A 72,089-nucleotide genomic window follows, 5' to 3' on the forward strand; every position below is an offset into this window, starting at 1 on the left:
TTCTTGGGCATTGAGGTGATTAGGTCACCACATGGTATTGGATTACTGCAGAGACAGTATGGCTTGGACATGTTGTCCAAGTATGGTATGACAGGCTGTAAGCCTATTTCTGTGCCATTGGATCAGAATGGCAAGTTGAGTGCAGATTCAGGAGAGATCTTGGAGGATCCTACTATGTATAGGAGCATAGTAGGAAGCTTGATCTACATGACGATCACCAGACCAGATTTGAGCTATGCTGTTGGGTTGGTGAGTCAGTTTGTGTAGGTTCCACGGAAACCGCATTTGGATGCAGTGAGACGCATACTGAGGTATGTGACGTCTACTTTGCATTGTGGACTATTCTATGAGATTGGGACAGAGATATGTGTACATGGGTACACAGATGCTGATTGGGTTGGTAGTATCTCAGATAGAAGATCTACCAGTGGATTCATGTTTTCTTTGGGGAGTGCTGCTGTGACTTGGAGCAGCAAGAAGCAGCCTATGGTTGCTCTATCGAGTACAGAGGCCGAGTACAGAGGAGCTGCTATGGCAGCATGTGAGGTAGCTTGGTTTTTGAGAAAGCTACTTGCAGATTTGGGTCTATCAGTGGATAGACAATTTGCCATTTTTTGTGACAACATTAGCAGTATACAGTTGGCCAGGAACGCAGTCTTTCATGCTCGTACGAAGCACATAGAGGTCCACTACCACTTCATCAGAGAGAAGGTCTTGGCAGGAGACCTTGACCTTGTTTATGTCAGCACAGAGGATCAGGTAGCTGACATTTTCACCAAAGCATTGGGTACAGAGAAGCTCCACAGATTCAGGGCTTTGCTTGGTGTACATGAGATGGAGTTGAGCTCGAGGGGGAGTGTTGAGATATCGAGCTCGTCTAGTGAGGCGGTGGACACTGATGACCCGCTTGGGGGATAGGCCCCACACTTACACCACTGGCATGGTTGGTGAGATCATGGGAGATATGCGGCCAGTGGGATGACAGGCTGTGTGACAGCCATTCTAGAGACTGGCATAGTTATAGCGCCAGCTCATTTAGTCGGGTTCACACTATAGAGAACCCGTGTATGTATTGGTTGAGTACCTTTCATATTATTGTGTACTCTTATCTTGTATATGGTGTGTTGAGTGTTGAGTAGAGAAGAAGAAGATTTCAGCCTCTCACCTTGTGTGTTCTCTATTAGGGTTTTGTGAGTGTGTGTGTGTGCTTGCAAGAGCTCAAGCTCTCTTCCCCCCTGCATCTTTTCAGTGATGAGATGTGGACGGATGTAAATAGATGTGAATGTGATGTGATGAGATGTGAATGGATGTAAATAGATGTGAATGTGATGTGATGTGATGTGGATATGGGTAGATGTAAATGGATATGGGTAGATGTAAATGGATGAGATGAGATGTGGACCTAGATAGATGTGAACGGATGAGATGTGATGTGGATGAATGTGATGTGATGTGGATAGATGTGATGAGATGTAATATGATGTGAATGGAGGAGAATGGACGAAGGACAATGGGAATAGATATGAATGGGTGTGGATTAAGCAATGCGAATTGATGTAGAAGAATGTTGAACAACGAGAAATGATATGGAACAATGTGGAAAGATGAGAGTTCATTAGAAACTGTATTTATGAAACCTGTTTTTAAAAGACTATTTTATGTCAAGAATGTTGGGAAGCATTTTGACTATCTTGTCGATTATGGTCATGATGATGACCTAAGTGAAAGTTGCAATAGTTGATGGAGACTCAATGGAGGATGTCTCGCATGGCAAGGTCGGCCCAGGTCTTGACCAGCCTCAGTTCAATTAAAATGGTGAGCTTCCGGTACGGTGGATGAGGGACCAAGGAAGCAGCCTATGAGTGAAGCGCTAGGTGACCTGTGAAGGAGCCTAGAGGGTGTTGACCATACGGTGCTCGAGCTTTGGGTCGCCAAAGATACCCACGTATGCATCGAGGAAGAAAATGGAACAATGAATTGGAGTTGTTTTCTAAACAGAGGCATGGATCTGGTTGATTGGCCTTGCTGGTCTTCAACGGATAAGTCCATGGCTCTTTTATATGGATCTATTTGTGATCTTGTTGATCTTCAACAGAAAGTCCATCTGGATTTTTTTATGTGATTATATTTCCGGGTACTATGAACTAGGAACTATTGAAAAGGTACCTGAGTGAGCAGGTGGTGAGCGTTCTGGTTGCCAATATAATGCCATATATACACCGATGAAGGAATGATTGAAAATTGGAATTCAAGCTAGATATTTTGGAGGATTATGATTAGTGATACTATGGTTTCATTAAAAGATTATTTTAAAGACAGCTGAATTTGTGAAAAAGGCAATTTCATATTGGGTGTATAAGTGGTGTGACTATCTTGAATTTTGCTTGAAGCGTCGGCTAGGGGGCCTGGGAGATCTTTTCCTTGGTACCCAGGGCAAAATATAACCAAATTTCTAAATGGATCCTATCAATACAGTGGTTGGGCGGTTGGCTAACCCATGGAATTGGATGGGGTTAGGCTAGACTGATGGATCCCTAAAATAAGACTAAATTTTGTTAAGTTACGATAGTAAATCCCGGATAATCCTTGTTCTATGGAAAAGAATCAATGGCTATGCCTCTTAATGAGGAAAAAAGCATTGGTCTCTATGATCCAAGTGTAAGTCTCTCCTTGATCTGACCATGTGACTTATGGGTTTGGTCGGATCAGTTTGGTTAGTTAAGACCTTGACTCGTTAGATTAATTCTCGCATAAGATGATTTTCCTGGTGGAATCACTCGTGTCCTCCGAGCGAGGGATGTTTTTTCTGGGTTCGATTTTGGAAGAACCGAGGGACTAGTGTCTTATTCGGATATTCGTGGGTGAGGCCCCGAGTGGGAGACTCTGCCCTATGTAAGAAGTGCTGCTTCCATTGCTAGCACCAGGGATTTAATATTCACGTGATCACAAGTTTTTTCTTGTTAGTAACACATGTGAACATGTTAATAACATGTTTACATGATTACACGTTCACAAAATAGCAGGTTGCTGGTTACCTAGTAACCGGCCAAAATCCTATCGAGATTCAGAAAAAACTCGATGGGCCCGTCGGGTATAATTAAAACCCGGCGGGAACCGCCGGGGCCGTCAGAATTCCCATCAGGCAACATATTTCTATATATATGAAGCCCGCAGGGCCCCTTGGGGATTTATTACTTGATAGCTGTTTACACACAGGTAATGTCTTATCTACATGTGGGTAGTGTGGGTGGTGTGTGGGTGTGTGAGTACTTGTGCGGGTAGCCGCCCACAGTCGCAGTGCGCGGCTAGATGTAGGTGGTCCGCCACACGAGAGATGCGTGTGTGTAAGGCCATTCTTCAGAATGGTGCTTATCATGGGGCACATGGTCGGTAATGCGGCCGAGTTGTGTCCTATGGTAAGTATGGCAAGTTGTAATGGTACTAGTCGATAACGCAGCAAGCATAGTATCATTATGACGATGTCACCTTCCATTCCCTTTATCAAATGCGGGCATATGGTCGGTAACGCGGCTAATTTATGTCCGTATCCAATTCCTATTCCCATAGATTCAGGCGGCACCTTGTTGGTAACGCAGCAAAATGGTGTCGTTCTTGCTAGTGCATATGCTTTGATTGCATATTGCGGCATTTGATTGCATATCTCTCTCTCTCTCTCTCTCTCTCTCTCTCCTACCTCTATATTTACTTGGGTGATTATGGCTAAACGTCCATGCAAAGGTGACAATGAACACAAAACAATTCTACACACTATTTTAGTCTATCTTGGAGAATTTACGAAATCATTCAAAATGTCTTCTACTATTCACTCTCTCTCTATATCTCTCTCTCTCTATTTTCCTTCTCTTATCTCTATCTTGACTAGGTGATTATGGTTAGATTTCCATGTATAGATCACAATGAATATAAAACAATCATATACATTGTTTTGCATTATCTTTAAGAATTTATAAAACCATTTAAAATGTCATCTTTAAAATTTTTTGAAATTATTTAAAATGCCATAAAGGGATTATAAACATTGTTTTGCACTGTCTTTAAGAATTTATGAAACCATTTAGGAAACTATCTTTAAACATTGCTGAAATTATTCAAAATGCCATCTAATATAATCTCTCTTTCCATCTATTTCTCTCCTCCTTCCATTGTCTTGACTTAGGTGATTTTGGCTAGACAGTGAATATAAAACAATTTTAATCTCTCTCTCTCTCTCTCTCTCTCTCTCTCTCTCTCTCTCTCTCTCTCTCTCTCTCTCTCTCTCTCTCTCTCTCCCTCGATTCATGTGATTATGGCTAGAAGGATATGTATATATGATAATGAATATTTAGCTTGGCTGTTCAGTGCCTTTCCTCTCTATCTGTGTCTTGATACTCTCTCTCTCTCTCTCTCATATATTTCTCTTGATCTACTTGATTGGTGGTAGCAGTTCAGTGAATGTGCAACAATGGATGCTTCTTTTGTTTGATCAATGATAATTAATGTGACACACTTGTTATGGTTGTTTTACCTGTTTTAGTGTAAAGCGTAAATGGATAACATGTTGATGTATTGCTTGATGTTGTTTTCAATACTATTGTTTGATATTCTGTTTTTGTTCTGTATCTAAAGATATTTGCTAGATTTGCGACGATGGCCACCATGCTCTCCACCGAAGAGCGAAAGATCATCATGCGAGCCATTCGCACACAGAGGCAGTTATCATAGTGTCACAATGTTCAGAAGAAGCTGTCAGAAAGACTAATGAGTCACATATCCTCATGAGAGACCTCGTCGTGCAGATCTCGAAAAATGCACAGCGTCGGTTCAGATGCGAAGGCAATGATGAATTGTGTGAAAGACGGAAGTTAGTCGACTTTGACTACCAGCACAGGATACGCACTATCTTGGGGAGTATGCGTTCGGCATATGAGGATCTCAGAGATGCCGCACCACCTTCTGCACTCAACCAAATAACTCGAGCTTTATTTTACATTTTACATTTCAACACCCCTCCTCAATGTAAAATTAGGTGTGTGAACTAACCATCTCTCCAACCAATTTGACCAACTCACCTCTCAACCTCAACAATTTGGCATTGCCAATCTCAACACTCCCCCTCAATCCAAATTAGAGTGTTCTCAACAAGTGTGTGTACATGTTTCTAGCTAACCTAGACACCTCAAGAAACCATTTTACTCGGGAGGAGAAACCTAAGTGCTCTTTTGACACCCATGTTCTTGGGAAAAGGAACCAACCCATAAAGTGCATTGCCCATTCGTGCATAACTCAATGCACACCACATTACAAACAATTTTTGAGCACCCACAGACTTGGGTGGGGGACCCTCATAATCTAGGTGAGAAAATAAAATCCTTTTTATGCATCAAGGCAAGGGTAGGGCACGCGTCCAATGTGATCAAATCCATGGCTTTCATGAAGCCGATATCTAGCTGATTTTTTAGGGCTAAGGAGAGAGAAAAATATACACCTCTACATGTTGAAGATCCCAAATGTAGAATCATTGTGGTTCTCTATGACTACCAAAACATCATGTATGCCTCCGTTTGGGCACCTTCATGATGCCAATGTGACCACCACATGCATTTTTTATAAGCTTCATGTGAAAAACAAGGGATTAAATTTGAGCCCTTTTAAATATTTACACATTACAAACCCTTAGCTCTTAGGGTTTTTAGTAATGACCACAAAATAAAAATACTAATAAACTACGTTATCACTTCTCTTTTAGTCAATGTGCCTGCCTCTCCTCCCTTCATCTACTGTGTAATTTTGTGCATCTTTGCCTATGCGTGAGCTTGAGCTCTACGTTGCTGGTCAAGTGGAGGCTTGGTCTTGGTCTTAATTTTATGATCAAACATTTTTTATTTTTCTTCTTCTCAAGTCATAAGCCTTTGATGCTTATGTCTTCTCTACTACTACACGTGTTTGGTTGCTGGTGACTTTACCATTACCGATTAAGCTTGCTACCATTGGTTGGACCATTATTAATCGTTCCTTCTACCTATCGTGTGTTGTTTATTGAACTTTTGCTTTAGAAAAAAAAACTATGTTGATGAGCTCTGTGTGCAACTACGATGTGTTGCTGTTAATGATTGCCTTATTGAGGTCATCATCTACTATGGTTACCTTTGTCACCACCACTTTTTCACCTTTATGGCTTGCGCCACCTCCTCCCTGCAAGCTTCTTATTTGGTACTAGTCATCTCAGTGGTCACACTAGAGACTCCCTCTCTCTCACAATTTTATGCCTTCTCATCTTATTGCCTCAACAATCAAACCCCATCATAGCCATGAATACGGTCACCATGGCTCATTATTAATGCGCATGCTTCTCTTTTTTTTGCTTGCAAAATCTACAACAACGGTGCTCTTCATAGGTTTCCTTGAGAAACTAAAGGTGCCAAAACCATTGTCTAAGCCTTTCATAGCTTTCACACCATTTTTCTCATCTTCCATGAGTAAACTACCATACTTCACCCCTTCTAGTGAGCTTAACATGGGTTTTCACTCTTTGCCCATAGCCTACTTCCCCCTAATTAGACAAGTATGCACCTTCACCATCTTTGCCACATAGAAAAGAACTGAGGGATTGGCACATAGCCTACTTCCCCCTAATTAGACAAGTATGCACCTTCACCATCTTTGCCACATAGAAAAGAACTAAGGGATTGGCACAACCCTTCACAATAACAACCCTTTCCAAAAAATGAGCGTTCTCCTATGCCCAAATCAAATTTCATGAGGAAAAATCCATAAACAATCAACCTTTTCTTGAGGTAAAATCCTTCTTGGTAGCTCCTTTGTTGTTGATGAAGACTCCATAGCCTTCATAATGCTGAAATCTACACTCCTTCACTTCATTTGGGAAACTTCAAAAACTCCAAATGCAATCTAAATGTTGATAGAGTGTGCTTAATTTTTTCATTCTAAAAGATGCAAAATTATGTAACAATATGCTTAATTGAATGAACTCTCACACAACAGCTACTATACATAGATATCCACCATAATCAAGATCCCAAGCTGGCTTTAATACCGTGTTAAGAATGCGAAAACTTGGGACTAATCATGGTGGTGCACATAATTAACAAGAATAGTAGGGTGGATTATACCACGCTAAAAACTCCATGATGAGAGAGAGATACAAAGTAGCACACTAATCAATCTCTATTGCAATGGGTTTTTTTGGAACCATATAATGAAAGGCTACTAATATAGAAAGCCTCTAGCCCAATCTCCTTAACACATCATCATGCCATGTGGTAATCCCTTTTCCACATTCTTTTATGTGGCTCTCACCATTCACACTATATCTCACGTGGCATTCTTATCTTTCCATAACTTACAAGATAACATCTTACACATCTAAGGTGCATTCAAATACTTAACCAAATAACTCAAGCTTTCTTTTACATTGCACATTATTTCAACACCTCCTCATCGATGGAAAATTAGGTATGTGAACTACCCATCTCTATAACCAATTTGACCATCTCACCTCTCAACCTCAACAGTTTGGCATGATTGCCAATATCAACAATGTTCATATATGAAGATGACGAAGAGCAATGCAAGGACGATGAGGAGGACATCCTAGCCTCATTTTTTCCATTAATATTTTATATAGGTGAGGACTTTTGTATTGTGAATAGTTTCATAAATACACATGATTTTGTTTCAAGTGTCTTATTTATTTTCATGTATGTCTCTATTTTAGTTATGTTACGTGTTTTTTGAAAACTAGCTGAGACGGATATGTCAATGTGGGCACTTTGTCTCATGGAAATTTTGTGCATACCAGGACATTCACAAAATTTTGTGCATATCAGGACTTGTGCATGCCAAGACATGCACGAGTAAAAGACCAGATATCTCTCCTTGTAGGCTACATGGTGTAGCCTCAAGGAGAACCCTTTGTTTTTTATTACATGCATAGGTGCGGCCACATGTGCGGTTATACATATGTGATCACATGTATAGCCATATATGTGCGGTTATACATGCGACCACATGTATAACCATATGCACGACCACATGCATAGTCAAATACATGGCCATATTTGTAGCTATACACGTGACCATACATGTGACCAATTATGTGGCCAGTTGGCTGTGTGCGTGGTTGCCCTCGGGGTGGTAAGCACCCCGAGGTGGTTGCCCTCGGGGTGGTAAGCACCAGGATCGTGTTACTAGGGCCATGTATAGCAAAGTTTTAGTTCCGTTTCTCTTTGTTGCAAGCGCACGACTTAGCTATCAACGTGCACAAGATGGCATGGAAAATCATCACATGCAACATGATTGATTTGGCTAATTAATCCTTACTCTATTCTTAATTTGAAGCTCAATAAAAAATAATACCTACCTCCATAGTTGAAACTGATGCCGCCTTCTTCAACACTCACAATACCACCAAAGCTTCCTTTGAGTTTCTCTCTCAATCTGATGTCAAAATAACCCTATCTCTTCCTTCTTCCCTTAGGGATAAATCCACCCCTTCTCCATAGTTTCTACTTTTTCTTTTTTATGCGCTTTTCATTGCTTCCCTTCCTTTAATGAAAACACCCTCTTTTACTTGCTTTTCTAGATTGCCTCCCAGCTTTTGCTAAAATTGAACTAATCCTAAGGCTATCATAAGGCTTCTAAATGGCTAGGGTTAATGGTAAGGCTATTGCATCCTAATCAATAGTTGATACTACCCCAATCTAGTGCTTAATCTAGCCTCTAATTGCACTAAAATACTACGTAACGTAAGTGAATTATTATCCTAGATTAATGCTAATCTAACCTAGTCAAACCCTAAAATACTAACGAGAAATCCTAATGAAGCTTAAAAACACACAAAGTAAACATAAACTTTCAAACAAAATCACACCAAAATACACAAAAAGCACACAAACATCAAGGTAAATACTTACAAATCACAAAAAATCAAGGCAAACACTTACAAATCACAAAAAATCAAATCCAAATCACATAAAACCAAACAAATCCTTTCAACCAACCGTCAAACCAACGCCACACATGGGTCTTCCACCAAGTTGCACAATAGGGAAAACAATCCATACACAAGAATCTAATCAAGCACTAAAGCAACGCAACCATGCTCCTCCTTGGTAGAGCGGCACCATTGGAAAGCCCAAATACACAAGAATCTAATCAAGCACTAAGGCAAGGCAACCATGCTCCCTGGCAATGACGCCATTGAAAATCCCAAATACACCACACTCACTACCACAAGACTAATAAATGTAACATACTTAGCTTCACTAAAGAAATGTTCATGTAATAGATAAATTTATGAGTTTTTATGGTATAAAAATCAATGATTTTATTATTTGAGTCATTTCTACTTAGAATCTTCAAATTCTAAGCCCAAATTTGGAATCTGCGCGTGATTTTACCCTAATATAGGATTTTAGAGCATCCAAAACGGACACCGGATCAAGCGTATACGCAAATTTCAGTCATTTTAGTTAAAAAGCGATGACCTTTAAACCGTAATAAATGCACGACCGGGCGTCCGATTGTGACAAACGGTTTGAACCCCAACGACCAGGAGTACCTCTCGGACAAAAAAAAAATCGCAAATCAAGGCGGGCGTCCCAAATTTGGGAACCCCACCCCAAAATTTGGGCCGTACACACTTACTAGGGCGCCCGTATGATGGTCGCACAAGAACCAAAGGATGGCCGCCCACTATGTAGTCCACACGTACCCCTACGTGGACACCCATGCTGCCCCATACCAGATAAGGTACATGCGTACCACTCCTTTCCCTGACAACTGACACCGTACCTTTCCCCTAGACCAATGCAGGCCACTAAACCATAGTCTTTGATGGTATACCGTCCTTTCATCCTTGCTTTGCGCAGTGCCCATACCCATACCCCTCAGCTATATAAACCCTCGGGGTGCTCCATAGGCTACACGCATTTCTGCGTAGCATATGCCCTGTTGTACCACCGTCCGTCCCTGTGTGGTGTACTTGCTATAGTACAGCCGCCCCTTGCAGCCACCCCTCTCACACCCCCTCATTTGCCTCTTTTCAGATAAGGCAATTTTCCTCCATCCCCCCTCTTGCTAGAAGGCAGTGTCCTTAACTCTTCTCCCCCCCCTCTCCCCCCCCGCGCCCCCCTGTGTGAATAGACTTATAGCAGCCCTCAGCCCTTCTCCCCCTTTTGCAAAACGTTTTTGTCTTAAGGACATCTCACAATCCCCCCCATTTGCGTAGACTTTAACAAGAGGTTTTTGCCTTAAGAAAGGGTTCGTACGCTATAGTCTTTCGCTTATACGGTGAGCAAACGATCTCCGAATTGAGATCTGACTAGAGCGTTTCGATCGTGACAGCGAGCTCTACAAGTCGACGTCCAAGATGGCCCCATTCTGAAATGTCAAAATATTGCCCCGAGAAGGGAAGATACCCCCGATGCGGCTCCACCAACCCTCCCTTTTCAAGCTCCTCAAGGAAATGGTGGCCAGGTTAGCTTGGTAATATTTTAAAGAAGATTTTTTTTTCTATATTAGTGCTAATAAATGTGTATCTTTTCCTTTTAAAAATAATGACATAAAATTGTATGAAGTTACGAATTGTGTGATACGGTATTCAGTAATTTGCATTGAAATTGTTATCTTTAAAGAGTGCAAGTTTTTCCTGGCTTCAACGCTAACTCCGTGCCGTGCTTGTGTAGCCGGGCGGCATCGTTAGCAAAGGTCGAGAATGGCCCAAGGTATCCCTCATACCATTGGGAGAATAAGGTTCGCCGATTGAGGCGAGAGGTTATGATGTTGCCTAGTTCCGAGGGCCCAGGCTAGTGCGGTAAATAAGCCCAGGCTAGTGCGGTAAATAAGCCCACTCTAGTGTGCAGACATCCCTCTAAGGGGCGGGAGGATCGAGCGATGGAGCTTGAGAGGGTGACAGGCCGGCTTGAGTCCTCGCCCTAGCAGCGATGATTAGGTGTATGGTCCCGTGGGGTTTTGCCCAACATGTAGAGGCTGGAAGGCCGAATTCTAGATCATCGATAGAATAAAGGAAAAGAATAAGAGAGCCGGTTTGGCTTGTAAGGAATTGATTCATGTATCAACTTTTTATATATATATCTTGTCTTTGGCATGATTGTATTGTGTAAAAAGGTTGTTTTAATAACAAACCTTGTGAAAAAGGGCCGTAATTAAGGAACATGTTTATTTATGTCAAACAGTGTGGTAGGATTAATTAGAAAACAAATTGACACATGAGTAGGGTGGAAAGTGGGAGGATGGAATGCCCCGATGGCACCATCCTACGGACGAGTGGACCCGATTAGTCGGGTAGCTTTCCAACAGATTAAGTGAAAGCCCTACACTAGATAATTAGGTTCTTGGGCAACTCTATTCTAGAAGACTAGGTCAGTCGGCTGTGCCTTGCATGGATGAGGAAAAAAGCGTTGCCTCTAGAAATCAAGTCTAGTAGTTACCCAATTTATGATAAATTACCTTATGGGTGATTTGACTTTTAGAAGATCACGCTTCCCCTGTGGGACTAGGTCTTACCTATGAATCGTATCCTTGAATCTCTACATGGTCAAGGTGTCGATAAATAGGAAATTTTCTCCAAGTTAAGACTTAGTAGACTATCTTAAGTGTTTCTCCTATTTTAGAAGGGGGAACCTTACAATTGGTATCAGAGCAAAGTTTAGCTCCTAGGAATTACCATTTAAGGACTGTTTTGCAATGAATGTTTTACCTAACATAATGCTAATTAATTAAAAAAACATCGTACTAAAACAAACAAGTTGAATTGATGTTTGAATGATTGTAGGAAGAGGAAGATGCCTACTCGAAGTTTCTAGTTTTCCAATGCATCTTCGAGACTGCTCACTCCTCAAATTTCGAGTTCTGTGACACCATGGTGCAGATACTAGGGAAGATGTCCCTCCCTCATTTCTCTCGTATTGAAAGAGGATGGGGTAGAGATTTCTGGAGTCGTGGGCGGAGATATTTCTTCATCCGAGCAGATCGAATTGGGAACCTCACCACCGACCTAAAGGGGATTCGTTGGATTGAAAAGTTGAAGATGATCCATTTATTTTGGTTTGTCGGTACCCCCAGGGCCGACACCTCTGACTATAGATGGGATTCGCATACCTCAGGATCGCTGGGTGTATGACAAAGTGATGTAGATCTTACCTGCTGATAGAGTAGCTGTGTTGGGATCTACCCCAATCCAGAGTCTACCACCCTTACCATCAGTTTTTAGAGTCTTAGAAACTACAGCGAAACCCCCATATTTCACCTATGTGGACCGCTCTACCCTTATGTCATAGTCAAGCTTAGGAATTTCCCTTGATGGCAAATAAGACTAATTATATTAGTCTCAGATCTTTGTAATAAAATTCGTCCTTGTAAATATTTGGAAATAAAATGATTTCAATGTTTTACTCTCCAAAAATAAGCATTATACAAATATGAATCTTGTAATCTTAAAATTATTTTTACAATGATGGTGGCCAGGACGATCACCCTCCACTTCCCAATGCGCTTTATACTGATACCCAGGAGAAGAATCTCCTGCTCAAGCAAATGCAACCTCCCTCCTTTAAAGGAGAAGGTTCAAAGGTTGAGAAGGATGCTGAAGTCTGGATTGAGGCGATGGACGATTATTTCTCTGCCACCGGTATTGGAGTAGCAAATCAGTCTATGCTTGCACGGTTTCGCCTCATCGGAGATGCTAAACTCTGGTGAAAACAGTGGTGCCGTGACAAGGAAGTCACCGAGCATTCTTAAACGTAGGAAGACATCAAGCAGGCAGTGAAGGAAAGATATGTTCCCCCATCCCATGAATCCATAAAGATGAATGAGTTTTTTAGTCTTAGGCAGTGCAGCTTAACACTTGAGGACTACTATTCCAAATTTATCACTCTTCGGAAGTATGCCCCAGCTATGACTACTTCCCAGTAAAAGTGGCTCATTTCTGCCAAGGGTTAAATGAACCCTTAGACTCCCGCCTTGAAGCAATGAGGCCAAGCACATTACAGGATGCTCTCATACGAGCAAAGCCCCTTGTGAAAGAAATGAAGACTGACAAACCTAAGTATCAAAAGAGATCTTGTGAGGAAAATCCTAAAGATCAACCCTACAAGAAACCCCAAGAGAATTTCCCCTACTACAACAGAGGGCGACAAGGCAACTCTTTTGTCCCCCGCTCGTATGCTGCTTCTTCCAGAGAAGGCCCTCTGTGTTTTGAGTGCAATGAGCCGGGACACTTTAGAGCCAACTGTCCCAAGATGGCAAGATCATTTCCCCAAGGTAGCAAAGGAAATCAAGGCCGTGGAACCCCTATTAACCAAGGTGCAAGAGACGGTGGGCGTGGCAGAGGCCATGGAGGAATAGTTGCTAGGACCGCCTGTATTATAAGTGAAGAACCGACTTTGGAAATGGCTGAAGAAGAGCGTGCCACCGTCCATGTGGCAGTAGAACACCAAGGTTTGAATAAACAATTTGGTGTAATCCAAATCCCAGCCACTCATCACGGTAAGCCATTTCAGCTTTTGATTGATTGTGGCAGTACCCTTTCATTTCTTTCTCCTAGGTGTTTGTAAAAATTGAACTTGAGTTAAAAAACAGCTAGAAGAATGACTGTAGAGTTAGCCAGTGGGAAAGAAGTAGTATCTTGACACTCTATAGGAAACCTTGATTTTGAGCTGGGTAATGAGCAAACTCATGGCCACTTTAGAGTCTTGCCATTAGGAATTTATGATGGAATCCTTGGGATGGATTGGTTAATTACAAATAAAGCTAGCATTCATTGTAACCAGGGGAGTATCACTTTTGAAAATGAGCATGGCCAAGTAATATCTTTTCAGGGGATAACAAAAAAACCTAAATCTAGGGTAGTCAAGGCAAAACATCTTCTCAAGGGAACATGTAAGGGTCAGCAAGTTTTCTTAGTCAAGCTCAACAAAGCCATTGAACCTAGTATGGAGACAGAACCCTCTTGGCTCCAAGAGTTCTTTGACATCTTCCCTGATGAGCTTACAGGGCTACCGCCTCCTCGAGAAGTCAATCATGAGATCGAGGTGATCCTTGGAGCTCAACCCGTCTCAAAAATGCCCTAAATGTCCCTTCCTGAAGCCATTGAACTTAAAGAGCAACTTTCCCAACTCATTGAGCAAGGATTCGTATGCCCCAGTAGCTCTCCTAGGGGGGCACTTGTTCTTTTCCAAACAAAGAAGGACGGAACTCTTCGCCTCTGCATAGATTATCGAGGGCTAAATCAAGTCACTGTCAAGAATAAGTATCTTATCCCTCGCATCGACGAACTTCTTGACAGGCTTCATGGGGCCAAATTCTTCTCAAAAATAGATTTGAGGTCTGGTTTTACTATCAAATCAAAGTCAAGGAAGCAGATATACCCAAGACAACCTTCAATACCCGTTATGGCCACTATGAGTTTACTGTAATGTCATTCGGGTTGACCAATGCTCCTGTAACCTTCAACCGCCTAATGCAAGATATATTCTGTCCTTACTTGGATGAATTTGTGCTTATTTTCTTTGATCACATCTTAATCTACTCCAAATCAATGGAAGAGCATGAGGAGCATGTGCATAGAGTTCTACAATTGTTGCGCAAACACAAACTCTATGCCAAGAAGAGCAAATTTACCTTCTTTACTCATCAAATTGAGTATCTTGGATTCATCGTCTCCAAAGATGGCATTTCAGTAGACCTCGCCAAGGTCAAGGAAATTCTGGAGTGGCCACCCCCTATATCAGTTCGTGAAGTTTGTGGGTTTTTGGGAATCACGAGATGGTATAGGATTTTTATCAAAGATTATGCCTTGGTAGCTGCACCTTTGACGGATCTTCTTAAGAAGGATTGCAAAATAATGTGGCTGCCAATCCATCAAAACAATTTTGATCAGCTCAAGGTCATTATTACTTCTACCCCAGTCCTAAAACTTCTTGATTTTACCAAGGAATTTGAAGTGATTACTAATGTTAGTAGTCTAGCACTTGGTGGTGTCTTAGGCCAAGAAGGAAGACTCGTCGCTTATACTTCCCGCAAGCTGAAGCAATATGAAGCAAATTATGCACCCATGATTTGGAGCTCTTAGCAGTTATTCATTGCCTCAAATTATGGAGACATTATCTCTTGGGGGGCAAATTACAACTTGTAACTGACCACAAAGGTCTAAAGTGGATCTTCACCCACCAGCCTAACCTCAACATGCGCGGAAAAGGAGATGGATTGAAATTCTACAAGAATATGACTTCGACATCAAATTCCGCCCTGGGAAAGATAATGTGGTAGCAGATGCACTTAGCCGCAAATCTTTCTTGAGTGCAATTTCAATGCCAAATAATCCCATACTGGTCAAGGTGGAAGAAGTCTCATCTCATGATCCAGATTATCAAAGGATGATGAAGTTAGTAGAAGAAGGGGGAAATTCAGAGAAAGAGAAGAATCTAATCAAGGGATACTCCACTCATGAAGCAAGCCTCTACTTCAATCACAGGCTATGTATCCCTAAGGATCCTGCTTTAAAGAAACTAATCCTCCATGAAGCTCATGATAGTCCTGCTCTGCAGGACACCCAAGCTATGCAAAAACATTAAATGCTATAAGAAGGAGCTTTCATTGGGCAGGCTTGAAAAATGATGTCCTTTGGTACTTGAAGCAATGTCTCTCATGCCAAAGGATCAAAGCTGAAAGGGTCAAGATGCCTGGAAAATTTCAACCCTTAGATATTCCCTAAATGAAGTGGGAGTGCATTAGTATGGATTTTGTCACAAGTCTCCCCACTGTTCAAGGAGGATATGACTCCATCCTAGTAGTAGTGGACTTACTTACCAAAGTAGCTCACCTTATACCAGCGAAGAAAACCTTCAAAGCTTCTAATGTTGCTTGAATATTCATCAAGGAAGTCCTTCATGGTCTCCCAAAAAGGATAGTAAGTGATCGGGATTTTGACTTCACTTCAAAGTTCTGGCAGTCCTTATTTCAAGCCTTCGGAACTCAACTTTGCTTTAGCACAGCTTATCATCCAGAGACCGATGGCCAGACTGAGAGAGTCAATCAAGTAATTGAAGACATTCTTAGAGCATATTGTGGACGGGAACCAAGAAGGTGGATTCAATACCTTCCTCTGGTAGAATTTGCCTACAATGCATCTTATCATCAGAGCATAGGAATGTCACCATTCAAAGCACTCTATGGGCAAGAATGCTTGTCTCCTCTAAATTTCTCTGATTTGACCATAAGAGTTGAGGCATCTTGGAAAATGCTCGAAGAGATGGAGGAGCAAACCAAGGCAATCCAAAAGGATATTAAAGCTGCCCAAGATCGACAAAAGCATTATGCTGACACCAAGAGGTCTGAAAGGATCTTCAAGGAAGGAGACAGAGTTCTTCTATGAGTGCGACCCAAACGAAGTTCTCTATCACTTGGGAAATATAAGAAACTCAGCCCTAGGTATTGTGGTCCCTATATAGTTATAGGGTGTCTAGGTAAAAGTGCCTATAAACTCCAACTCCCAGCCCATATCAAAGTCCACAATGTATTTCATGTAAGTTTGTTAAAACCATATGTAACCAGTCTCGATTATATTCTTGATGATGAACAAGTTGTAATCTCTACTCAAGGAGTCCATGAATTACAGCCTAGTAGCATCATAGATTCTAGGGAAAGGCAACTCCGAAATAGAACTCTTGTAGAACATCTAGTACAGTGGAAAGATTACCCTGAAGAGGATGCAACTTGGGAAGATGAAGGTACACTCTTAAAGGATTATCCCCAATTCATGAGACGAGATGAGGACATCTCGATTTCTTTAAGGGGGGAAGGATGTAACATACCCATCTTCACTAATAAAGAAATGTTCATGTAATAGATAAATTTATGAGTTTTTATGGTATAAAAATCAATGATTTTATTATTTGAGTCATTTCTACTTAGAATCTTCAAATTTTGAGCCCAAATTTAGAATCTGCACGTGATTTTACCCTTATATAGGATTTAATAGCATCCAAAACGAACACCGGATCAAGCTTATATGCAAATTTCAGTCATTTTAGTTAAAAAGTGATGACCTTTAAACCTTAATAAATGCACGACCGGGTGTCCAATTGACAAACGGTCTAAACCCCAACGACCAGGAGAACCTCCCGGACAAAAAAAAAAAAATCACCCCCCAGGGCAGTCCGCCGGCACGCAAATCGAGGCAAGCGTCCCAAATTTAGGAACCCCACCCCAAAATTTGGACCGTACACACTTACTAGGGTGCCCGTACGATGGCCGCACAAGAACCAAAGGACGGCCGCCCACTGTGTGGTCCACACGTACCCCTACGTGGACACCCATGCTACCTTAGACCAGATAAGGTACATGCGTACCACTCCTTTCCCTGACAACTGACACCGTACCTTTCCCCTTAGACCCATGCAAGCCACTGATCCATAGCCTTTGATGGTATACCGTCCTTTCATCCTTGCTTTGCGCAGTGCCCGTACCCGTACCCCTCAGCTATATAAACCCCCGTGCTCCATAGGCTACACGCATTTCTGCACAGTGTATGCCCTGTTGTACCGCCGTCCATCCCTGTGTGGTGTACTTGCTATAGTATAGCCGCCCCTTGCAGCCACCCCTCTCACACCCCCTCATTTGCCTCTTTTCAAATAAGGCAATTTTCCTCCATCCCCCTCTTACTAAGGCAGTGTCCTTAACTCTTCTCCCCCCCTGTGAATAGACTTACAGCAGCCCTCAGCCCTTCTCCCCCTTTTGCAAGACGTTTTTGTGTTAAGGACATCTCACAATCCCCCCCCATTTGCGTAGACTTTAACAAGAGGTTTTTGCCTTAAGAAAGGGTTCGTGCGCTATAGTCTTTTGCTTATACAATGAGCAAACGATCTCCGAATTGAGATCCAACTGAAGCGTTCCGATGGCGGCAGCGAGCTCTACAAGTCGACGTCCAAGATGGCCCCATCCCGAAAACCTCAAAATATTGCCCCGAGAGGAGCACGCAACAACGAGATTAGGGAAGATGCCCCCGATGCGGCTCCAACCTGTTGAGATATCGAGCTCATCTAGTGAGGCGGTGGACACTGATGACCCGCCTGGGGGATAGGCCCTACACTTATACCACTAGCATGGTTGGTGAGATCATGGGTGATACGCGGCCAGTGGGATGACAGGCTATGTGACAGCCATTCTAGAGACTGGCATAGTTGTAAGATCCCTGTTCCCACCGAGCAACGGATTCGGGGTACAGGCAGCGGAAGTAGCGCTTCTCGCGCGGGACAGGGGTCCCACACTCGGGGCCTCGCCCACGGATATCCGGATAAGAGACTAATCCGTCGGTTGTTCCAAAACCGAACCCGGAAAAACTTCCTTTACCGGAAAGCACGGGCGATTCCACCAGGATAACTTTTTACTCTAACGTAGTCAAGATCATTTCTGATCGAGATGATCCGATTACATCTATAAGATACTTAGTCAGTTCAAGGAAGAAACTTGCACTTGGATCATTGGGATCAACGCTTTTTTCCCCATTCAAGAGGCACAGCCGTTGATTCCTATCCATAGAACAGTTTCTGTCCGGGATTTATTTTTATTTTTTTTTTTTCTATCGTAAAAACAAAAGTTTGAGTCTCGATTTACGGATCCATCAGTCCAGCCTAACCCCATCCGATCCCATGGGTTAGCCAACCGCCCAACCACTGTAGTGATGGGATCCAATTAAAAATTTGGTTAGGTTTTGTCCCGGGTACCAAGGAAAAGAGTTCCAAGGCCCCCTAGCCGGATGTTCATGCAAAATAAAACTAGTCACACCACTCACACACCCAATATGAAATTGCCCTTTTTCAACCAGATTCAACCAGTTTAAAACAATCCTTTAATAAAACCATAGTATCATTGATCACCATCTTCCAATTTATCCAATTGATTCTTAATTTCCCATCATTCCTTCATCAGAGTATCTATGGCATCATTGGCAACTAGAACGCTCAGGAGCCGTTTCGATAGTTCCTAGCCCATAATACTTGGCAATATAATCACTTAACAAGATGGACTCTCGTTGAAGATCAGCAAGATCAACCAACAGATCCATATAAGGAGCCATGGACTCATCCATTGAAGACCAGCAAGGTCAATCAACCAGATCCATGCTCGATTTCAGAAAACAACTCCAACTCTGTTCTAATATCTTCCTCGACGCACGCGTGGGTATCCTAGGCAACCCAGAGCCCGAGCACCGTATGGTCAGCACCCTCTAGGATCCTTCGCAGGTAACCTAGCGCTTCACGCATAGGCCGCTTCCTTGGCCCCTCATCCACCGTACCGGAAGCTCACCATTTTAATCGCACCGAGGCTGGTCAAGACCTCGGCCGACCTTGCTACGCGAGACGTCCTTCATTGACTCCCCGTCAGCAGTTGCAACTTTACCATCACTACCTTAATCACAAGACGGTCAAAATGCTCCCCCCAGCATTCTTGACATAAAACAATCTTTTACAAACAGCATTTACAAACAGTTTACAATACAATTTCTATTTTAACTTTCATTTTTCCACATTATCCCTCATCAATCTACATTACTTATTCTATATTCCATTTATATGTATACTCATCCCATCACATCATTTCCATCTCATCACTTCAGATTCCCTCACATCACATATCGTATATTCACATCCATACATCCACATCTATATGCGTACATTCACATCTACATGCATACTTCTACATCTCTATGCATACACCCACATCCACATTCACATTCACCTCCATACATCTACATCTATATGCATACATCCATCTCCACATTCACATCCACATCTATACATCTACATCTACATGCATACATCCACCTCTACATCCACATCTACATCTATACACCTACATCTACATGCATACATCCACATCTCCATTCACATCTATATCTATACATCTACATCTACATGCATCCATCCACCTCCACATCCACATCTACATCTATACATCTACATCTACATGCATACATCCATATCTCCATTCCCATCTACATCTATACATCTACATCTATATGCATACATCTATATCTCCATTCACATCTACATCTATACATCTACATCTACATGCATCCATCCATCTCTACATCCACATCTACATCTATACACCTACATCTACATGCATACATCCACATCTCCATTCACATCTATATCTATACATCTACATCTACATGCATCCATCCACCTCCACATCCACATCTACATCTATACATCTACATCTACATGCAAACTTCCACCTCTCCATGCATAATAAAATTCTTTTAATTAATCTAGGATGATAGTTCCTAGAATATGGTAGGAAGTCCTCTTTTTATGCTTTGAATGAATTTATTTTATGCGTAATTTCTATAAAAATTTTGCCATAGCTCCGCTACTATGACTGATAAATCTCAATTTTTTTCTAAGGGATAAAGCTCATTATTAAAGAAATAATTAGAATGGTCTCTAATTGGATCATCAATCCATAATGGTCTCTAATTGGATCATTAAGAAAACAATTAGAATGGTCTCTAATTGGATCATCAATCCATAATGGTCTCTAATTGGATCATTAAGAAAACAATTAGAATGGTCTCTAATTGGATCATCAATCCATAATGGTCTCTAATTGGATCATTAAGAAAACAATTAGAATGGTCTCTAATTGGGTCATCAATCCATAATGGATTGAATCATCAATGTGCATAAACTAAAAGCATAGCAAAAGCCATTAATTTGGCCTCAAGCATAGCTTAATCTTGGATTAAGGAAAAGCTTTATGAAAAGCTTCATTTGGATTGAGAATGGGTCATGAGTATGACCATTTCTTGAGTGAGAGAGAGAAATTATAAAAACCATTAGAATTTAAATATAAGTGGAAATTAACTTCTATAGCATTTATTAAATTATGTAACTCTTCACTACTATTCACCAATTAACTTCAATAGCATTTAAAAAAAAAAAAACCATACCAATTAAACTTCTCAAGCTTGAGAGGGGTTGAGAAGAGAGAATCATTGAGAAATCATAGAAAAGATCAAAATTCAATATACTTACCTTGTGATTTGCTTGATTCTTTATTCACGGTAGAGGCCCCCAACCAATCAATTGGTTTAGTATGTTGATGGAGCCACCAATGGGGATTGAAGAAAGAGGGAAGTATCAAAAACTAGTGAAATATTAAAGAATTCACAGTTCTTGGCTTAGGTAGAGTAGAGTAACAAGGCATAAGACACTATATATTTTAGCTTAGGTGGAGTAGAGTAACAAAGCATAAGACTCTATCTAATTTGGCTTAGGTGGAGTAGAGTAACAAGCACAAGAGACTATATATTTTGGCTTAGGTGGAGTAGAGTAACAAAGCATAAGAGATTATATTTTGGCTTAGGTGGAGTAGAGTAACAAAGCATAAGAGACTATATTTTGGCTTAGGTGGAGTAGAGTAACAATGCATAAGACATTATATTTTTTTCCACAAGGGGAGGCTTCTATTTATAGGAAAATTTGAGCTCCTAACCAAACAAACTGATTCTAGAATTTTCCAAGTCAGTTTGGTTGAATTTGGACTAGATTTGGACCTAGTTTGGTTACTTTTTGATTCGGTTTGGTTCCATTTTGATTTGGTTTGGTTCAAGAGAGATGAGAGATAAAAATATCACATTATTTTTGAGTTTAAAACTCATTCAAGCATGTGAAATATGCACCTCCTTTAAAGAATTCCCCTTCCTTACATATGTGTCAAAATTTTATTGCTCATAGTTTTTTACTAATAAACCTTGTACATTTTCAACTCTTCATCTTATGTGAAATGTGCACCTCCTTTAAAGAACTCCTCTTCCTTACATATGAGTCATAATGGAATCATTTTAATATTGCTCATAGTTTTTTACTAATAAACCTTGTACATTTTCAACTCTTCACCTCATGTGAGCATTTACTCATTTTTGGGTATTTTCTTTTTACAATTTGGATTTATCTCCTCCCTACACATGGATTGATGCTATTGGCCCATAGGAACCTTAATTGGACCATAGTCTAAAGATTTATGAAAATCTAGACTCTTAGGCTAAGGTTCTTTATACCTCTTTCCAATTAATTCCAATTGCACATTGGAAAATTCTTTTTAAATTTTTGTTTCAGGGGAACTCATCTGAATTATAAGAGATATTTTTCTATCCTGAAATATTCAAAATCTGAATATTCTCTCTCTAGAATATTTTCTCTCTCTAGGTTAAAACAGTCACAAACAAGATTTCTTATATGTCAGAAAAGGAATTGATTACAGGGGAATATACTAGACATCAAAAAGGGGTTGGGAGAGGAATCTTACATTCTACCCCACTTAAAAAACGCGAGATGTCCTCATCTCGCAGAGGGAGTATGCTCTCTTTCATCATCTTTTTCTTCTTCAATCACATTCAACGTTACGCCTTGGAAGTGGACGGTCGATTTTTCCCTGGTATTCTGCTGGATTATGGATGACTTGAGAATTGTCGGTTAAGCCCTTGGTTTTTTTTTTTTTTTTTTTTTCAATTGCAGTAGGGATCTGCCCTTCTTTCCTCTTCTACTTCTTCTGCAATTGTGACTGCTCTGGCTGCTGCAGTCTGAGGTGGAATTCTTTCTCTTTGGTTGCCCCTATTCTGGAAAGGAGTTCTGAGGTTACTCTGGGTAGAGGCAGATGGTTGATTTGGAGTTCTTCTGGGGTTATCCTGGCTTGGGCGAGACTGGTATGAAGGGATTGGTCTCTGAATTCGGGTTCCTAGACTTCCCTGTCCCCTTGACATGGCAGGAGTTGGGCAGTCTTTTAACTGATGACCAAAACCTTGGCATCCAAAACACCGGTTCTCGCTTCTGAGTTCATCGTTCTGAATCCTTAAAATAGGTGGTCCTCTTGAGAAAGTATTCTGGGAGAAGGGTCTTCCTTCACTTTGGAATCTTTCTGCATCTTGATTCTGAACCGGTCCTTGCTGCCTCTTTGGGGGTGGAAAGTTTGAAGTACCTTCCTGGGCTTGGAATCTTTTAAAGTTAGAGGGTGCAGGCTTTGGCGGGACCTTTACTACAAAGGCTTTGGCAAAATCCTTTGCCATTTTTACTGCTTCAGCCATGGACACTGGTTTGGCATTTTTGACCAGTGTGTCTAAGGGTTCGTTCATTCCCCGAATGAACCTGGCCATGAGCTGTTCTTCGTCAAGAGGTGGTGAATATTTGAGCAGAAGGGCAAAGGCCTGGTGATATTCCTCGATGGATTTGCTCTCCTGCTTTAGTTCTAGGAATTCGTTCATTTTGGTTTCTAAAAATCCAGGAGGGCAAAATCTCTTTCTTAGATAGGTTTTTAGATCATTCCAGGATTGAGTATTTCTGTCCAGACGATTGGTGTCACAATGGTTCCTCCATGCTACCCTGGCTGTTTCCACTATTTTCAATCGGCCAAGAGCCATTTTGCTCAACTCATTATAACCTGTGACGTCAAAATACTCTTCCATGGCTTCCACCCATTTCTCCACAGCCTCACCCAGGTTCTCCCCTTCTCCTTTGAAGGGTCCTGGCTGAGTCCTATGAAGAGCCTTGCGAACATCAGGGTCAAGTTCGTTATCTTCAGAGACAGGGTCTAGCTGCTGACGGCTACGGTTTCCTCGTCTCATGATTCTGTCAAAATTTATATATTAGAGAGAGAATAGTTATAAGATCGGAAGGGAGATTCTTACTTTTGAATACTTCAATAATTGGGGAGAAATTTTACATTCTACCCCACTTAAAAAAGTGCGAGATGTCCTCATCTCGCAAGGTAGAGGATAACTCTTTTTCTTAAGATCCGATTTTTATTCTGGGGTTGCTTATATTCTGGTCAACCCAACAGAACACTGGGATAAATATCCCTTATATAGAACTCATAATTAAATAACAATTCATTCAGATCTTATCATTCATATCTTTAACATGATAATGGTCCATTAGACCGAAAAGTTTCCTTCGGAACATTCCTCCACACGGAAATTTCAGTCAAGCAAGTTCTCAATTTGACATCCCTTAACTTGATCTACCGGTCAAGTATTAACAGTAGCAATCTGACAGCACAACCCACTAATCTCATAGTGATTTGCTGAATTCGTTATCATCATTCTAGTTATGAATATCATCACATGGACTCGTCCCATTCCCCCTCATTGTGGTTTCATTATATTTCAACTAATTTTTAAAAATCAACATTTTTCAATCAGCATTTTCAATCAGAATCCAAATCAATTCATTCATTCTCAAACAGAATTAAAAATCATATCAATCACATTCAAAATCATCATCTAGATAGTATTAACGCTTATAATTTCAAGTCTTAGATTTACTCGTATATACTGTCAGTAAAGAGCTGCAGTATACTCTCGGTATATACGGGTAGTCACGGCCCTTGGAATTATAAGGTAAATACAATCATGTCTAGGCCTCAAGCAAGTCGGGGATTCTATATAATTGCGGTACTTCCATCTGAAGACCCAATTACCAAATTACGAGTTTCAGTTTGAATATCAAATTGTATGAATTATATCACACAATTATAACCTTTTTGTGTTTCTTGATAAATTTTTGACATATTTGTCTTCTCAGGTGATCTTTATTAACCAAAGGCTCTGATACCAACTGTAAGATCCCTGTTCCCACCGAGCAACGGATTCGGGGTACAGGCAGCGGAAGTAGCGCTTCTCGCGCGGGACAGGGGTCCCACACTCGGGGCCTCGCCCACGGATATCCGGATAAGAGACTAATCCGTCGGTTGTTCCAAAACCGAACCCGGAAAAACTTCCTTTACCGGAAAGCACGGGCGATTCCACCAGGATAACTTTTTACTCTAACGTAGTCAAGATCATTTCTGATCGAGATGATCCGATTACATCTATAAGATACTTAGTCAGTTCAAGGAAGAAACTTGCACTTGGATCATTGGGATCAACGCTTTTTTCCCCATTCAAGAGGCACAGCCGTTGATTCCTATCCATAGAACAGTTTCTGTCCGGGATTTATTTTTATTTTTTTTTTTCTATCGTAAAAACAAAAGTTTGAGTCTCGATTTACGGATCCATCAGTCCAGCCTAACCCCATCCGATCCCATGGGTTAGCCAACCGCCCAACCACTGTAGTGATGGGATCCAATTAAAAATTTGGTTAGGTTTTGTCCCGCGTACCAAGGAAAAGAGTTCCAAGGCCCCCTAGCCGGATGTTCATGCAAAATAAAACTAGTCACACCACTCACACACCCAATATGAAATTGCCCTTTTTCAACCAGATTCAACCAGTTTAAAACAATCCTTTAATAAAACCATAGTATCATTGATCACCATCTTCCAATTTATCCAATTGATTCTTAATTTCCCATCATTCCTTCATCAGAGTATCTATGGCATCATTGGCAACTAGAACGCTCAGGAGCCGTTTCGATAGTTCCTAGCCCATAATACTTGGCAATATAATCACTTAACAAGATGGACTCTCGTTGAAGATCAGCAAGATCAACCAACAGATCCATATAAGGAGCCATGGACTCATCCATTGAAGACCAGCAAGGTCAATCAACCAGATCCATGCTCGATTTCAGAAAACAACTCCAACTCTGTTCTAATATCTTCCTCGACGCACGCGTGGGTATCCTAGGCAACCCAGAGCCCGAGCACCGTATGGTCAGCACCCTCTAGGATCCTTCGCAGGTAACCTAGCGCTTCACGCATAGGCCGCTTCCTTGGCCCCTCATCCACCGTACCGGAAGCTCACCATTTTAATCGCACCGAGGCTGGTCAAGACCTCGGCCGACCTTGCTACGCGAGACGTCCTTCATTGACTCCCCGTCAGCAGTTGCAACTTTACCATCACTACCTTAATCACAAGACGGTCAAAATGCTCCCCCCAGCATTCTTGACATAAAACAATCTTTTACAAACAGCATTTACAAACAGTTTACAATACAATTTCTATTTTAACTTTCATTTTTCCACATTATCCCTCATCAATCTACATTACTTATTCTATATTCCATTTATATGTATACTCATCCCATCACATCATTTCCATCTCATCACTTCAGATTCCCTCACATCACATATCGTATATTCACATCCATACATCCACATCTATATGCGTACATTCACATCTACATGCATACTTCTACATCTCTATGCATACACCCACATCCACATTCACATTCACCTCCATACATCTACATCTATATGCATACATCCATCTCCACATTCACATCCACATCTATACATCTACATCTACATGCATACATCCACCTCTACATCCACATCTACATCTATACACCTACATCTACATGCATACATCCACATCTCCATTCACATCTATATCTATACATCTACATCTACATGCATCCATCCACCTCCACATCCACATCTACATCTATACATCTACATCTACATGCATACATCCATATCTCCATTCCCATCTACATCTATACATCTACATCTATATGCATACATCTATATCTCCATTCACATCTACATCTATACATCTACATCTACATGCATCCATCCATCTCTACATCCACATCTACATCTATACACCTACATCTACATGCATACATCCACATCTCCATTCACATCTATATCTATACATCTACATCTACATGCATCCATCCACCTCCACATCCACATCTACATCTATACATCTACATCTACATGCAAACTTCCACCTCTCCATGCATAATAAAATTCTTTTAATTAATCTAGGATGATAGTTCCTAGAATATGGTAGGAAGTCCTCTTTTTATGCTTTGAATGAATTTATTTTATGCGTAATTTCTATAAAAATTTTGCCATAGCTCCGCTACTATGACTGATAAATCTCAATTTTTTTCTAAGGGATAAAGCTCATTATTAAAGAAATAATTAGAATGGTCTCTAATTGGATCATCAATCCATAATGGTCTCTAATTGGATCATTAAGAAAACAATTAGAATGGTCTCTAATTGGATCATCAATCCATAATGGTCTCTAATTGGATCATTAAGAAAACAATTAGAATGGTCTCTAATTGGATCATCAATCCATAATGGTCTCTAATTGGATCATTAAGAAAACAATTAGAATGGTCTCTAATTGGGTCATCAATCCATAATGGATTGAATCATCAATGTGCATAAACTAAAAGCATAGCAAAAGCCATTAATTTGGCCTCAAGCATAGCTTAATCTTGGATTAAGGAAAAGCTTTATGAAAAGCTTCATTTGGATTGAGAATGGGTCATGAGTATGACCATTTCTTGAGTGAGAGAGAGAAATTATAAAAACCATTAGAATTTAAATATAAGTGGAAATTAACTTCTATAGCATTTATTAAATTATGTAACTCTTCACTACTATTCACCAATTAACTTCAATAGCATTTAAAAAAAAAAAAACCATACCAATTAAACTTCTCAAGCTTGAGAGGGGTTGAGAAGAGAGAATCATTGAGAAATCATAGAAAAGATCAAAATTCAATATACTTACCTTGTGATTTGCTTGATTCTTTATTCACGGTAGAGGCCCCCAACCAATCAATTGGTTTAGTATGTTGATGGAGCCACCAATGGGGATTGAAGAAAGAGGGAAGTATCAAAAACTAGTGAAATATTAAAGAATTCACAGTTCTTGGCTTAGGTAGAGTAGAGTAACAAGGCATAAGACACTATATATTTTAGCTTAGGTGGAGTAGAGTAACAAAGCATAAGACTCTATCTAATTTGGCTTAGGTGGAGTAGAGTAACAAGCACAAGAGACTATATATTTTGGCTTAGGTGGAGTAGAGTAACAAAGCATAAGAGATTATATTTTGGCTTAGGTGGAGTAGAGTAACAAAGCATAAGAGACTATATTTTGGCTTAGGTGGAGTAGAGTAACAATGCATAAGACATTATATTTTTTTCCACAAGGGGAGGCTTCTATTTATAGGAAAATTTGAGCTCCTAACCAAACAAACTGATTCTAGAATTTTCCAAGTCAGTTTGGTTGAATTTGGACTAGATTTGGACCTAGTTTGGTTACTTTTTGATTCGGTTTGGTTCCATTTTGATTTGGTTTGGTTCAAGAGAGATGAGAGATAAAAATATCACATTATTTTTGAGTTTAAAACTCATTCAAGCATGTGAAATATGCACCTCCTTTAAAGAATTCCCCTTCCTTACATATGTGTCAAAATTTTATTGCTCATAGTTTTTTACTAATAAACCTTGTACATTTTCAACTCTTCATCTTATGTGAAATGTGCACCTCCTTTAAAGAACTCCTCTTCCTTACATATGAGTCATAATGGAATCATTTTAATATTGCTCATAGTTTTTTACTAATAAACCTTGTACATTTTCAACTCTTCACCTCATGTGAGCATTTACTCATTTTTGGGTATTTTCTTTTTACAATTTGGATTTATCTCCTCCCTACACATGGATTGATGCTATTGGCCCATAGGAACCTTAATTGGACCATAGTCTAAAGATTTATGAAAATCTAGACTCTTAGGCTAAGGTTCTTTATACCTCTTTCCAATTAATTCCAATTGCACATTGGAAAATTCTTTTTAAATTTTTGTTTCAGGGGAACTCATCTGAATTATAAGAGATATTTTTCTATCCTGAAATATTCAAAATCTGAATATTCTCTCTCTAGAATATTTTCTCTCTCTAGGTTAAAACAGTCACAAACAAGATTTCTTATATGTCAGAAAAGGAATTGATTACAGGGGAATATACTAGACATCAAAAAGGGGTTGGGAGAGGAATCTTACAATAGTTATAGTGCCAACTCATTAGAGAACCCTTGTATGTATTTGGTTGAGTATCTTTCATATTGTGTGTACTCTTATCTTTGTATATGGTGTGTTGAGTGTTGAGTGAAGAAGAAGAAGATTTTCAGCCTCTCACCTTGTGTGTTCTCTATTAGGATTTTGTGAGTGTGTGTCTGCTTGCAAGAGCTCAAACTTTCTTCCCCCTACATCTTTTCATGGTATCAGGGCCTGGTTCATGCTAAGGGCTGAGCTACAAGCAGAGAACCACAGGAAGCGGTACGAGGGTAAGAGCTTCAACTACTCTTCCCTATTTGTGTTGTGACTACACCCTTATCGGGAGCTCTACGGGAGGCACCGGCAAACGATCTCTGATTGAGGAGCTTTCTTTGCGGGAGTAAAGCTATAGGGCAACTATTTTATCCTATCGGACTTCATTTTCTAGGCTGAAAACGCGTTTCGGGCACGTCTGGACCTCCGTTTTTCAGAAAGCAGGCGATTTCGAGCGTTGCGGGTAAGTCATCGATTCTTTGCACAGAAATCTGTTTTAAGAACTGTAGGAAGATAGATTGGCTGTGCAGACACTGTGGGTGCTGCAAAGAGGTCAACAGTTTCCATTGGGTGTATGTATGCATATTGAAGTCACTAGTTGTGACATTTGAGAGTACTACAGTACCGCTACAGAAAATATAGCAGTTGTACAAGACAAACCAGAGTGCTATTTCTGGTAAATTTGTCTGTCTGGCAAGATGTCAAATGATGGCATAACCCAGATTGTGGCTGAGAAGCTTGATAAGAAAACAACTTCCATGCTTGGAGGTTCAGGTTGACAATGAAGACCAACAGTCTTCACAAAACAAAAACAGTTCAGAGCAACAGGCCTTCTACACAAGTTCAGGAAGAGGACGAGGTAGAGGAGGCCATGGACGTAGTCAAGGAGGTGGCCAAATAGGTAATCAGAATTATGGCCAGCAGCAACAACAACAGTCCCAGAATATACAACAACAACATCAACACACAGGTGGAAGAGGCAAATTCAGAGGTAGGGGGAGTCAAAGAGGACGTGAAAATTGACAAAGGCAATATAATGAGGCACGTGAATGCTTTTATTATGGTAAGCCTGGACATGTGCAAGCAGAATGTTATAAGAAGCAGGCTGACATGCAAAATGGAAAAGTGCAACAGAACAACTATGCATCCTCAAGCAGAAACAATGAGGATAATGAAAGGTTGTTTGTTATGCAGCATGTCGTGAATGCCATGTCTGAAAATGTTGAAGCAGCACAAAAAGATGATGTATGGTATGTGGATTCAGGTGCTTCAAACCACATGACAGGTCATAGGGAGTGGTTCAAGGAGATGAAAAACCTTGAAAGACCAGGTTTTGTGGAAACAGGGGATGACATTGCTCATCCAATTGCCCATGTTGGAGATGTGCCATTGTCTATGCAAGATGGCAAAGTGAAGTACCTTGCAGATGTACTTCACGTTCCGAACATAACAAAGAATCTGGTTTCAGTTGGCCAGATGATTGAGCAGGGTTTGCAGGTTTGGTTTAACCCTGATGGTTGTTATGTTGAAGACTTTAAAGACAAGTGCAGGTTGGTTGCAAAAGGCAACAAAGTGGGCAGAATGTTTACATTAAATGTAGACATGCCTGAAATGAGTGCTGTGATGTTTGCAAATGGTTCAGGACTTGTTGCAGACACAGACATTTGGCATAAAAGAATTGGACATGTGAATGTGCAGAGAATGAAGTCTATGCAGACTAAAGGAATTGTGATAGGGCTGCCAAAGTTTAAAGTGGAAGGTATGTAGAGAATATGTGAACCATGCCAATTTGGAAAGCAAACAAAGCATGTATTTTCACGTAACAGCAGAAATGCGCTAGATGTTGTGCATTCAGATGTATGGGGTCCTACGAAGACCATGTCTATGGGAGGCTGTAAGTATTATGTGACATTCGTTGATGACGACACAAGGAAAGTGTGGGTATATTTCATGAAGGAGAAGAGTGAGGTATTCACTCACTTTCAGAATTTTAGAGTTTTGGTTGAAAAGCAAACAGGGAAATATGTAAAGTGCCTAAGGTCAGATGGAGAGGGAGAGTACTTCTCCAATGAGTTCTCTGAATTTTTGAAGAAGAATGGTATTCGGAGACAGTTTACATGCAGATACACTCCGCAGCAAAATGGAGTTGCTGAGCGAAAAAACAGGCACATTGCTGAGATTGCGTGAGCATTGATGGAAGAGAAGAATATGCCGCATAGCTATTGGGCTGAGGCTATTTCTACAGCAGTATACATCATGAACAGGACTCCAACTGCAGCCATACATGATGTAACTCTAGAGGAGAGGTTTATTGGTAGAAAACCTGAATTGTCTCATGTAAAAGTTCTGGATGCATTGCATATGTGCATGTGCCAAATGAGCTGAGAACTAAGCTGCATCCAAAAGTGCTGAAAAATGTGTGTTTATTGGATATTCCCTTGAGCAAAAGGAATACAGGTGTTATAACCCTGCTACACGTGAGTTGAGGGTAAGCAGGGATGTTGTCTTTGATGAGAAGAGCAGCTGGTATGTTGCTGAAAAAGAAGCTGTTGGGGCTGATGTGAGTGGAAGTGTGGTTGCACAGAATGCAGGTCAGCAACAATCACAGTCTTTGAGTGGACCAGGAGAGTCCTCATCTACTGGGTCTATTGATAGACCATGGAGTGGCATGCTGCGTCATAATACCAGTCTTGCAAATGTGATTAGTACATCATGTAAAGGAAAAGAGAAAGTGGTTGAGCCCCTTGGTATGCCTGACATTTGTGCAGGGCATTCTCATGTTGATGGAGAGTCTAGTGGCTCAGAGATGAGCCTTGATGAGGAGTTTGGGATCCCAGCTATGAGAACACCTGGTGTAAAGAAGGCTATGGAAGCCATGAATGAAAAGCTACGAAGATCTGGGAGAGTGAAAAACCCTGTGCAAAGATTTACCTCTGATGGTTATGTGGCACATCACTATGCATATATGGCAAAGGTTGTGCAGGTTGTAGAGCCCACATGCATTGATGAGGCTGTTTGGAAATGTGTGTTGGGAGAAAGATATGGATGAGGAGATGGATACACTATATGTAAATGAGACTTGGGATTTAGTGCAATTGCCTGAAGGCAAGAAAGCCATTGGATGCAAGTGGTGTACAAAGTAAAACATAACAGTGATGGAAGCATAAACAGGTATAAGGCTAGGTGGTAGCCAAAGGATATGCGCAGACATATGGCAGTGATTATGAGGAAACTTTCAGCCCAGTTGCCAAGATGGCAACAATGAGAGTTGTGATAGCAGTGGCTGCGTCAAAGCAATGGTCTTTACATCAGATGGATGTAAAGAATGCATTCTTGCATGGGGATTTACAAGAAGAGGTGTATATGTTGCAGCCACCTGGTTATGAGGATGTGAGTCACCCCGAGCATGTTTGCAGGTTAAAGAAAGCCTTGTATGGCTTAAGCAACAAGAGCATGGTCTGACAAGATTTCAGAATATCTGTCGCTACATGTAGCCAATGCAGATTTCTCGCTGTATGTGAGACACAGTGATAGAGGGGTTGTGCTTGTTGTCATCTATGTAGATGACTTGATCATTACGGGGGATCATGATACAGAGATCTTTGATGTAAAGATCTTGCTTAGATAGAAGTTTGAGATGAAGGATCTGGGTGAGCTCAGATATTTCTTGGGCATTGAGGTGATTAGGTCACCACATGGTATTGGATTACTGCAGAGACAGTATGGCTTGGACATGTTGTCCAAGTATGGTATGATAGGCTGTAAGCCTATTTCTGTGCCATTGGATCAGAATGGCAAGTTGAGTGCAAATTCAAGAGAGATTTTGGAGGATCCTACTATGTATAGGCGCATAGTAGGAAGTTTGATCCACATGACAATCACCAGACCAGATTTGAGCTATGTTGTTGGGTCGGTGAGTGAGTTTATGTAGGTTCCACGGAAACCGCATTTGGATGCATTGAGATGCATACTGAGGTATGTGAGGTCTACTTTGCATTGGGACTGTTTTATGAAACTGGGACAGAGATATGTGTACATGGGTAAACAGATGCTGATTGGGCTGGTAGTATCTCAGATAGAAGATCTACCAGTGGCTTCATGTTTTCTTTGGGGAGTGCTGCTGTGACTTGGAGCAACAAGAAGCAGCCTACGGTTGCTCTATCCAGTACAGAGGCCGAGTACAGAGGAGCTGCTATGGCAGCATGTGAGGTGGCTTGGTTGAGAATTCTACTTGCAGATTTGGGTCTATCAGTGGATAGACAAGTTGTCATTTTCTGTGACAACATTAGCAGTATACAGTTGGCCAGGAACCCAATTTTTCATGCTCGCACGAAGCATATAGAGATCCACTACCGTTTTGTCAGAGAAGGTCTTGGCAGGAGACCTTGACCTTGTTTATGGCAGCACACAGGATCAGGTAGCTGACATCTTCACCAAAGCATTGGCTACAGAGAAGCTCCACAGATTTAGGGCTTCGCTTGGTGTACAAACACGAGATGGAGTTGAGCTCGAGGGGGAGTGTTGAGATATCGAGCTCATCTAGTGAGGTGGTGGACACTGATGACCCGCCTGGGGGATAGGCCCCACACTTATACCACTGGCATGGTTGGTGAGATCATGGGTGATATACGGCCAGTGGGATGACAGGCTATGTGACAACCATTCTAGAGACTGGCATAGTTATAGCGCCAGCTCATTTAGTTGGGTTCACACTACTATAGAGAACCCTTGTATGTATTTGGTTGAGTACCCATCTTTGAGTGTTGAGTGAAGAAGAAGAAGATTTTCAGCCTCTCACCTTGTGTGTTCTCTATTAGGGTTTTGTGAGTGTGTGTGTGCTTGCAAGCTCTCTTCCCCCTGCATCTTTTCACTCCCTTTTCAAGCTCCTCAAGGAAATGGTGGCCAGGTTAGCTTGGTTATATTTTAAAGAAGAGTTTTTTTTCTATATTAGTGCTCATAAATGTGTATCTTTTCCTTTTAAAAATAATGACATAAAATTGTATGAAGTTACGAATTGTGTGATGCTCTATTCAATAAATTGCATTGAAATTGTTATCTTTAAAGAGTGCAAGTTTTTCCTAGCTTCAACGCTAACTCCGTTCTGTGCTTGTGTAGCCGGGCGGCGTCGTTAGCAAAGCCCGGGAATGGCCCAAGGGCGACAGGCCGGCGAGACAGGCCGGCTTGAGTCCTCGCCTGGCGGTCGACAATGAGGTGTATGCACCGTGGGTTTTGCCCAGCATGTAGAGGCTGGAAGGCCGAATTCTAGATCATCGGTAGAATAAAGGAAAAAAATAAGAGGGGAATAAGAGAGCTGATTTGGCTTATATGGAATTGATTCATGTATCAACTTTTTATATATATATCTTGTCTTTGGCATGATTGTATTGTGTAAAAAGGCTGTTTTAACAAACCTTGTGAAAAAGGGCTGTAATTAAGGAACATGTTTATTTATGTCAAACAGTGTGGTAGGATTAACTAAAAAATAAATTGACGCGTGAGTAGGGTGGAAAGTGGGAGGATGGAATGCCCCAATGGCACCATCCTACGAACGGGTGGACCCGATTAGTCGAGTAGCTTTCCAATAGATTAAGTGAAAGCCCTACGCTAGATAATTAGGTTCTTGGGCAACTCTATTCTAGAAGACTAGGTCAGTGACTGTGCCTTGCATGGATGAGCAAAAAAGCGTTGCCTCTAGAAATCAAGTCTAGTAGTTGCCCAATTTATGATAAATTACCCTATGGGTGATTTGACTTTTAGAAGATCACGCTTCCCCTGTGGGATAGGACTAGGTCTTACCTATCGTATCCTTGAATCTCTACATGGTCAAGGTGTCGATAAATAGGAAATTTTCTCCAAGTTAAGACTTAGTGGACTATCTTAAGTGTTTCTCCTATTTTAGAAGGGGGAACCTTACAATAAAGTGGAATGCACTCACCTTTCTCATGTCATTGGGAACTTGAATGCTATAGCACTAAAGCAAAGCAATTATGCTCCTCCTCAATAGAACGGCACCATTGGAAAGCCCAAATACACAAGAATCTAATCAAGCACTAAGGCAAGTCCACCATGCTCCCTGCTGGCAACGACACCATTGGAAAGCCCAAATACACAAGAATCTAATCAAGCAATTATGCTCCTCCTCAATAGAACGGCACCATTGGAAAGCCCAAATACACAAGAATCTAATCAAGCACTAAGGCAAGTCCACCATGCTCCCTACTGGCAACGACACCATTGGAAATCCCAAATACACCACACTCACTACCACAAGACTAATAAGCTTGAGGAGCTCCAAGATAGCTTCAAGAAAATGGTCATCTCCTGACACACACCCTCAAACTCTCACTAGCATCAACGACAAGGCATATGGGAGAGAAAAAGAGACACATACACTCTCACATTGACACAAACAAGCATAGCAGTACCAAGAGGTAAGAGAGCATAGAGCTAGAGAGAAAGAGCATAAGAGGCAAGAGCTTAGTTCTCAATCTAACCCAAGGGAATGGTCCTTTCTCATTAGACAAGTTCACTTATATACAAGTGAATTATTAGTCTTGGGAATTAAGACTTCACTGACTTTTGGGCATCCAAGTAGACCTTAGTCTAATATTCATCTAATGTAGATGTGTATTTATTACAAAAAGCTCTTTATGGTCTTAAGCAAGCTTCTCGAGCTTGGTATCAGAAGATTGACAGTTTTCTCCTTTCTCTACATTTTGAGAGGACTCATGCAGATCCTAATCTTTATGTGCTTATTGTGGATGATGATATATGCATTCTTGTGCTTTATGTGGATGATTTGACACTCACTGGCTCTAATTTGGACCTACTCAAATGGGTTCAAACTCAACTCACAACATCATTTGCCATGACTGATCTTGGACTACTCCACTATTTTCTTGGTTTAGAAGTATGGTAATTTGCTTCTGGCATCTTTCTTTGTCAAAAGAAGTATACTTTAAGGTTTCTTAAGAAATATGGCATGCATGATTGTGCATCACTCACTTGTCCCATGGATCCTAATTCAAAATTATCCAAAGATGATGATTCCCCTGAGGTTGATTCTACAGAGTATCACCAACTTATTGGTTCTCTACTTTATTTGGTTAACACTTAGCCAGAGCTCTCCTATGCTATGAGTATTCTCAGTCAATTCTCTTCACAACCTCGTCGATCTCATTGGCAGGCAGCTTTGAGGGTTCTTCGATATCTTTATGAAGCTCTTAGTATGGCATTTCTTATGCAGGTGGAGATACACTTATTGGTTACTCAGATTCTAATTGGGTAGGGTGTATTGATGCTAGGCATTTCATGTCAGGCTATTGTTTTATGCTTGGTAAAGGACTTGTTTCTTGGAAATGTCAAAAGCAGCGAATTACTTCTTCTTTATCGATAGAAGCAGAGTACAAGTCATATCTTGATGCCACTTCTGAAGCACTTTGGCTTCAGTAAATTCTGAATCACCTTGGATGTTCATCTACTCCGACACTCATCTACTCAGATTCACAGAGTGCTATTGCTTTAGCCAAAAATCCAGTTATTCGAGGACAATCCAAACATAAAAATATCCATTAATCCTATTATACTAAGAATTTCACTTTTCTCATTTAAATGGTTGAATTTCAATTATGGTGGGAATTCCTCTTTCTTCATTTAGATTTATTTATGCATAAAAATAAATTTAACTAAAATTTCTCTTAAAATTAAATAAAAATATCTATTTATTCCATTATGCTAGAAATTCCACTTTTCTCATTTAAATGATTGAATTCCAAATATGGTGGGAATTTCTCTTTCATCATTTAAACTTATCTATGCATAAAAAATAAATTTAACTAAATTTTCTCTTAAAAATTAAATAAAAATCTCCATTAATTCCATTATACTAGAAATTTCACTTTTCTCATTTAAATGATTGAATTCCAAATATGGTGAGAATTCCTCTTTCATCATTCAAATTTATTTATGCATAAAAATAAATTTAACTAAAATTCTTCTTTAATAAAATATCTAAAATTTTGGTATTCCAATTTTTCTCTTTCTCCATTGGAATACATGGACTTCCATTGTCATGGGAATTTCACTTTTATCATAAAAAATGAATTACTAGAAATCTAATTAACTAATTATGAATAAGCGTTAAAAATCAAATTTTTCATGGTTATGATGAGAATTATTCAATTTACCTAGGATGACTAATCCTAGAATATGGTAGGAAGTCCTCTTTTCATATTCTGTATGAAAATGATTTATGTGTTAATTTTCTAGAATTTTTTTCATAGCTCCGCTGTTATTACTAATAATTCTCAATAATTTTGAAAAGCATAAGGTTTAGTAATACAATACGATAGAATAACTAAGGAATTGGCAATTATAGGTTATGAGTCGTCAAGTTCAGAAAGTTTGGATGAGGATCTTGGCATACCAATTTTACGCACACACCAGGTGCAAGGCAGGATAGATATGTGCCTCCACATGCTAGAGTGATAGGTGTTCAATAATGTGATCCGCATGCATTGCGAAGATCCCATACATGCTATTGGAAAGCATGTATGGGAGAAGGCAATGGATGTTGAGATGGACGCATTGGTTCTCATAATGAAACTTGGGATTTGATTGCCTTACCCCACAAGGAAAAAATGTCATTGGTTGTAAATGGGTTTATAAGGTGAAATGCAAATCAGATGGTTCCATGGAGCGCCATAAAGCGCGGTTGGTAGCTAAGGGTTATGCACAAACCCAAGGGTTGGACTATGATGAAACATTTAGTCCAGTTGCAAAGATGGGAACAGTTAGAGCAGTCATTGCTATAAATTAAAATATTTTTAAAGCATGTCTCTCTCTCCCTCAAAGAATGGTCATTCCTATGACCAATTCTATATTCAAATGATGCTTCTCATGGAGTAATTCTTAATTCTAAAAGTAACTCTATGCTTGTCAAATTAGAAGCCAAAGAAGTGGCTTTTTAATGCTTTTATATTACTTAAATTATGATAACCTTAGGAATCAAGTCCACAATTGGATATTGATTTGGAAGTGGCTTTCTGTGTGGTGCAGTAGATCAGAGCAGGTGTGGTGTGTGAGAGTCTTTATTCTCTAAAAACACCTCCTCTTTAAGAGGAAATTTGGCTAGTGGGCTAGAATAATGGTGGATTATTTCTTCAACTAATGATAGAGTGGATGGAACTATCACCTCCCACTAAGTCGATTGCTCTAGAAACACCACATCTTGGCTGGTGATTATCTTCTTCACTTTTGGATCATAGAGTTAATAGGCCAAGTTTGACTCTTGATTGTATCCAAGAAAGATACACTTCTTGATTTTGGCATCAAGCTTCTTCCTGGATGTATATGGTATATACACATAGTATTCATAAGACAAATATTCTGAAATGAGACATTAAAGGTTTCTTTCCAAAATAGGCCTTTTGAGGTGGTGTGATACCTTGAGCACCTTTGTGTAGCTATGATTGAGGATGTAAATTGTTGTACTTACTGCTTTAGCCCAAAAGTGTCTTGTAACCCTTTCCCTTTTAGCCACCATCTCCATGATGATCTGATTACAACATTCTATAATACCCCTTTGCTTAGGTGTGTGAGCATTGGTAGAGAGTTGGCACTTGATGCCATTCTTCTTGTAGTAACACTTAGTGTACAGATCAAGTGGTGCTCATGCTAGATCAAGTGTGTGGAGAGGAGAGACTCAAAAAGTACAAGAACAAACTCTTGCTTATTAAGTTGTTTATGAATACAACTAGGCCTTGCTCTCATACAAAATGCCTCATGGCCTCACCTTTAAATAGGTAAGCAAGTGGACCTCAAGTCCATTCACACTCACACCCTTCTACATAACCTTAGACTCTTAATACCTCCCCTCAATACCAACTATGGAAGGATGGAATAGGATGCCTTTATAACATTAGGCGTACAAGGTTTGGAATATAGGTGTGGTTATCTAGGATTTACAAATGTGTTCCTAGAGCCTTAGAGGCTAATACAATGTTGCCTTCTAAGTCTTTATTTGATGTCGATGAAGATGTACGCCTCGATGATGGTGCACCCCACTCTGTGTATGCTTGACTTCTTGTAAATGACATAGTTGAGACATACATGCCATTGCTTCCACCACATGCTTTCCACCTTGACCATTCTCACACAATGATCATGACAAGGCTGCCACCCTTGCTTAAGTGGTTTACTTTTAGATGGTCCTCCAACATGCTTTATGCTTCCTTGAATAATATATCTCCTCCATGAGTAATGAGGTAGATTTAAATAGGGAAGGAAAAGGGAGGGTCTTACCACTTGCCTTATGGATTGGTCAAGGGCAGTGTCTACTCCACAATTACAATAGCTTTTATGCATGTTGGTTAAATGATACCCTTTAGGGTTTGAAGTTACAAGGTTAATGAGAGTGAGTAAGTGGTTGAGGTAAATGCTCAAACAATTAAGGTTTATCATCTTTGGCTCAAGAAGGAGAGGGCATGGCTCATAATGTTGCCAATGCCTCTTACAAAAGTAATGCCAAAAGATGCTTACAATCATGACAAACAACAAGGTAGAGCATTTAGGGATTCTATGCTCAACCTTACAAGTCATCTTATACGATGAAAATGTAGAATATGCAACGGAATGAAGTGCCTTGGGCTTGGGAAACGAGAACATATGGCTTATGGCATGCCTATGCCTCTTACAAACAAGGGCCTCAAGGGTAATACACATAAACATTGAAGATGAACACTTAGTGTATATGTGTTCAAGTTTAAACAACTCAAAAATCTGAGTTTGATGATGAAAAAACCAGAATTCTTCAACCTCTTTAGCTTATGAGATGAAGACAATTGGTTCATGGTTGCACCATTTCTCTTTGGAAGAAACGGTTGACGATGAAGACTTGTAATGCAGCACTTATGGTGTGTGCCCAGCCTCCAATGTTGATGAAGAAGAGCCTCCTTAATGTAGATGACATCCTCCTTTGATGGTTAAGACCACCTTAGTGTTAAGCAACAATTTGGTTAATGATTAATATCACCATTAGTGTGTATAAAACACAATTAGTGCTAAAAAGCATATTTTTAATGTAAAATAACACTTATTTTAGTGATTAGTTTACCATTAGTGTTTAATAACACTATTAGTGTTTAAGAACACTTTAAAATAACCTCTCTTTGTTGGATTAACAGCTTAATTAGTGTTAAACAACATAATTAGTGCTAAGAAGCACACTTAATCACTTTCAAAGCTTAAAAATTGATGTTGATGTTGAAGCTTGATGGGCATGAGGCTTATGGCTACCTCGTGTGGATGGGAGCTCTTCAAAATCAAGAAAGAACTGTTGGAATATGTGATCAATGTCATGGCCTAAGGTTAAGGCACATAATGAAATGTAAAAGGACCATGTAATATGAAGAGAATCTAGGTGAATGAAGGGTAAACCCCCACTTGGAAGAGGCGAGTTTCAGAAGATAACACCATATTGGGGAATATGAGAATTTCCCACAAGTTTGGGACACGTGGTCAAAAGTTTGGATTAACCATAACTTGAACACCACTAATCCAAAATGAGCGCTTTATAGCTCTTTAGATTCCATTTTTCAAGTGCTTTCCAACGATAGGTCATATGATAGGGTTTTGAGAAACTTACAAACATGTTATCCATGTCCCCTTTTTTAAGTATTCAAAAATGGGAATTGGGAAATTCCCAAATTCACTAATATGGTGTTAGATGCTCTGGAGGCTATATTCTAGGGAGCCATGTGGGGGGAGATGGCCTTGGATGCCCTTGATGATATGTAAGCAATGATGTCACTCAACCTTGTACACTTTGGCTATAAAATGATGGCCCTCCTAATGAGAAAAAAACGAATTTCTATGCTATGTGAAGCTCCTCATTATGCTGCCATTTTGTTCCCTTAATCCTTGATTAAGTGCTAGTTAATTACCTTTTTGCTCATGTGACCACCATGGCTTATCTTGAACCACCATAGCTCCTTTATCATCCCTTGCTCACATTAAGCTTGCATTATCACTCATTATGCTTTTACCAACATGGTATCAGAGCCAGGTTATCCTTAGGCATAGTAATTAATACCATTAATCATATTTCTCACTTTTGCAAGCTTTCCATTAAAGCTCCAACTCACCCCCTACTGGTTTTTTGCTTCATACGGGCTCTATAATCCATCAAATCACAAGCTTCTTGATTCAAAAGAAAGCTTACAGCCGGCTCCATCGCCTAGCTCCATCTGAGCTCCCACACAGTCTACGCGGTGCAATCGACTCTACAACAGCACGCTGCTTTCTAGCAAAATTCGTCTGATTCGTGCTGTATGGTGAATGGTTTGCTAATGCCTCTTGTCAGCATAATGTTGATGCTATGAAGCCCCCACGTGTTGATTTTCATGAGCAATGGTCCACTATAGCTGCTGTTTGAATTAATTTATCAATAGCAGTACATGCTGTGTTGGAGAGAAGATTTCCAGAGATTGAAGCAGCATCTTAACATGTTTGAGTGCTGAGTTTAAAGCCAACACCTTGGTTTTCACTTGGTTTAAAGCATTTTATGTTTCTCATTTGGGAAGAGCTTCATTCGATTGCTCAAAGCTCACTCTGTTTTTTGGGGCAATTTTTCCTCTTTGAATTAATCACCTCCACTAATCATCATGTACTTAATAGTAATTATCTATTGTGATGACATTTTAATATGCATATTGAGTTGAATACCTCTTTGCAATCATGCCTTCGGATGCGGAATCATTTAATGAAGCTTATATCAAGAAATCATTGAAACCCAAAAGCAAAATTAGAAAACCTAGGATGAAAATCAAGTCTAGGCCCAGTTATTATTACTATGCAAAGGCTTATGGGTTTGGGGAATTCTTGAGTAATAGCATGCATCTATATGGTGAAGGGGGATTCTAGCTTTTAATACTTTACATTGTTCAATTCCAATCATGGAGTCATCATCCTCTTTACATTTCATCAAGAAATTCAACGGTCATGACTTCCACACTTGGCAAGTCAAATGAGGTTCTTACTAATGAAAGAAGGAGTTTGGGGCATAGTCAATGGTACTATACCTAAACCTGCCACACGAGAAGGAGAAGTCTCTTGGCAAACCAAGGATGAGAAATCATTAGCTCTCATTGCCCTTGGAGTTGAAGATAGTTATATACATTACATTGGTAATGGAACATCTTCACAAATTGCTTGGAATTCATTGGATAAATCCTTTGGTGCTCAAGGCCTCCACAGCAAAATCAGTCTCAAAGTAGACTTTTACAGTCTAGAGTTCAAGGTTGATGAGACACTTACGTCTCACATCAACACCATGAAGAGCTTGATGGCCCAGCTCGAAGCCATCAATGAACCAGTCAAGGAGAGTGATGCCATAGCCATCCTCCTAAAGTCAATGCCATCCGAGTATGATACACTCATGCCGACCTTAAAGTACATGCAGGATCCCACTTTGGAGGGGATAGAGAGTGTTCTCTTGGAAGAAGAGAAGAAGTTGAAAGGTAGGGCCATTGATCTTGTCTCAACCTAGGCATACCTTGTTCAAAAGCAAGCCGGCAAACCACTCCAATGTACACATTATGGAAGAACAGGCCATATTCTCAAGAATTGCTACTACAAAGACAAGCCAAAGCAAATGTGCACCAAATGTGGAAAGCCAGGTCACCTCGCCGATAAATGCTACACCAACCAGGCAAATATGGCAAGCACTTCGAATGATTTCGAAGAAGCAATTCAAGCATGTAACAATGTTACTACCTCTTTTGATGAAGCGGTAGATGCAGATTGGGCTTTCTAAAGCCAACAATGTTTATGCCCTCTCTTACCCAAATGTTTATGTATGGACACCTCTAACCACCGATAATGTAGGTTATGTGTTATTTTTATGATGCCCACAATATCTCTCAGTAGGCCATGTAGCCCTCAAGGGGGGATTGATGGGGAGTTGGGTCTCCATGACCAACAAATGATGATGATGTCCATGGATGTGATGATGATGGGGTATGGGAGAGGAATGTTTTCATGTCATGCTATTTTCTTTTCGCAATGTAGAAGCCATGCTCCCTATGAGCTATGCTAACTTCTTTTATTTACTGTAGAGCTATACTCCTTATGAGTTAAGCTTCTTTTCTTTCATGTAATGTTTGGATGATATACCATGCCATGATCAAGGGAGGGTGTTGGAATATGTGATCAATGTCATGGCCTAAGGTTAAGTCACACAATGAAATGTAAAAGGACCATGTAATATGAAGAGAATCTAGGTGAATGAAGGGTAAACCCCCACTTGGAAGAGGCGAGTTTTAGAAGATGCTCTAGAGGCTATATTCTAGGGAGCCATGTGGGGGAGATGGCCTTGGATGCCCTTGATGATATGTAAGCAATGATGTCACTCAACCTTGTACACTTTGGGTATAAAATGATGGCCCTCCTAATGAGAAAAAAACAAATTTCTATGCTATGTGAAGCTCCTCATTATGCTGCTATTTTGTTCCCTTAATCCTTGAGTGCTAGTTAATTACCTTTTTGCTCATGTGACCACCATGGCTGATCTTGAACCACCATAGCTCGTTTATCATCCCTTTCTCACATTAAGCTTGCATTATCACTCATTATGCTTTTACCAACATGGTATCAGAGCCAGGTTATCCTTAGGCATAGTAATTAACACCATTAATCATATTTCTCACTTTTGCAAGCTTTCCATTAAAGCTCCAACTCACCCCCTGCTGGTTTTTTGCTTCATACGGGCTCTATAATCCATCAAATCACAAGCTTCTTGATTCAAAAGAAAGCTTATAGCCGGCTCCATCGCCTAGCTCCATGTGAGCTCCCACATAGTCTACGCGGCGCAATCGACTCTGCAACAGCACGCTGCTTTCTAGCAAAATTCATCTAATTCGTGCTGTATGGTGAATGGTTTGCTAATGCCTCTTGTGAGCATAATGTTGATGCTATGAAGCCCCCACGTGTTGATTTTCATGAGCAATGGTCCACTGTAGCTGCTGTTTGAATTAATTTATCAATAGCAGTACATGCTGTGTTGGAGAGAAGATTTCCAGAGATTGAAGCAGCATCTTAACATGTTTGAGTGCTGAGTTTAAAGCCAACACCTTGGTTTTCACTTGGTTTAAAACATTTTATGTTTCTCATTTGGGAAGAGATTCATTCAATTGCTCAAAGCTCACTCTATTTTTTGGGGCAATTTTCCCTCTTTGAATTAATCACCTCCACTAATCATCATGTACTTAATAGTAATTATCTATTGTGATGACATTTTAATATGCATATTGAGTTGAATACCTCTTTGCAATCATGCCTTCGGATGCGAAATCATTTAATGAAGCTTATATCAAGAAATCATTAAAACCCAAAACCAAAATTAGAAAACCTAGGATGAAAATCAAGTCTAGGCCCAGTTATTATTACTATGCAAAGGCTTATGGGTTTGGGGAATTCTTGAGTAATAGCATGCATCTATATGGTGAAGGGGGATTCTAGCTTTTAATACTTTGCATTGTTCAATTCCAATCATGGAGTCATCATCCTCTTTACATTTCATCAAGAAATTCAACGGTCATGACTTCCACACTTGGCAAGTCAAAATGAGGTTCTTACTAATGAAAGAAGGAGTTTGGGGCATAGTCAATGGTACTATACCTAAACCTGCCACACGAGAAGGAGAAGTCTCTTGGCAAACCAAGGATGAGAAAGCATTAGCTCTCATTGCCCTTGGAGTTGAAGATAGTTATATACATTACATTGGTAATGGAACATCTTCACAAATTGCTTGGAATTCATTGGATAAATCCTTTGGTGCTCAAGGCCTCCACAGCAAAATCAGTCTCAAAGTAGACTTTTATAGTCTAGAGTTCAAGGTTGATGAGACACTTGCGTCTCACATCAACACCATGAAGAGCTTGATGGCCCAGCTCGAAGCCATCAATGAACCAGTCAAGGAGAGTGATGCCATAGCCATCCTCCTAAAGTCAATGCCATCCGAGTATGATACACTCATGCCGACCTTAAAGTACATGCAGGATCCCACTTTGGAGGGGATAGAGAGTGTTCTCTTGGAAGAAGAGAAGAAGTTGAAAGGTAGGGCCATTGATCTTGTCTCAACCCAGGTATACCTTGTTCAAAAGCAAGCCGGCAAACCACTCCAATGTACACATTGTGGAAGGACAGGCCATCTTCTCAAGAATTGCTACTACAAAGACAAGCCAAAGCGAATGTGCACCAATTGTGGAAAGCCAGGTCACCTCGCCGACAAATGCTACACCAACCAGGCAAATATGGCAAGCACTTCGAATGATTCCGAAGAAGCAATTCAAGCATGTAACAATGTTACTACCTCTTTTGATAAAGTGGTAGATGCAGATTGGGCTTTCTAAAGCCAACAATGTTTATGCCCTCTCTTACCCAAATGTTTATGTATGGACACCTCTAACCACCCCGATAGCCCTCAAGGGGGGATTGATGGGGAGTTGGGTCTCCATGACCAACAAATGATGATGATGCCCATGGATATGATGATGATGGGGTATGGGAGAGGAATGTTTTCATGTCATGCTATTTTCTTTTCGCAATGTAGAAGCCATGCTCCCTATGAGCTATGCTAACTTCTTTTATGTACTGTAGAGCTATACTCCTTATGAGTTAAGCTTCTTTTCTTTCATGTAATGTTTGGATGAGAGAGGGCAATATACCATGCCATGATCAAGGGAGGGTGTTGGAATATGTGATCAATGTCATGGCCTAAGGTTAAGGCACACAATGAAATGTAAAAGGACCATGTAATATGAAGAGAATCTAGGTGAATGAAGGGTAAACCCCCACTTGGAAGAGGCGAGTTTCAGAAGATGCTCTAGAGGCTATATTCTAGGGAGCCATGTGGGGGGAGATGGCCTTGGATGCCCTTGATGATATGTAAGCAATGATGTCACTCAACCTTGTACACTTTGGCTATAAAATGATGGCCCTCCTAATGAGAAAAAAATGAATTTCTATGCTATGTGAAGCTCCTCATTATGCTGCCATTTTGTTCCCTTAATCCTTGATTAAGTGCTAGTTAATTACCTTTTTGCTCATGTGACTACCATGGCTTATCTTGAACCACCATAGCTCATTTATCATCCCTTGCTCACATTAAGCTTGCATTATCACTCATTATGCTTTTACCAACAAGAACTCAGCAACAAACATTCACACCACAACTTGAGTGATTAGAGCAAGGGAGAAGATGATTGAGCAAGAAAAAACCAAAAAACTCAAGCTTTAATGGAAGCTTGAGGGAAGACAAAAAGTGGCGCCTGGTCTTTTGCTGATTTTCGGCGCTACTACAGAGGATGGTTGAAGCTCAAAGTTGAGCTGTGAGTCCTCCACTCATTGGGCTACAATAGCCCTAAGATCCCTTCTCTTATGATGGTCTACAGTCGGGCTATGGCTGTACGACCACAGCTGCGAAAGAAACTGGCCGCCGCCGACCTACTGCTGCAGACAAAATTTTGCAGCACAGCGTGGAGGTTTTTTGAAAATTGACTATACGAATGAGTTCACCGGCAGCTCCTCTACATCTTTCATGAAGAAATTGGGGAGAGATGTGCCCTCTACAAGCTTGTGGAAGGCCTCCAATGGCTGAGGGTTGAGCTCCACACAAGAAGATAAGCAAAAAATGGATATTTTTGACCTATTCTACACCACGTGGTTCAAATCACCTAAGCTCTAGATACCATGTTGAGAAAACGTGGTGCTCATGCTAGATCAAGTGTGTGGAGAGGAGAGACTCAAAAAGTATAAGAACAAACTCTTGCTTAATAAGTTGTTTATGAATACAACTAGGCCTTGCTCTCATACAAAATGCCTCATGGTCTCACCTTTAAATAGGTGAGCAAGTGGACCTCAAGTCCATTCACACTCACACCCTTCTCTCACCCTTCTACATAACCTTAGTCTCTTAATAATAATGGATTATAAGACTAGCACACCGAAAAGATAGATAGCAAAACAAAGTGGAGACAATGTAGTAGCTAGAGAATGGAGAGAATTTAAAATTCTGAGATAGGTATAATGTGATGGTGATGTGCACTCTCAAGTAGAGCTTAGATGGAAATATAGATAGACTCTAGATGGAGGATGTACTAAGTGTAGAGGGTTTCACGTTACTCATCATAATCATTATATGCCTTAGCTTGTGATAACTATGTCCATATATGTAGTGCTATAGGTGGTGTGGTAGAGACGCATATACAATGTGGGTAGTTACATTGCATAAACAATGTGGTGTGGTAGAGACGCATATACAATGTGGGTAGTTACATTGCATAAACACAATCATCACCATTAAAATGCCACCAATCAACCACCATCGCCCCCGCGCTAATAATGAACCCATATCGTTAGGCTTGGGCCTCCTACCCTTAAACCCCCATAATGGTCACAATAATGACCCCACTCATGGAGGAGATATATTATTCAAGGAAGCATAAAGCATGTTGGCTAAAAGCAAACCACTTAAGCAAGGGTGGCAGCCTTGTCATGATCATTATGTGAGAATGGTCAAGGTGGAAAGTATGTGGTGGAAGCAATGGCATGTATATCTCAACCATGTCATCTACAAGAAGTCAAGCATACACAGAGTGGGGTGCACCATCATCGAGGTGTACATCTTCATCAACAACAAATAAAGACTTAGAAGGCAACATTGTATTAGCCTCTAAGGCTCTAGGAACACATTTGTAAATCCTAGATAACCACACCTATATTCCAAACCTTGTACGCCTAATGTTATAAAGGCATCCTATGTCCAATACCACCTATTCCATCCTTCCATAGTTGGTATTAAGGGGGGTATTAAGAGACTAAGGTTATGTAGAAGGGTGAGAGAAGGGTGTGAGTGTGAATGGACTTGAGGTCCACTTACTCACTTATTTAAAGGTGAGGCCATGAGGCATTTTGTATGAGAGCAAGGCCTAGTTGTATTCATAAACAACTTAATAAGCAAGAGTTTGTTCTTGTACTTTTTTAGTCTCTCCTCTCCACACACTTGATCTAGCATGTTGGTTAAATGATACCCTTTAGGGTTTGAAGTTACAAGGTTAATGAGAGTGAGTAAGTGGTTGAGGTAAATGCTCAAACAAATAAGGTTTATCATCTTTGGCTCAAGAAGGAGAGGGCATGGCTCATAATGTTGCCAATGCCTCTTACAAAAGTAATGCCAAAAGATGCTTACAATCATGACAAACAACAAGGTAGAGCATTTAGGGATTCTATGCTCAACCTTACAAGTCATCTTATACGATGAAAATGCAAAATATGCAGCAGAATGAAGTGCCTTGGGCTTGGGAAACGAGAACATATGGCTTATGGCATGCCTATGCCTCTTACAAACAAGGGCCTCAAGGGTAATACACATAAACATTGAAGATGAACACTTAGTGTATATGTGTTCAAGTTTAAACAACTCAAAAATTTGAGTTTGATGATGAAAAAACCAGAATTCTTCAACCTCTTTAGCTTATGAGATGAAGACAATTGGTTCATGCTTGCACCATTTCTCTTTGGAAGAAACGGTTTTGACGATGAAGACTTGTAATGCAGCACTTATGGTGTGTGCCCGGCCTCCAATCTTGATGAAGAAGAGTCTCCTTAATGTAGATGACCTCCTCCTTTGATGGTTAAGACCACCTTAGTGTTAAGCAACACTTTGGTTGATGATTAATATCACCATTAGTGTGTATAAAACATAATTAGTACTAAAAAGCACATTTTTAGTGTAAAATAACACTTATTTTAGTGATTAGTTCACCATTAGTGTTTAATAACACCATTAGTTCACCATTAGTGTTTAATAACACTATTAGTGTTTAAGAACACTTTAAAATAACCTCCCTTTGCTAGATTAATAGCTTAATTAGTGTTAAACAACACAATTAGTGCTTAGAAGCACACTTAATCACTTTCAAAGCTTAAAAATTGATGTTGATGTTGAAGCTTGACGGGCATGAGGCTTATGGCTACCTCATGTGGATGGGAGCTCTTCAAAATCAAGAGAGAACTCAGCAACAAACATTCACACCACAACTTGAGTGATTAGAGCAAGGAAGAAGATGATTGGGTAAGAAAAAACCAAAAAACTCAAGCTTTAATGGAAGCTTGAGGGAAGACACAAAGTGGCGCCTGGTCTTTTGCTGATTTTCGATGCTACAGAGGATGGTTGAAGCTCAAAGTTGAGCTGTGAGTCCTCCACTCATTGGGCTACAATAGTCCTAAGACCCCTTTTCTTATGGTGGTCTACAGCCGGGCTATGGCTGTACGACCACAGCTGCGCAGGAGACTGGCCGCCGACCTGCTGTGCAGACAAAATTCTACGGCGCAGCATGGAGGTTTTTGAAAATTGACTGTACGAATGAGTTCCCCGGCAGCTCCTCTACATCTTTCATGAAGAAATCGGGGAGAGAGGTGCCCTCTACAAGCTTGTGGAAGGCCTCCAATGGCTGAGGGTTGAGCTCCACTGTGAGATCCCGGTCTCCACCACGCAACAGATTTGGGGTACTAGCAGCGGAAGTAGCACATCGTGCGCGGGTAGGGGTCTCACACTCGGGCCTCGCCCACGGATATCCGGACAAGAGACTAATCCGTTGGTTTGTCCAAAATCGAAACCGGAAAAACTCCCTTTACCCGGAAAGCACGGGCGATTCCACCAGATAACTTCGTACTCTAACGTAGTCAAGATCATTACCGATCACGCTAATCCGACTGCACCTATAAAGATACTCGGTCGGATCAAGGAAGAAACTTGCACTTAAATCATTGGGATCAACGCTTTTTTCCCCATCAAGAGGCACAGCCGTTGATTCCTATCCATAGAACAATTACTATCCGGGATTTACTTTATCTATAGTAATAACAGAAATTAAAATCTCGATTTACGGATCCATCAGTCCAGCCTAACCCCATCCGATCCCATGGGTTAGCCAACCGCCCAACCACTGTAGTGATGGGATCCAATTTGGAATTTGGTTAGGTTTTGTCCCGGGTACCAAGGAAAAGAGTTCCAAGGCCCCCTAGCCGGAAGTTCATGCAAACATAAAACTAGTCATACCACTTACACACCCAATATGAAATTGCCTTTTTCTTAGCATCAACTAGCTTTAAAACAATCCTTTAATAAAACCATTATGTCACTGATGACAATCCTCAAAGTCTCTGGTTGAATCCTTATTTCCAGTCATTCTTTCATCGGTGTACTTATGGCATCATTGGCAACCAGAATGCTCACCACCTGTTCTCTCAGGGGCCTTTTCCATAGTTCCTAGCTCATAGTAACCGGCAATATATTCATATAATAGAATGGAATCTCCGTGGAAGATCAGCAAGATCAACCCACAGATCCATATAAAAGAGCCATGGACTCATCTGTTGAGGACCAGCAAGTTCAATCAACCAGATCCATGCCCGGTTTCAGAAAACAACTCTTACTCCTTGTTCCAATATCTTCCACGACGCACGTGTGGGTATCTTCGGTGACCCAGAGCCCGAGCACCGTATGGTCAGCACCCTCTAGGATCCTTCGCAGGTGACCTAGCGCTTCACTCATAGGCCGCTTCCTTGGTCCCTCATCCACCGTACCAGAAGCTCACCATTTAAATCGAGCCGAGGCTGGTCAAGACCTCGATCGACCTTGCTACGCGAGACGTCCTCCATTGACTCTCCGTCAGCAGTTGCAACTTTATCAGTTCAGTCTTCATGACCTTAATCCTCAAGACGGTCAAAATGCTTCTCCAGCATTCTTGACATAAAACAGTCATTTACAAACAGTCACAAATACAGTTTCTATAACGAACTCTTGTCTTTCCATATTATCCACTCTCGGACCACATTACTTATTCCACATTCCATTCAATGTGTACTCGTTCTCATCCATTCACTCATATAGACTACATTATCTCACATACATCTTCATATTCATTATTCTACATACATATCCATGTTCGTACGTCCACATCATACATCCAATTTCACATTCATACATACGCATCTACATGCATACATCCACATCTACATTCATACATCCATACCTCCATTTCCACATCCACACATCCACATTCATATTCATACATCCACATTCACATGCATACATCCATTTTCACATCCTCATTCATACATCCACATTCACATACATACATCCTCATCCGTATCGACATCCATACATCCACATCCACCTCTTCATTCACAATCACATCCATACATCCACATCTACATACATACATCCATACATCCACATCTACATACATACATCCATTTTCACATCCTCATTCATACATACATATCCACATACATACATACACATCCGTATCTACATCCATACATCCACATCCACATCAACATTCACATTCATACATATACATCTACATGTATACATCCACATCATATTCATACAACCATATTACATCCATTCTCGTCCTATCACATCCCATATACATCTTAACACATCCTAACTCATCTTAACACATTCTATCACATCTCATACACATCTTATCACATCTTTTTACATCTTATACACCTTTTATCACATCCTATCACTTTCCATACGCATCTTATCAAATCTTATCACATCTCATACACATCTTATCACATCTTTTTACATCTCATACACCTCTTATCACATCCTATCACTTTCCATACGCATCTTATCAAATCTTACCACATCTCATACACATCTTATCACATCTTTTTACATCTCATACACCTCTTATCACATCCTATCACTTTCCATACGCATCTTATCAATTCTTATCACATCTCATACACCTCTTATCACATCCTATCACTTTCCATACGTATCTTATCAATTCTTATCACATCTCATACACCTCTTATCACATCCTATCACTTTCCATACGCATCTCATCAATTCTTATCACATCTCATACACCTCTTATCACATCTTATCACATTTCATATCTTTTTTTTTTAAGAGAATTCTTATATTTGATATAAGATTTCTCTACACATTTATTTATACATAAATTCCATTTAAGGAGACTAATACTTTTGAAATTAAAATCAATCTTTTATGCATCTTCTTATGCATAAATTCAATTTGGTAGGAAATTACACTTTTAGAATAAAAGAATTTCTCTTATGCATCTAAGTTAAGCATAAAATCTATTTATGAGGAAAATCACACTTTTAGTATAAAAAGAATATCTTTTATGCATACCTATATGCATGAAATCCAATATGATAAAAGTAACACTCTTATAATAAAATAATCAACTTTTATGCATACCTCTATGCATGAAATTCAATTATGATAAAAGTCACACTTTTATAATAAAATAATCAACTTTTATGCATACCTCTATGCATGAAATCCAATATGATAAAAGTAACACTTTTGATATAAAAAATTTTCCTTTATGCATACTTCTATGCATGAAAATTAAAAATGATAAAAGTAACACTTTTGATATAAAAAAAATTTTCCTTTATGCATACTTCTATGCATGAAAATTAAAAATGATAAAAGTAACACTTTTGATATAAAAAATTTTCTTTATGCATACTTCTATGCATGAAAATTAAAAATGATAAAAGTAACACTTTTGATATAAAAATTTATCCATTATGCATACTTCTATGCATGAAAATAAAAATGGTAAAAATAACACTTTTGATATAAAAATTTATCCATTATGCATACTTCTATGCATGAAATAAAAATGGTAAAAATAACACTTTTGATATAAAAACTTATCCTTTATGCATGATATTAAAATTCAATTTCTCCATGATTATAATGAAATTCTTTCAATTAATCTAGGATGATAATTCCTAGAATATGGTAGGAAGTCCTCTTTTTATGATTTGAATGAAATTATTTTATGCATAATTTTTATAAAAATTTTGCCATAGCTCCGCTGCTATGACTGATAAATCTCAATTTTTCTAAGGGATAATGCTTATCATTAAGGAAATAATTAAAATGATCTCTAATTGGATTATTAATCCATAATGGATTGAATCATCAATATACATAAACTAAAAGCATAGAAAAAAGCCATTAATTTGGCCTCAAGCATAGCTTAATCTTGGGTTAAGGAAAAGCTTTATGAAAAGCTTGATTTGGATTGAGAACGGGTCATGAGTATGACCATTTCTTGAGTGAGAGAGAGAAATTACATAAAAACCATTAGAATTTAAACATAAATGGAAATTAACTTCAATAGCATTTATTAAATTATGTAACTCTTCACTACTATTCACCAATTAACTTCAATAGCATTTAAAAAACCATACCAATTAAGCTTCTCAAGCTTGAGAGGGGTTGAGAAGAGAGAAACATTGAGAAATTATAGAAAAGATCAATATTCACTAATTACGTTACAAATAGCTTGATTCTTTGTTCACGGTAGAGGCCCCCAACCAATCAATTGGTTAAGTATGTTGATGGAGCCACTAATTGGGATTGAAGAAAGAGGGAAGCTCCAAAAACTAGTGAATTATTAAATGAATTCACAGTTCTTGGCTTAGGTGGAGTAGAGTAACGATGCATAAACACTATATATTTTTCAACAAGGGGGAGGCTTCTATTTATAGGAAAAATTGAGCTCCTAACCAAACAAACTGATTCTAGAATTTTCCAAATCATTTTGGTCAATTTTTGACCATTTTTAGGTCAGTTAAGCTAACTTTTTGGAACTAGACTTGAATTAGGAGAGAGGAGAGATGAAATATCTCAATTTTTATGAGTTTAAAACTCATTCAAGCATGTGAAATATGCACCTCCTTTAAAGAACTCCCCTTCCTTACATATGTGTCATAATAGAATCATTTTAATATTGCTCATAGTTTTTTTTTACTAATAAACCTTGTACATTTTCAACTCTTTATCTTATGTGAAATATGCACCTCCTTTAAAGAACTCCCCTTCCTTACATATGTGTCATAATGGAATCATTTTAATATTGCTCATAGTTCTTTTACTAATAAACCTTGTACATTTTCAACTCTTCATCTTATGTGAGCATTTACTCATTTTTGGATACCCAAAATATCTCATATTTTTAATATTGCTCATAGTTTTTTACTAATAAACCTTGTACATTTTCAACTCTTCATCTTATGTGAGCATTTACTCATTTTTGGGTATCTTCTTTTACAAATTGGATTTATCTCCTCCCTACACATGGATTGATGCTATTGGCCCATAGGAACCTTAATTGGACCATAATCCAAAAATTTCTGAAAATCTAGACCCTTAGGCTAAGGTCCTTTATACCCATTTCCAATTAATTCCAATTGCACATTGGAAAGTTCTTTTTGAATTTCTGTTTCAGGGGAACTTATTTTAATAAGATGAGATAATTTTCTATCCAAAAATATTAAAAATTTGAATATTCTCTCTCTAGAATATTTTCTCTCTCTAGGTTAAAACAATTAGAAACAAGTCTTTTATATTTCTGAAGAGGGATTGATTACAGGGGAAGACGCTAGACATTTTGAGAGGCTGGGGAGGAATCTTACATCCACACAAGAAGATAAGTAAAAAATGGTTATTTTTGACCTATTCTACACCACAAGTGGTTCAAATCACCTAAGATCTAGATACCATGTTGAGAAAACGTGGTGCTCATGCTAGATCAAGTGTGTGGAGAGAAGAGACTCAAAAAGTACAAGAACAAACTCTTGCTTATTAAGTTGTTTATGAATACAACTAGGCCTTACTCTCATACAAAATGCCTCATGGCCTCACCTTTAAATAGGAGCAAGTGGACCTCAAGTCCATTCACACTCACACCCTTATCTCACCCTTCTACATAACCTTAGTCTCTTAATAATAATGGACTATAAGACTATAATAGCATACCGAAAAAATAGATAGCAAAACAAAGTGGAGACAATGTAGTAGCTAGAGAATGGAAAGAATTTAAAATTCTGAGATAGGTATAATGTGATGGTGATGTGCACTCTCAAGTAGAGCTTAGATGGAAATCTAGATAGACTCTACATGGAGGATGTACTAAGTGTAGAGGGTTTCACATTACTCATCATAATCATTATATGCCTTAGCTTGTGATAACTATGTCCATTTATGTAGTGCTATAGGTGGTGTGGTTGAGATGCATATACAATGTGGGTAGTTACATTGCATAAACAATGTGGTGTGGTAGAGATGCATATACAATGTGGGTAGTTACATTGCATAAACACAATCATCACCATTAAAATGCCACCAATCAACCACCATCGCCCCCGCTAATAATGAACCCATATCGTTAGGCTTGGGCCTCCCACCCTTAAACCCCCATAATGGTCATAATAATGACCCCATCAACATCTAAGTCAGGTTTCACACCAAAGCCACATGCACCACAATGACCTCCTCATAATGGAGGCCTTTGCAAACATGCACCAAACATAGATTTAAGATAGATGCTAAGAGGCAGGCATTGAGTGTATACGAACATGGATACATATCCTAGGACCATGAGGACACAAGGACTTAGTTTTTGTCATGACGATAAGAATGAGATTTTTCCTATCAAAACCATATCTTCTATACTCCTAGAACCAAAAGACTAAACCAATTGAAAACCATGCAGAAAAAACTCCTAGGAAATGCAAAGTCAAGCTTTAGCGTAAGCTTCAAGTTAAGGTGTAAGCCGAGTTGTGCCTCAAGGCTAATATACAAGGATGAAGGGGATGAGGAGGTGTCAGAACCAGGCACTCCTCTCATCAATGAATTCCTCGAAAGCAGAGAACCTTCTTTGGGAAAGCTAAAAAATCTAATGCTTGTTATAACTAGAGACCTACCTAGCCTCAAGGACGAAGTGCACTATTTGCATTATGTCCCAAATCCTTGAGAGCTATTGAGAGAAGCTTATTTAAGAAAGCTTAAAAAGCCAATACTTGTTAGAGCTAGAGACACATCTAGCCTCAATAACGACTAACAACACTATTTGCATTATGTCAAAGCCTTGAGAGCTAGCGAGAAGTTTTTTTCTAATTGGAAGGCTCTAATGAACGACACTATTTGCATTATGTCAAAGACTTGAGAGCTACCAAGAAGTTTTATTCTAATTGAAAGGTTCTAATGAAGAAACCAAACCTTATGCCTTGGAAATAGATCCTAAAATCAATAAAACCTTAGTATAAGATAACCCCATAGATTCAGTATAGTTTACTCCAAAAGGACTTTGAAGTCTAGATGGAGAAGATAAAACAAAGTTATACATGAGGGATGACTCAAGGCGAAATCCCAAGAAGTTAGCTCCAAAGATAGTGACCAAGAAGAGGACTGTGATACAAGTTACTTCAAGTTTCAGGAACTATAAAATAGAGAACAGGAACGTGTGTGAACCTACACCAAAAAGAGAGATACCAAAAGAGACAAGTCTCTTCATATTTCAAGAACTATAAGATCAAGAACAATTCTCTCGAAACATGAAGTGACAAGTCTTCATATTTCAAGAACTATAAGATCAAGAACAATTCTCTCGAAACATGAAGTGACAAGTCTCTTCATATTTCAAGAACTATAAGATAGAGAACATGAAGGTGTGTGCACCTACACCAAAAAGAGAGAAACCAAAAGAGACAGGAATGTCTTATTATGGACCTGAAGATGTCAAACAAATTTACCTGGCACTACTAGAGGGGAAGAGAACAATAAGGTTTGGATCTCTACTAACTTAACCCCTGAGGAGGAGATTGAATTAACATAGTTACTCAATGAATACCAAGATTTGTTCACTTGGAGTTACTCAAATATCAAGAAGGGAGTCCCTCTTGAAGTGTTTCCAGGAGTTACCAAGATATGTGCGCTTGGAGTTGCTCAGATCTCAAGAAGGAAGTCCCTCATGAAGTTTGCTAGCACATAATCCACTAGTGGACCATGCAAGGCCAATCAAACAAAACCCTCACACATACAATGAAACCTATTCTAAGACCATCAATAAGGAATAAGTCAGCATACCTATTTTAATAGATTCCATATATGAAATCGAGCACATTGTTTGGGTATCATTCGCTGGTTATCATAATACCAGAAAAGTCAATAGACTTATTTTAACAGGTTCCATATATGAAATTGAGCATATTGATTGAGTATCATTGGTGGGTTATTATAGTACCAAAAAAGAATATCAAGATCCACATATGCTTGAACTTGAAAAAGGTAAATTCAACCATGATGAGAGATCATTACCCATTGCCTTACACTAAACATGTGCTTGAAAGGGTAGCAGAAATAGAAGCTTACAACTTCTTAGATGGTTTCTTAGGATAAAACCAAGTATTGTAGGTTCTAAAGACCAATATAAAACCCCATTCGCTATAGATAATGAGACATTTGTATACAAAGTAATGCCATTTGGGCTCATAAATGTGCCAGTTATGTTTCAATGAGACTGATGTTCATCATGTATAAGGATTTCTTACAAAAATTCTTAGAAGTCTTTATGGACGACCTCTTCTTGAACTTAAAGTTAAGAAGAGGGCATATTTCTTATCTATGACAAGTGAGATGCGAGTACTATAGGTTATGCGCCTAGACATAGAAAAGTGTAAATTCATGGTTAGGCATTATAGAATACTAGGACATTTGGTGTCCAAAAATAGAATCATGACTGATGCAAAGGAAAGATCTAAGTTATTTTAGACTTCGAGAGACTTAAAGCCCAAAGTTTATCTAAAGGTTTATGGGACACACGAGATATTATATAAGATTCATATTTATGTACGCAAAAGTTGCTAGACCTCTATATTCCCTAATAGTATGTTTTATATGGATAGAGGTGTTCCATAAGATAAAGAAAGCTCTCTTGATGGGACTAACTACCCATTGTGGTCCTATATGATGAGAGTAGTGATGTATTCAACATGTTGTCTACTGAGGATAAACTTAATGGGACTAACTACCCATTGTGGTCCTATATGATGAGGCATGTACTGGTTGGCTAAAGGCCTTTGGAATGTGGTCAGTGGTAGTGAAACTCATCTTGTTTTTTACAACTACCAGTGCAACCAAGTGCTGCAGGTACATCTGAAGTAGAATCTGATACAGATGTGGCTCCGCCACATGCACCACCAGTACCTCCCACTATTGCTCAAACGAGATGGGATGGAAGAGATGCACAGCAACATGCATTGCTTGCATTTTCTATGAAGTGAAGCATTATTCCTCATATTCGGTCATGTAAGACTTTAAAACAGGCATGGGATACACTTGTTGCATTATACCAGGTGCGCAATGAAGCACGTGTTGCATATCTTTGCAAACAGTTGGAGTCTAATCACATTAATGAGGGAGACTCAATGGAAGGCTTCTTGACCAAGATCAAAGACTTTAAGGAGCAGCTCGCTAGTGTGGATGAGATATATCCTAATAGTACATTGGTGCCCACAGTTCTCAATGCATTGCCAGATTCTTATCAAAGTTTTACCTCTACACTTATACTCATGAAATGCCCTTACATTTGATGAGCTGGTTTTACTACTTTTGCAAGAAGAGAAGTCTAGGCAAAATAGATCTATTATGCGAGTTGGTGACCAAGCTTTTGTTGCTATAGTCAGATAGGCAAAGGAAAGTTTCTTTGCATGGTGGCTATAAGCCAAAATTAGAATCCTGAGGTAAGGATGTAGAGAAATAAGGTGATAAGCCTAAAAAGAAGGGCAAGTTATTTCAGGAAACCAATGCACTACATAAATGAGTGCAAGAAAAATATAGAGAAGGAGAAAAAGAAAGAATCGAGCATGGCTATGGGCTGATGCATCTGCACCAAGTGTAGAGAAGAAGGAATCTGCAAGTTTTGGTCAATATGATTGGGCATAGATTGTACGTTGCAGTTATGACCCTTATGTTCATAAAATGTTAGTGGCAGAATATGATGCTGTACTTTGACAATGGTGCTAGTAAGCACATTACTTCGCAAAAAAAGTCGTTCTCATCTCTGGAATCTGTCCCAAGTGCAGGAACCGTCACATGTGCAAATGGTTCCTCATATCCTGACAAAGAAGTTGGTAGAGTTGTGCTCACTGCTGCTACAAATGGGGTCACATTTACTCTTTCTAGAGTTTTATATGTGCCAGGCATTAAGAAGAACTTGCTGCCAGTTTTAGCCTTAGCCTTGTCAGGCTTGATGGTGAAATTTGTGGATGACAGATGTACAGTTCAGGATAGAAATGATGGTTATTCTTTAATTACCTTAGGTACCTTGTTTCAAGGCCTATACAAGATGGATGTATTTAAGAAGTTGCAGCATGATGCTTGCTCAGTCTCTACGACTCGTATTATGAATTATGCAGAATTATGGCATGCACGATTCGGCCATTTGAATTATGGCAGTTTATTATGCCTTCAAAGGCATGATATGGTGTCTAAGTTGCCAACTCTTAAGAACCCTGCTAGACATGTATGGTGTAATCTTGGTAAAATGCATCAGGCATCATTTCCAAAGGATGGATCTGTGAGAGCTGTTAAGAAATTATAGCTTATACATAGTGATGTATTTGGTCCTATGAGGACACCATCTATTGGGGGATATCTCTACTTTGTCACTTTTATTGATGATTACTCTAGGTATATCTGGGTGTATCCGAGGCTTTACATGCTTTAGGCACTTTGTATCCATGGCTAAAAATGCATGTGAATGTAAAGTTGGAACCCTTTATTCAGATTGAGCGGGGGAATATATGTCTAAGGAATTTCATGCATATATGGCTGAAAAAGCCATAAGGCATCAATGTATAGTGCCATAAACACCTTTGCAAAATGGTGTGGCTGGGAGGAAGAACTAGTTTCTCATGGAGATGGCACGATGTATGGTGAAAGCCCAAGATTCACCTCATGGTTTTTGGTTAGAGACAACTATGTGCACAAACTATGTGTTGAACAAATGCCCTACCAAGGCCTTGCAGTCTAAAACTCCTTTATGAAGCTTGGCATGGTAAGAAGCCTTCTGTGGCTCATTTGCATATTTTTGGTTGTCTTGATTATGCTCTTGTGCCTATGCAACAACACAGTAAGCTTGATGATAAGGCAGTTAAATGCATATTTGTGGGATACAGTTCAGAAAGCAAGGGATATATACCCTACCATCATCTGGCCTCAAAGTAGATTTTGGTAAGTAGAGATGTTTTTGTTTAAAACTCAGTTTAGCCCATGATTTCATGCAAAAAATAGCAGAATGTATGCTCACATGACATGTTTGATTTGCTCCTACCTTTGTTTAATGGAGGGTAACCATATGTAGAGCAATTGAATGCTTAACCAAGTGCTGAAATTCAACCTTTGCAGGTGCAAAATTAGCCTTTTGATGAAGCAATTATTGAGGATGTAAAGGATGAGGAGAGAGCAGCCATAGAAGAATTTGGGCGTATGCCAAAATGGCTTGTGCAGACATTGAGGGATAGCATGTTGGTAGCTCCTTTACCTAGCAGAACTCGTGCAAGTTCTCATCATGCAGATTATGTAATGAGGAGAAACATGTTTCCTTTGAGGAAGCATAGGATGATGATCATTGGATGCATGCTATGCCAGGATGAGTATAACTCTATACTCAAGAATGACACCTGGTATTTGATAGATCTACCTCATGGCAAGAAGGTCATTGGTACTAAGTGGGTTTACAAGTTAAAACACAAAGTAGATGGTAGCATTGATCGCTACTACAAGGCCATATTTGTTGCAAAGGGGTATGCCCAGCAAAAGGGCATTGATTATGATGAGACATTTGCACCCACATCTTGTATGACTACCATTAGGTGTCTCATTGCTTTGGCAGCACGTCCCGCTCATTTTGAAGGAAGGGTGCCAACTTCACAATCACATGCATTTTCAGCCATGGACACAAAGTGCCTAAATCATGTAAAAACCTCGAATACACCCAGCTATATCTAGAGTAATCATCAATAAAAGTGACGAAGAAGAGATATTCAACAATAGATGGTGTCCTCATAGGACCACATACATCACTATGTATAAGCTATAATTTCTTAACAGCTCTCATAGATCCATCCTTTGGAAATGATGCCCGATGCATTTTACCAAGATTACACCCCTCATGTGAGATCCCTGACTCCACCGTGCAACGGATTCGGGGTACTAGCAACGGAAGTAGCACATCGTGCGCGCTGTCGTGCCACGGCACGTCTATGGTGTGAAATCATGCATGTGAGGCCATCAAATACAAATACAGATGCATGAGTTAAGTGCCATGATGAGTCATTATATGATGCCTGAGTATATATGTTCATATTGTAGATAAGGTTCAATAAGATGAGCTGAGGCTCAGCCAGGTCTCGAAGCTTCTGACAGTGTGGTGTGAATTGTGGAGGATTTTTTTTATATGCTTATGGAGAATTTTGGAGCTAGCAGACACCTTGTGCCTTGATAGGACTGGATTATGCTTGTGGGTTTGACTGCTTTATTGATTCCATGAGATGGTGAAATGCTCATAAGCCGTGCCTATCATGGCGGAGTTGATATTAGCACTGAGACAGAGGATTTTATGGTACATAATGGTTGTGGTCTTGATCGTATGCTTTAGATGGCAAGGTTGTATATGCAATAAGGATACCGAATGATGCCTACCTAGATGTGGTGTGCGAAACCTTAGCAAGGAAATGGTGTGAGAAGGTTGATTTTTTTTTATATGGATATACTTGAAATGTAAATGCGTGGGATGGTAAGCGCAGTGGGAAAAATTAAAAATGGGAAAGCGCAATTTAAGCTGCAAAAGGGTATGGAGGCCGGCTTCCTCGCGGGAAAGAGAGTAAGTTGCAGGCGGCGCTTATCTAAGGGGCTCTGCAGAAAAAAAACCAGGGAACAGAGACGCTGCAGGAAACCAGAGAAAAGTGGAGGCGACTGGGTGTGCAGCAACAGATATACACAGAAGGGATTCTCTTCTTGCTGCGTTCCCAAGGACAAGGCAGTAAAACGGTTCCTTGTCAGGAACATTGTGGAGCAAGCTACTGTGCGTGATGTTCAAGAAGCCTGTGTTTATGATGGATACACTCTTCCTAAGCTTTATGCAAAGATGCAGTATTGTATCTCTTGGGCAATCCACTCTCATGTTGTGCGTGTAAGATTTTGGACTGCCGGCGGGTCAGGGAGCCCACATAGCGCTTCAGGCGCAAAGAGGAGAGGGCTAGGGATTCGACATGGACGGTCTGACCTGCGGAAGGACATAGTCGCCTCTGAGGGGATCGAATCCAGATCAGTATATAGGGATACGAGGGGTATGAAGCTGATTCATGCTGTTCAATTTGAATATCTTACTCAAGCTTGTTAAAGACTGTGATGCTGTTAAAAACTTCACCGTGATGCTACTATAAGAAGGTGGTGAACGTGTAAAGTAACTATAGCTAAAGACCGAAGCAATAGGCAATCTTTCTATACTCAAGATAGTGGAGATTGTGAAGCTGTTAGCAGCTGCAAACTCAAGGCGATGGGTCCAGAAGGAAGCGGAGCCAGTAGTGGAGGCGAGAGAGAGAGAGAGAGAGACTGGTGATCTCAGCTGAAGCTTAAAGTTTCTTTGTAAATCTCTCGTGTCATTTGTGCATGAAAACGAGCTCAGCTAGCTTGGGCTGTACTGTGGAAGAGAAAGGGTGATGAGCATTTCTATGGTGTGATTCTGCTGACGATAACGAGGAGAGATTTGTGAGCCGTTTGACGCTGTCTTTTCTGTGGATTTGTGGATCAAAAGAGTGGATTATAATGTTATCAACCTTGGATTTTGGTTTGAGCCACGATGCCTATGATGGTTATGATGGTTTTTGGTGTAACTCATATGTCTTGTTGAGATTTGGTATGTAAATATTATGGTCCCAGCTTCTGCTGGTGATGTGCTCCTTGAAGAGTTATATGCTTTCTTGCTGGGATTTTGGATGTAACTCTCACAGCCAGACACCCAGTGTGTTCCCAGCGACACCGCCCACGTCACGACAGCTTTGGTGAACCCGACGTGAGACCGCTGGGGTGAGAGTACGTAGAGATGGCTAGCAAAATGGAGCATTTATATGCAGAGATGAAAGAGCTTGAAGAGCGGTTCAGGAAGATTGAAGAAGAAAAGCAAATTCAGGAAGAAGCGGTGGAAATTGCGGTGCAATTGGTATATGACAGGGTCAATATATTTGATGGTTACGATCCAGAAAGCTACCTAAGGTGTTATGAGACAGAGATGAAGAATCAAGGGGTTCCAGAAAACATGATGATTGCATCTTTTGCATACCTTGTAAGTCCTGATTTAAAAGATGAAGTGCTGGAAGAACTGGCAGAGTATCACTCCAAACGATGGAATGATTTTGCAGATGCACTTATTTATGCAAGTTCCAGGTATAATGTGAGCTGTGATAGTGTTCCAGCAACAATCCGAGCCAATTTAGAAGCGATTGTTGATGCATGTCTTATGGAGGACAATCAATTGCTATTCAAGGCTGATACAGAGATTGTGGAGGCTGTTTATGCTAAATTGGGACTGCAAAAAGCCATTAGTGAGCAACAAGGCCTTCACAGTGCAAAAAGTGATGCTTTGCTACAGACTCATAAAGATGCAATGGGTGAACTGTGCAAGTATAATCTGTCTTCTTTGTTTGAAGGTGCAGACATACAGGGTCCTATGATCATACCAAATGATGTGTGTATGCCTATGCTTGAGGAGGCACTTGATTCAGAGAGCTTCAGGACAGGTGCTCAAGACCCAGTACACGAGGAAGAGGACTGTGAAGCATGTAAGCTGTGTAAACTTGAGGATTCTCATGACGAAAGTGCTCATTTGAAGGGTATTCCTCAGGTGTCGTATCATATGTGTGAAGAACAGCAGGAACCAATGCTTCTTGCTGAAAGCATGATTGCAGAGTTTGAAGATCTAAGACAAGAAGAAGATGCTATCATTACTGCATTCTTATCTGGTTATGATGCTTATAAGCAGGATGATGTACATGAATATGCAGACGGGCCACAAGTATGTGTGATTGATTTAGAGGGGGTGAGTGATATGGGTGATTCCAACAGTGATGTTGCTTCTGAAGCTGGTTGCCAAGGTTCTTTGGATTTGGGTTATTCTGGAATGCTAACAGGGTGTTCCAACAATAAACAGGGTGATGCTATGTCATCAGTGTCAGGGTTACCTTGCAACCACATTTGTGAGCAACAATCTCGAGCTTGGAAGCCTGTTTATGATGATGATTTGGAGAGGGAAATTGAATCTGTCTTTTTGGATCATACAGGGTTCAATGACATACAGATTCAAGGGTACACGGGTGAGGGACCCATAAATCTAAGCCCATCTGCAGACAGGTATCAAGAAATACTGGGAGATAACATGCATGATATGCAAAGTGTGGTCACAGAGCCTCAAGAGGCTGCATATGAGCAACCAAATGGATATAGTTATGGGGGTATGAATGTTCATGATAATCAACATGTGGGATTGCAAGATGATAATGGCTTCAATGCGATTGATCCTGGATTGGATGCTATCTTAGATGATGCATTGGATGATTTCATGGTATATAGTAGATCCCCATCAGCTTTGGGCTCTTCTATGCTTGATGCTAGTCAACTGTCGGTTGCAAGTGAGGATGTGCAGGTGTTATGTGAGCCAAATGATTGTGATGAGAATGATTCAGAGCTGGAGGCTATTCTCGATGATGCCTTGTTGGACTTTGTATGTGTTGATGCTTTTCCGTCATTGGATAAGAAGAATGAATGTTTGTCAGTGGTGGGTGAGCTGGATCCAGGCAAGGTAGATTTGGATGGGATGTTACCAAGTGTGTATTCTATGCTGTTAATGCAGTTGTTACTTGGTGTGGCCATACAATATGTGGTGCAAAGGCTTCAAACATGGCCTGAGGAAAATTTTGAAGCAAATCATTTTGAGGAGCATCCCACTTTGAATGATGAGGGTAATTATGCATATGCAGAGAATCTAAGTGAGGATAGGGCTTCATATGAGCAAAGGATATGGCACATATGCCAAAAGCGATTGGTATTTGATCCAGGAGGGAAAGCAGAATCATTCAGATGTGATTGCTAAGATACAGGACCTGTGTGGCACATACCAGAGGATGTGCAGGTTTAGAGGGGGTGGATGTCGTGCCACGGCACGTCTATGGTGTGAAATCATGCATGTGAGGCCATCAAATACAAATCCAGATGCATGAGTTAAGTGCCATGATGAGTCATTATATGATGCCTGAGTATATATGTTCATATTGTAGATAAGGTTCAATAAGATGAGCTGAGGCTCAGCCAGGTCTCGAAGCTTCTGACAGTGTGGTGTGAATTGTGGAGGATTTTTTTTATATGCTTATGGAGAATTTTGGAGCTAGCAGACACCTTGTGCCTTGATAGGACTGGATTATGCTTGTGGGTTTGACTGCTTTATTGATTCCATGAGATGGTGAAATGCTCATAAGCCGTGCCTATCATGGCGGAGTTGATATTAGCACTGAGACAGAGGATTTTATGGTACATAATGGTTGTGGTCTTGATCGTATGCTTTAGATGGCAAGGTTGTATATGCAATAAGGATACCGAATGATGCCTACCTAGATGTGGTGTGCGAAACCTTAGCAAGGAAATGGTGTGAGAAGGTTGATTTTTTTTTATATGGATATACTTGAAATGTAAATGCGTGGGATGGTAAGCGTAGTGGGAAAAATTAAAAATGGGAAAGCGCAATTTAAGCTGCAAAAGGGTATGGAGGCCGGCTTCCTCGCGGGAAAGAGAGTAAGTTGCAGGCGGCGCTTATCTAAGGGGCTCTGCAGAAAAAAAACCAGGGAACAGAGACGCTGCAGGAAACCAGAGAAAAGTGGAGGCGACTGGGTGTGCAGCAACAGATATACACAGAAGGGATTCTCTTCTTGCTGCGTTCCCAAGGACAAGGCAGTAAAACGGTTCCTTGTCAGGAACATTGTGGAGCAAGCTCCTGTGCGTGATGTTCAAGAAGCCTGTGTTTATGATGGATACACTCTTCCTAAGCTTTATGCAAAGATGCAGTATTGTATCTCTTGGGCAATCCACTCTCATGTTGTGCGTGTAAGATTTTGAACTGCCGGCGGGTCAGGGAGCCCACATAGCGCTTCAGGCGCAAAGAGGAGAGGGCTAGGGATTCGACATGGACGGTCTGACCTGCGGAAGGACATAGTCGCCTCTGAGGGGATCGAATCCAGATCAGTATATAGGGATACGAGGGGTATGAAGCTGATTCATGCTGTTCAATTTGAATATCTTACTCAAGCTTGTTAAAGACTGTGATGCTGTTAAAAACTTCACCGTGATGCTACTATAAGAAGGTGGTGAACGTGTAAAGTAACTATAGCTAAAGACCGAAGCAATAGGCAATCTTTCTATACTCAAGATAGTGGAGATTGTGAAGCTGTTAGCAGCTGCAAACTCAAGGCGATGGGTCTAGAAGGAAGCGGAGCCAGTAGTGGAGGCGAGAGAGAGAGAGAGAGAGACTGGTGATCTCAGCTGAAGCTTAAAGTTTCTTTGTAAATCTCTCGTGTCATTTGTGCATGAAAACGAGCTCAGCTAGCTTGGGCTGTACTGTGGAAGAGAAAGGGTGATGAGCATTTCTATGGTGTGATTCTGCTGACGATAACGAGGAGAGATTTGTGAGCCGTTTGACGCTGTCTTTTCTGTGGATTTGTGGATCAAAAGAGTGGATTATAATGTTATCAACCTTGGATTTTGGTTTGAGCCACGATGCCTATGATGGTTATGATGGTTTTTGGTGTAACTCATATGTCTTGTTGAGATTTGGTATGTAAATATTATGGTCCCAGCTTCTGCTGGTGATGTGCTCCTTGAAGAGTTATATGCTTTCTTGCTGGGATTTTGGATGTAACTCTCACAGCCAGACACCCAGTGTGTTCCCAGCGACACCGCCCACGTCACGACAGCGCGTAGGGGTCTCACACTTGGGGCCTCGCCCACGGATATCCGGACAAGAGACTAATCCGTCGGTTTGTCCAAAACCGAAACCGGAAAAACTTCCTTTACCCGGAAAGCACGGGCGATTCCACCAGGATAACTCTTTACTCTAACGTAGTCAAGATCATTACTGATCAAACTGATCCGACTGCACCTCTAATGGTACTTGGTCAGATCAAGGAAGAAACTTGCACTTGGATCATTGGGATCAACGCTTTTTTTCCCATAAAGAGGCACAGCCGTTGATTCCTATCCATAGAACAATTACTATCCGCCGGGATTTACTTCATCTATCGTAATAATAGAAATTAATTCTCGATTTATGGATCCATCAGTCCAGCCTAACCCCATCCAGTCCCATGGGTTAGCCAACCACCCAACCACTGTAGTGATGGGATCCAATTAAGAATTTGGTTAGGTTTTGTCCCGGGTACCAAGGAAAAGAGTTCCAAGGCCCCCTAGCCGGAAGTTCATGCAAACATAAAACTAGTCACACCACTTACACACCCAATATGAAATTGACTTTTTCTTAGCATCAGCTAAATTTAAAATAATCCTTTAATGAAACCATTATGTCACTGATGACAATCCTCAAAGTCTCTGGTTGAATTCTTATTTCCAGTCATTCATTCATCGGTATACTTATGGCATCATTGGCAACCAGAACGCTCACCACCTGTTCACTCAGGGGCCTTTTCCATAGTTCCTAGCTCATAGTAACCGGCAATATATTCATATAATAGAATGGAATCTCCGTGGAAGATCAGCAAGATCAACCCACACATCCATATAAAAGAGCCATGGACTCATCCGTTGAGGACCAGCAAGGTCAATCAACCAGATCCATGCCCGGTTTCGGAAAACAACTCTTACTCCTTGTTCCAATATCTTCCACGACACACGTGTGGGTATCTTCAGCGACCCAGAGCCCGAGCACCGTATGGTCAGCACCCTCTAGGATCCTTCGCAGGTGACCTAGCGCTTCACTCATAGGCCGCTTCCTTGGTCCCTAATCCACCGTACCAGAAGCTCACCATTTAAATCAAACCGAGGCTGGTTAAGACCTCGGCCGACCTTGCTACGCGAGACATCCTCCATTGACTCTCCGTCAGCAGTTGCAACTTTATCAATTAGGTCTCCTTGACCTTAATCTACAAGACGGTCAAAATGCTTCCCCAGCATTCTTGACATAAAACATTCATTTACAAACAGTTCACAAAATACAGTTTCTATATCAAACTCTCGTCTTTCCATTTTATCCTCCTTAGTCCACATTACTTATTCCACATCCCATTCATATGTATTCATCATCATCCATTCACTCATATCGACAACACATTATTTCCCATACACATTCACATTCATTATTCTACATACACATCCATGCATACATCCATTTTCACATCCTCATTCATACATCCACTTCCACATACATACATCCACATCCGTATCTACATCCATACATCCACATCCACATCCACATTCACATTCACATCCATACATCCACATCTACATGCATACAGCCATTTTCACATCCTCATTCATACATCCACATCCACATACATACATACATCCACATCCACATCCATACATCCACATTCATATCCATACATATATCCACATCCACATTCACATTCATACATACACATCCACATCCACATTCACATTCATACATACATATCCGTATCTACATCCATACATCCATTCTCGCCCTACACATTCCATATACATCTTATCATATCTCATACACCTCTTATCACATCTTATCACTTCCCATACGCATCTTATCACATCTTATCACTTCCCATACGCATCTTATCACATCTCATACACCTCTTATCACGTCTTATCACATTTTATATCTTTTTATAGAATACAAGAGAATTCTTATATTTGATATAAGATTTCTCTACATTTTTATTTATGCATAAATTCCATTTAAGGAGACTAACACTTTCGAATTAAAAATCAATCTTTTATGCATCTTCCTATGCATAATTTCATTTTAAATGAAAATGACACTTTCGAATTAAAATTCAATCTTTTATGTATCTTCCTATGCATAAATTCAAATTGGATGAGAATTGACTTTTTTGAATTAAAAATCCATCTTTTATGCATCTTCCTTTGCATAAATTCAATTTGGATGAGAATAATGCTTTTGAATTGAAATCTTATTCTTTTATGCATCTTCCTATGCATAAATTCAATTTAGATGAGAATGAGACTTTGAATTAAAAATCAAACTTTTATGCATCTTCTTATGCATAAATTCAATTTGGTAGGAATTACACTTTTAGAATAAAAGAATTTCTCTTATGCATCTAAGTTATGCATAAAATCCATTTATGATGAAAATCACACTTTTAGTATAAAAAGAATATCTTTTATGCATACCTCTATGCATGAAATCCAATATGATAAAAGTAACACTTTTACAATAAAATAATCAACTTTTATGCATACCTCTATGCATGAAATTCAATATGATAAAAGTAACACTTTTATAATAAAATAATCATCTTTTATGCATACCTCTATGCATGAAATTCAAATATGATAAAAGTAGCACTTTTATAATAAAATAATCATCTTTTATGCATACCTCTATGCATGAAATTCAAATATGATAAAAGTCACACTTTTATAATAAAATAATCAACTTTTATGCATACCTTTATGCATGAAATTCAATTATGATAAAAGTCACACTTTTATAATAAAATAATTATCTTTTATGCATACCTCTATGCATGAAATTCAAATATGATAAAAGTCACACTTTTATAATAAAATAATCAACTTTTATGCATACCTTTATGCATGAAATTCAATTATGATAAAAGTCACACTTTTATAATAAAATAATCATCTTTTATGCATACCTCTATGCATGAAATTCAAATATGATAAAAGTAACACTTTTATATTAAAATAATAATCTTTTATGCATACCTCTATGCATGAATTCTAATTATTATAAAATTAACACTTTTATGTTAAAATAATAATCTTTTATGCATACCTCTATGCATGAAAATCAATTATGTATAATATAAAAATCAATTTCTCAAGGATTACAATGAATATCTTTCAATTAATCTAGGATGATAATTCCTAGAATATGGTAGGGAGTCCTCTTTTTATGCTTTGAATGAAATTATTTTATGCGTAATTTTTATAAAAATTTTGCCATAGCTCCGCTGCTATGAATGATAAATCTCAAATTTTTTAAAGGGATAAAGCTTATCATTAAGGAAATAATTAGAATGGTCTCTAATTGGATCATTAATCCATAATGGATTGAATCATCAATATACATAAATTAAAAGCATAGAAAAAAGCTATTAATTTGGTCTCAAGCATAGCTTAATCTTGGATTAAGGAAAAGCTTTATGAAAAGCTTCATTTGGATTGAGAATGGGTCATGAGTATGACCATTTCTTGAGTGAGAGAGAGAAATTACATAAAACCATTAGAAATAAGCATAAATGGAAATTTATGTAATTCTTAACTATCATTAAAATCAATTAACTTCAATAGCATTCATCAAATTATGTAACTCTTCACTAACATTCATCAATTAACTTCAATAGCATTCAAAAACCATTCCAATTAAGCTTCTCAAGCATGAGAGGGGTTGAGAAGAGAGAAACATTGAGAATTTATAGAAAATGATCAAAATTCACTAATTACCTTACAAATTGCTTGATTCTTTGTTTACGGTAGAGGCCCCCAACCAATCAATTGGTTAAGTATGTTGATGGAGCCACCAATGGGGATTGAAGAAAGAGGGAAGCTCCAAAAACTAGTGAATTATTAATGAATTCACAGTTCTTGGCTTAGGTGGAGTAGAGTAACGATGCATAAACACTATATTTTTCAACAAGGGGGAGGCTTCTATTTATAGGAAAAATTGAGCTCCTAACCAAACAAACTGATTCTAGAATTTTCTAAATCAATTTGGTCAATATTTGACCATTTTTAGGTCAGTTAAGCTAACTTTTTGGAACTAGACTTGAATGAGGAGAGAGGAGAGATGAAATATCTCAATTTTTATGAGTTTAAAACTCATTCAAGCATGTGAAATATGCACCTCCTTTAAAGAACTCCCCTTCCTTACAAATGTGTCAAAATGGAATCATTATATCCAAAATATCTCATATTTTTAATATTGCTCATAGTTTTCTACTCTGAAACCTTGTACATTTTCAACTCTTCATCTTATGTGAGCATTTACTCATTTTTGGATACCCAAAATATCTCATATTTTTAATGTTTCTCATAGTTTTTTACTAATAAACCTTGTACATTTTCAACTCTTTATCTTATGTGAGCATTTACTCATTTTTGGGTATCTTCTTTTACAAATTGGATTTATCTCCTCCCTACACATGGATTGATGCTATTGGCCCATAGGAACCTTAATTGGACCATAATTCAAAAATTTCTGAAAATCTAGACCCTTAGGCTAAGGTCCTTTATAATTTCCAATTAATTCCAATTGCACATTGGAAGTTCTTTTTGAATTTCTGTTTGAGGGGAACTTATTTTAATAAGATGAGATAATTTTCTATCCAAAAATATTAAAAATCTGAATATTCTCTCTCTAGAATATTTTCTCTCTGTAGGTTAAACGGTTAGAAACAAGTCTTTTATATTTTTGAAGAGGAATTGATTACAGGGGAAGATGCTGGACATTTTGAGAGGCTGGGGAAGAATCTTACATTCTCTCCCACTTGAAAAACGCGAGATGCCCTCATCTCGCAAACTGGGGGTAATTTCGCAAGATGCACAAGTATGAGACTGAGAGAAAATTTTTAATTAAGATTAATCACCAATTAAAAAAGTCTCAAAGAGAGTAAGGGTCAAGACAAGAACAAGATTTAAACTTTATTCATTCTTGGAACATATACAGTAAAGATAGAAGAACTCTTTACACTTCCATAAGCCCGTCCATCATATGATCACAAAAGCAACACTCACAAGCTACGCACGTATAAGGTAACTCATCTATGGGAATAATTCTGTTGGTTATTGCCTCACCTATCTCAGTGGTATGAGGTGATCTAACAAAAGGACCTCTGAGAGGCAAGCCAAAAACGGGGTAAAGGCATATCTTCTGATGAGGAAGAAAACACGCCAGTAAGAAGACCCGCTCAGAAAACCCAAGATGTCTTGATCTCATGACGCAGTAGTATCGAGGACCCAAACCCAAGGCTTCAATAACCATGGCCAAGCGGACATTATTACAAAAGTGCTGCTGACCCCAGGGTGTTACCCTAGTTATGTCT

Source organism: Cibotium barometz, chromosome 2 (genome assembly GCF_041138505.1).
Source record: "Cibotium barometz isolate CiBa-2024 chromosome 2, ASM4113850v1, whole genome shotgun sequence".
NCBI lineage: Eukaryota > Viridiplantae > Streptophyta > Polypodiopsida > Cyatheales > Cibotiaceae > Cibotium > Cibotium barometz.